The 72089-nt window shown below is 39.4% G+C and overlaps 2 protein-coding genes and 3 pseudogenes across 2 annotated transcripts; 2 read left to right on the top strand and 3 right to left on the bottom strand.

Moving 5' to 3' along the window:
* Nucleotides 1–13405: 13405 nt before the first annotated feature.
* On the top strand, nt 13406–14389 carry LOC118921274 (olfactory receptor 7G2-like). Its single transcript, XM_036902956.2, has one exon. It carries the CDS (start codon nt 13406–13408, stop codon nt 14387–14389), a length of 984 nt encoding a protein of 327 aa, XP_036758851.2.
* Nucleotides 14390–27084: 12695 nt separating this feature from the next.
* Nucleotides 27085–27774, top strand: LOC118921267 (olfactory receptor 7G2-like). Its single transcript, XM_036902944.2, has one exon. It carries the CDS (start codon nt 27085–27087, stop codon nt 27772–27774), a length of 690 nt encoding a protein of 229 aa, XP_036758839.2.
* Nucleotides 27775–30112: 2338 nt separating this feature from the next.
* Nucleotides 30113–30769, bottom strand: LOC118921261 (eukaryotic translation initiation factor 3 subunit J-like; annotated as a pseudogene).
* A 12532-nt stretch (nt 30770–43301) lies between these two features.
* Nucleotides 43302–44262, bottom strand: LOC118920874 (inhibitor of growth protein 3-like; annotated as a pseudogene).
* Nucleotides 44263–49223: 4961 nt separating this feature from the next.
* LOC118920868 (olfactory receptor 7G2-like) lies at nt 49224–50141 on the bottom strand (annotated as a pseudogene).
* Between the last annotated feature and the right edge of the window lie 21948 nt (nt 50142–72089).

Below are 72089 nucleotides of genomic sequence, written 5' to 3'. Positions count from 1 at the left end.
CTGAAATTCCACCTGGGAATCCTTATAATGTAGGAGGAGTCTAAAGGAGCATCAGGTATGTCATTATTCTTCAAAATGAACATGTCATATCTGTGCAGGTCTATTTTTGTTATGGATTATTCAATAAAAACAAAGCAGATAACAATGAAAGACTAAGAACATGGCAGTGAACAAGATAAAATTTACATGTTACACTATCCTTATTTTCCATGTTTTTATTGCAATAAATAACTCAGGTTCATGTGAAGCCCCCAGGTCCTGTATTTGACAAAGTTGATAACTTTAATATCCCAGGAGAATCACTACATGAGCTTCATCTACGTTAATCCCAAGATGAACTATTTACTATACTTGGTATTATTGCTCCATAAAAATTACATTTTTTTAAACAGAACCAAGCAGTACATTGGGCATCTGTATGCTATCAATCTCGTCTTCACTGTTGACATATTTAAACCCACTTTTCAAAATTGTACTACCAGAGAGGATCCGACGGTATTGTTACACCATGTTTTATTTCTCCATTCCCTAATGGATATGTATTATGGTTAGTGCCTTTTATCCTGTCGATATTTATGAAGATATGTAGAGTATAAAGCCATGCATGGGGGAAACTGCACATTATAGATGAGGTGGTCTCTTTGAAGGGGGGCAAAGGATACAGGGATACAGGACATGAACCTCCCTTAAGCACATAATTTTGTTACTTTGTGAAAAGACCTGAAGGTGATACAGTAAAATGTCAACATTTGTAATTGGGGAATGAATGGATGATCGCTCAGATTTTAAATACTGTCTCTGTACTCTTATATAAAATTACTGGTGATGTTATAAAGAGAAGCAGGTGTACTTGGAAGGCACCCAGCTGAGTCTCTGTTGCTACTTTACCTGCAGTAGCCTTGAGACCAGCTGCTATGGGAGTAAAACAAGCACACTTGCAGGCAGTTGTGTATCAAGAGACAGGAAAGGAGATTAAAGGGAAAGCTGAGCAAACCCCTTCCCATGACCACCCCAGAATTCAAATCAATGTCAGAAAGCTTTATTACCGTCAGCATGTTTCTGAAGGGCCAGAATTCTGATCATGGGGTTAATAAGTTATTCCTGTTTTTAGAGAAAGTCAGAAACCAACAGACTGAGGACTGGTTGGCTATTGGTACAAATGCACATAGGAACTTGTCAAGAGGAAAACAGACAGGCTGGGACCATGGGATACTTGACTCTTATCATGTCATGCCTGTCCCCTCCTCACTGCTTCCCAGAGATGCAATTGCAGAAAATCACCCATCCCCCTCAACAAAGCATATGGGTTACCTGGCTGGCATCAGTGCAGAACAATGGGTGACATGTCACCTGGATATGGAAGACAGAAATCTGTCCTCAGGAAGGCCATAGACACCAAGCGAGGCAGGAGGCCCCCGGTCAGGAAAGGTCAGCCCAGCATGGAGCACAGGTGTGCACCTCCTGACTAGGTCAGTGCTGCTCTGGGAGGTTGTAACGGGGTGACTCCTCACAGACTCTATGTCCCTGGGGGACCAATATCCCAGTGCTGCTCATTAGACAACTATTTTTCATGTCAATCTGATCCCTGGGCTGACAAATCCTTACAGACCAAGACAACCCGAGAGAGGAATTCCTGATGGCTGATCCTAGACCCCATGAGGCCAGGTGTTCCCCCCGACCCCTACCGACCCTCTCCACCTGACCAGGCCCCACCTCCATATCACATAAATTGCACACAGGTAAACACGCTCCTTTGCTAGTGAATCCAAGGCTGCTGTTTTTAAGTGCCAGCAGAGGCATCTCTATCTCACTGATATAAGGAAGCCTGATGGAAATTTTGAGTGTGAAAACATAGTTTATGAGTTGGGAATAAACACAATATTTATCCATTCAGCTAAGAGACAGTAAAATTCAAACACCCAGAAGCATTTCATTTGAAAGTCCTCAAATGTTTCTTGTACCTTAATTTCTGTTCTCTGTTTTACACACACAGCAGTCTGCTCTCTGCTCTCTGATCAGCAGTAATTGTGACCTATACAGAGAGAATCCATTCTCTTACTTAGATTTGCATACCCCCTTTTCCAATTTCCACAGAATAGATTCAGTATATATTTTTGCTGCACATCTGGGGAGTTTTCATTGAATTGTGGTTCTTTATTTTAAATTGTTTTGATGAAACATAATGCTACTGAAAGGCAGTAATGTACAATTATGTCTATAAGTCAATAAAAAGACAAATACTGTACGATCTCACTTCTATGTGCAATCTAAAATGCTGAAGTCATAGAAACAGAATAGAACATTGTTTGCCAGGGACAAGGGCTGGGGAAATGGGAAGATGTTGGTCCAAAGGCACAAACTTTCAGTTACAAGAACTATTCCAGGATCTGATATACATCCTGGTATGTGTAGTTACCAATTCTGTATTTTGTATTTGAAACCTTCATGCTCTTTGTTTTCTTGAGGACAGACAAGGCATTAGATCGAGTTTAATGGCCAATGTGGTATTGCAGGGAATATTTTGTACCATTTAGTAAATAGTGCTGAAATTACTATTATAGATATTGGTAAAAAATGAAATAACATTCTCATTACAGCATGCATCACAACCAAACTTTGTTTGCATGATCATATCATATTTGTTCATTCAGTGTTCAAATCTCTGTCAGCCTTTTTTTTTAATTTTTAATTTTGATATCATTAATCTACAACTACAGGAGGAACATTATGTTTACTACACTGGCGTCTTCACCAAGTTCCCCCCACATACCCAATTAGTCACTGTCCATCAGCGTAGAAAGATGCTGTAGAATCACTACTTGTCTTCTCTGTGTTGCTCAGCCCTCCCCGTGCCACCCCCACATTATACATCCTAATCGTAAGGCCTCCTTTCTTCTTCCCCCACTTCTCCCTCCCTTCCCACCCATCCTCCCCAGCCCCTTTCCCTTTGGTAACTGTTAGTCCATTCTTGGGTTCTGTGAGTCTGCTGCTGTTTTGTTCCTTCAGTTTTGTTTTGTTCTTCTGCTCCACAGATGACTGAAATCATTTGGTAACTATATTTCTCCACCTGGCTTATTTCACTGAGCATAATGCCCTCTAGCTCCATCCATGTTGTTGCAAATGGTAGGATCTGTTTTCTTCTTATGGCTGAAAAATATTCCATTTTGTATAAGTACTACATCTTCTTTATCCATTCATCTACTGATGGACACTTAGGTTGCTTCCATTTCTTTGCTATTGTAAATAGTGCTGCGATAAACATAGGGGTGCATCTGTCTTTTTCAAACTTACTGCTGCATTCGTAGGGTATTTTCCTAGGAGTGGAATTCCTGGGTCATATGGTATGTCTGTTTTTGAGTTTTTTGAGGAATCTCCATACTTTTTTCCACAATGGTTGAACTAATTTACATTCCCACTAGCAGTGTAGGAGGGTTCTCCTTTCTCCACATCCTTACCAACATTTGTTGTTGTCTGCCTTTTGTGTGGCGGCCATCCTGACTGGTGTGAGTTGATATCTCATTGTGTTTTTTTAATTTAAACTTTTATTTTAGTATCATTAATCTACAATTACATGAAAGACATCATGTTTACTAGGCTCCCCCCTTCACCAAGTCCCCCCCACATCCCCGTTCACAGTCACTGTCCATCAACATAGTAAGATGCTGTAAAATCACTACTTGTCTTCTCTGTGTTGCACAGCCCTCCCCGTGCCCCCCACGCACTATACATGCTAATCGTAATGCCCCCTTTCTTTTTTTTCCTGCCCTTATCTCTCCCTTCCCACCCGTTCTCCCCAGTCCCTTTCCCTTTGGTAACTATTAGTCCATTCTTGGGTTTTGTGCTTCTGCTGCTGTTTTGTTCCCTCAGTTTTCTTTTGTTCTTATACTCCAAATATGAGTGAAATCATTTGGTACTTGTCTTTCTCCACCTGGCTTATTTCACTGAGCATAATACCCTCTAGCTTCATCCATGTTGTTGCAAATGGGAGGATCTGTTTTTTTCTTATGGCTGAGTAATATTCCATTGTGTATATGTACCACATCTTCTTTATCCATTCATCTACTGATGGACATTTAGATTGCTTCCATATTTGGGTTATTGTAAATAGTGCAGTGATAAACATAGGGGTGCATCTGTCTTTTTCAAACTGGAGTACTGCATTCTTGGGGTAAATTCCTAGAAGTGGAATTCCTGGGTCAAATGGTTTTTCTATTTTGAGCATTTTGACTGACTTCCATACTGCTTTCCACAATGGTTGAACTAATTTGAATTCCCACCAGCAGTGTAGGAGGGTTCCCCTTTCTCCACAACCTCACCAACATTTGTTGTTGTTTGTCTTTTGGATGGTAGCCATCCTTACTGGTGTGAGGTGATATTTCATTGAGGTTTTAATTTGCATTTATCTGATGACAAGCGATTTGGGGCATCTTTTCATGTGTCTGTTTGCCATCTGAGTTTCTTATTTAGAAAACTGTCTGTTCAGCTCCTCTGCCCATTTTTTAATTGGATTATTTTCTTTTTGTTTGTTGAGGTGTGTGAGCTCTTAATATATTTTGGATGTCAACCCTTTATCAGATCTGTCATTTACGAATATATTCTCCCATACTGTAGGATACCTTTTTGTTCTATTGATTGTGTTCTTTGCTGTACAGAAGCTTTTCAGCTTGATATAGTCCTATTTGTTCATTTTTGTGTTTGTTTCCCTTGCCCGAGGAGATATGTTCAAGAAGAGGTCTCTCATGTTTATGTCTAAGAGATTTTTGCCTATGTTTTGTTCTAAGAGTTTTATGGTTTCGTGACTTACATTCAAGTCTTTGATCCATTTCGAATTTACTTTTGTGTATGTGGTTAGACAGTGATCCAGTTTCATTCTCTAACATGTAGCTGTGCAGTTTTGCCAGCACCATCTGTTGAAGAGACTGTCATTTCTCCATTGTATGTCCATGGCCCCTTTATCGAATATTAGTTGACCATATATGTTTGGGTTAATGTTTGGAGTCTCTATTCTGTTCCATTGGTGTGTGGCTCTGTTCTTGTGTCAGTACCAAATTGTCTTGATTACTGTGGCTTTGTAGTAGAGTTTGAAGTTGGGGAGTGAGATCCCCCCAACTTTATTCTTCCTTCTCAGGATTGCTTTTGCTATTCAGGGTCTTTGGTGTTTCCATATGAAGTTTTGAACTATTTGTTCCAGTTCATTGAAGAATGCTGTTGGTAGTTTTATAGGGATTACATCGAATCTGTATATTGCTTTGGGCAGAATGGCCATTTTGATGATATTAATTCTTCCTAGCCAGGAGCATGGGATGAGTTTCCATTTGTTAGTGACCTTTTTAATTTCTCTTAAGAGTGTCTAAAAGTTTTCAGGGTATAGGTCTTTCATTTCCTTGATTAGGTTTATTTCGAGGTATTTTATTCTTTTTGATGCTATTGTGAATGGAATTGTCTTCCTGCTTACTCTTTCTATTAGTTTATTGTTAATATATAGGAAAGCCACAGATGTATGTGTGTTAATTTTGTATCATGCAACTTTGCTGAATTCTGATATAAGCTCTAGTAGTTTCAGAGTGGAGTTATAGGGCTTTTTAGTACAATATCATGTCATCTGCAAATAGTGACAGTTTGACCTCTTCTTTACCAATCTGAATTCCTTGTATTTCTTTGTTTTGTCTAATTGCCATGGCTAGGACCTCCAGTACAATGCTGATTAACAGTGGGGAGAGTGGGCATCCCTGTCTTGTTCCCAATCTCAGAGGAAAGGCTTTCAGGTTCCCCGCTGTTCAGTATGATGTTGGCTGTGGATTTATCATAGATGGCCTTTATAATTTTGAAGTATTTGCCCTCCATACCCATTTTGTTGAGAGTTTTTAGCATGAATGGATGTTGAATTTTATCAAATGCTTTTTCAGCATCTATGGAGATGATCATGTGGTTTTTGTCTTTGTTTTTGTTGATGTGGTGGATGATGTTGATGGATTTTTGAATGTTGTACCCTCCTTGCATCCCTGGGATGAATCCCACTTGGTCATGGTGTATGATCCTTTTGATGTATTTTTGAATTCGGTTTGCTAATATTTTGTTGAGTATTTCTGCATCTACGTTCATCAGGGATATTGGTCTGTAGTTTTTTTTGGTGGATCTTTGCCTGATTTTGGTGTTAGGGTGATGTTGGCTTCATAGAATGAGTTGGGAGAATTCCCTCCTCTTCTATTTTTTTGAAAACTTTAAGGAGAATAGGTATTATGTCTTCTCTGTATGTCTGATAAAATTCCCAGGTAAATCCATCTGGGTAGGGGGTTTTGTTCTTGTGTAGTTTTTTGATTACCGCTTCAATTTCATTGCTGGTAATTGGTCTGTTTAGATTTTCTGTTTCTTTCTGGGTCAGTCTTGGAAGGTTGTATTTTTCTAGGAAGGTGTCCATTTCTCCTAGGTTTCCCAGCTTCTTAGCATATAGGTTTTCATAGTACTCTCTAATAATTCTTTGTATTTCTCTGGAGTCCGTCGTGATCTTTCCTTTCTCGTTTCTGATACTGTTGATTTGTGTTGACTCTCTTTTCCTCTTAATAAGTCTGGCTAGAGGCTTATCTATTTTGTTTATTTTCTCAAAGAACCAGCTCTTGGTTTCATTGATTTTTGCTATTGTTTTATTCTTCTCAATTTTATTTATTTCTTCTCTGATCTTTATTATGTCCCTCCTTCTGCTGACCTTAGGCCTCATCTGTTCTTCTTTTTCCAATTTTGATAATTGTGACATTAGACCATTCATTTGGGATTGTTCTTCCTTCTTTAAACATGCCTGGATTGCTGTATACTTTCGCTTAAGACTGCTTTTGCTGTATCCAACAGTAGTTGGGGCTTTGTGTTGTTGTTGTCATTTGTTTCCATATATTGCTGGATCTTCATTTTGATTTGGTCATTGATCCATTGATTATTTAGGAGTGTGTTGAGCCTCCATGTGTTTGTGAGCCTTTTTTGCTTTCTTTGAACAGTTTATTTCTGGTTTTATTCCTCTGTGATCAGAAAAGTTGGTTGGTAGAATTTCAATCTTTTAAAATTTACTGAGGCTCTTTTTGTGGCCTAGTATGTGGTCTATTCTGGAGAATGTTCCATGTGCACTTGAGAAGAATGTGTATCCTGTTGCTTTTGGATGTAGAGTTCTGTAGATGTCTATTATGTCCATCTGTTCTAGTGTGTTGTTCAGTGCCTCTGTGTCCTTACTTATTTTCTGTCTGGTGGATCTGTCCTTTGGAGTGAGAGGTGTGTTGAAATCTCCCAGAATGAATGCATTGTATTCTATTTCCTCCTTTACATCTGTTAGTTTTTGTTTCACATATGTTGGTGCTCCTGTATTGGGTGCATATATATTTATAATGGTTATATCCTCTTGTTGGATTGAGCCCTTTATCATTATGTAATATCCTTCTTTATCTTTTGTTACTTTCTTTATTTTGAAGTCTATTTTGTCTGATACTAGTATTGCAACACCTGCTTTTTTCTCTCTGTTGTTTGCATGTAGTATTTTTTTCCATCCCTTGACGTTAAGTCTGTGCATGTCTTTGGGTCTGAGGTGAGTCTCTTATAAGCAGCATATGTATGGGTCTTGCTTTTTTATCATTCTATTATACTGTGTCTTTAATTGGTGCATTCAGTCCATTTACATTTAGGGTGATTATTGAAAGGTATGTACTTATTGCCATTGCAGGCTTTAAGTTTGTGGTTACCAAAGGTTCAAGGTTAGCTTCTTTACTCTCTTACTATCTAACTTAACTCACTTATTGGGCTATTACAAACACAGTCTGATGATTCTTTATTTGTCTCCCTTCTTATTCCTCCTCATCCCTTCTTCACATGTTGGGTGTTTTGTTCTGTGCTCTTTTTAGGAGTGCTCCCATCTAGAGCAGTCCCTGTAAGATGCCCTGTAGAGGTGGTTTGTGGGAGGCAAATTCCCTCAACTTTTGCTTGTCTGGGAAATGTTTGATCCCTCTTTCATATTTAAATTATAATCATGCTGGATACAGAAATCTTGGCTCGAGGCCCTTCTGTTTCATTGCATTAAGTATATCATGCCATTCTCTTCTGGCCTGTACGGTTTCTGTTGAGAAGTCTGATGATCGCCTGATGGGTTTTCCTTTGTAGGTGACCTTTTTTTTCTCTCTGGCTGCCTTTAGTACTTTGTCCTTGTCTTTGATCTTTGCCATTTTAATTATTATGTGTCTTGGTGTTGCCCTCCTTGGATCCCTTGTCATGGGAGTTCTGTGTGCCTCTGTGGTCTGAGAGGCCATTTACTCTCCTATTTTGTGGAAGTTTTCAGCAATTATTTCTTCAAAGATACTTTGTATCCCTTTTTCTCTCTCTTCTTCTTCTGCTATCCCTATAATGCATATATTGTTATATTTCGAATGGTCACTCAGTTGTCTTAAAATTCTTTTATTCCTGGAGATCTTTATATCTCTCTCTGCATCTGCTTCTCTGCATTCCTGTTCTCTGTTTTCTAGCTCATTAATGGTCTCTTGCATCTCGTCCATTCTGTTTTAAAGTCCTTCCAGAGCTTGTTTTATTTCTGTATTCTCCCTCCTTAGTTCTTGCATATTTCTCTGCAAGTCCATCAGCATGGTTATGACTTCTGTTTTGAGTTCTTTTTCAGGAAGACTCATTAAATCTATCTCCCCAGGTTCATTCTCAGGGGAAGATGCAGAATATATCAAAGCTGTCTTTGTTAGTCTTGTCTGGATCAAATTTTTTTGCCTTTCCATGTTGATAGGTGCAATGGTGAGCTATTGACTTTCTGACAGCTGGAAGAGCCAAGGCTTTCCACTTGCTTGTGGCCTTTCTTTACTGGGACAACTGCCACCCTTAGTGCCTCATGTTGGGCAATTGCATGTGGACTGGGTCTATGTATCTTGCCCGGCCGGTATTGAGGAAGCTCTCTTGCTTTGGGCATGGCCAGCCTCAGGATGCTTCTCTGCTATGGCGGGGCCCTGGAGGGGTAATGGACAGGTGGGCTGTTTGGCTGTTTACCTCCGTGAGAGGTCTTAGAGCTGTTGCCCAGGGTGTTAGTGTGCCCAGAGTTCACTAGAATTTCCAGCTGCTGGACTCTGATCCGGTATGCTTCCGTCCAGCTGTGGCATCCCTGTCCCTTTAAGACTTTCAAAAAGCACTCACTTTTCTTTGTCACACGGGCACCGACTTCAGGACCCACTCAAGGTCTTGCTGCTCTGTTTCCCTAGATTCCATCACTCCCTGCATGCACTGTGTCTGTGCTCTGGTGCAGATGGCTAGAGCTGGGTGTTTAGCAGTCCTGGGCTCCCTCTCCCTCCCCTCTCCAACTCCTCTCCTCCCACTGGGTGCTGGCGTGAGGGGCGCTCGGGTCCCGCCGGGCCGGGGCTTGTGTCTTACCCCTTTCACCAGGCGCTGGGTTCTTGCAGGTGTGGATGTAGTCTGGCTGTTGTCCTGTGTCTTCTGGTCTCTTTTTAGGATTAGTTGTATTTATTGTATTTTCAAAAATATATATGTTTTTGGGAGGAGATTTCCACTGTCCTACTCACGCCGCCATCTTGGCTTCACCTCTCTTATTGTGGTTTTAATTCGTATTTCTCTGTTGATTAGTAAGATGTTGATTAGAAAAGATGTGGAGCATCTTTTCATGTGTCTGTTGGCCTTCTGAATTTCTTCTTTGGAGAAGTGTCTGTTCAAATCCTGTGCCCATTTTTTAATAGGATTATTTGCTTTTTGTTTGTAGACGTGTGTGAGTTCTTTATGTATTTTGGATGTCAACCCTTTATCAGATCTGTCATTCATGAATATATTCACCCTTACTGTAGGGTGCCTTTTTGTTCTGTTGGTGGTGTCCTTTGTTGTACAGAAGTTTTTCAGCTTGATATAGTACCACTTGTTCATTTTTGCTTTTGTTTCCCTTGCCAGTGAAGATAAGTTCCTGAAGAAGTTGCTCATGTTTATATCACAGAGATTTTTGCCTATGTTTTTTTCTAAGAGCTTTATGGTTTCATGACTTACATTCTGGTCTTTCATCCATTTCAAATTTACTTTTGTGTATGGGGTTAGACAATGATCCAGTTTCATTCTCTTAAGTGTAGCTGTCCAGTTTGGCCAACACCAGCTGTTGGAGAGGCTGTCATTTCCCCATTGTATGTCCATGGCTCCTTTATCATATATTAATTGACCATATATGTTTGGGTTCATATCTGGATTCTCTATTCTGTTCCACTGGTCTGTGGGTCTGTTCTTGTGCCAGTACCAAATTGTCTTGATTACTATGGCTTTGTAGTAGAGCTTGAAGTTGGGAAGTGAGATCTGCCTTGCTTTATTCTTCCTTCTCAGGATTGCTTTTGGCTATTTGGGGTCTTTGTCAGTTCCATATGAGTTTTTGAACTATTTGTTCCAGTTTGTTGAGGAATTCTGTTGGTGTTTTGATAATGATTGCATTGAATCTGTAGATTGCTTTAGGCAGGATGGCCATTTTGACAATATTAATTCTTCCTAGCCAAGAGCATGGGATGAGTTTCCATTTCTTAATGTCCTCTTTAATTTGTCTTAAGATGTCTTGTAGTTTTCCGGGCATTGGTCTTTCACTTCCTTGTTTAGGTTTGTTCCTAGGTATTTTATTCTTTTTGATGCAATTGTAAATGGAGTTGTTTACCTGATTTCTCTTTCTGCTAGTTCATCATTAGTGTATAGGAATGCAACAGATTTCTGTATATTAATTTTGTATCCTGCAATGTGGCTGAATTCAGATATTTTTTCTAGTAGTTTGGGAGTGGATTCTTAAGGTTTTTTATGTACAATATAATGTCATCTGCAAATAGTGACAGTTTGACTTCATATTTACCTATCTGGATGCCTTGTATTTATTTTGTCTGATTGCAGTGGCTAGGACCTCCAGTACTATGTTGAATAACATTGGGGAGAGTGGGCATCCCTGTCTTGTTCCCGATCTTAGAGGAAAAACTTTCAGCTTTGCCTCCAAATTTTTGTATAAAATAACAGAATAATATGCTTACAGAAGATGCCCATATTGAATTACCCTTTCTCCTCTCCCACTTCTAGAGGCATACTATCATGAACACAAAGGCTTTCCTCATGCATGACTTTGGACTGTGTCTGCATTCATAATTATATAGAGAAACAAAGGCAGTAACCATAATTCCTATTAGGACATGGAGAAATAAATTGTGATGGAACTGTATAGTAAGATGATTCCTGGGTGTTTTTTTTTTCAAATTTTTTCCTTTTTCTTTTTTAAAATTTAAATACAGTTGATTTTCATCAGGTTGTTTTATTAATGCAGCTGGAGTAAATACCAAATTAATATAAAAATAAACTACATGAGAGAACCAACTGCAAATGATATTTCCAGTGTGGTCATATTCAAGAAAGTATTTAAAATTCAAAAAAGTGCAATTTTTTTGGTATCATAATATTAAGTAGAGTAAAAAGTGCAGAGGGATTTTGTGTATCAGGTGAGTGTCATGGTTTGTTTTGGAAGTAAAATAATCAAGATTGCATAAATACATGATATAGGGACTTTAAATATATTTGTATTAAAGATTGTAATAAAAACACCTAGTAATGCTGATATAAGTGAATTTGATAATGTTGACTGGTTGGTACCAAGATCTCCACAGGTGTATTTGTAATTTTCTTTCACTTGAATGATTCATAATAAAAATAAATATATGTGTTTAGGATCAAGAAATATTTTTAAATTTCTCTTGCTGAAGGATTTCTGTCATATGTGTTTTTTCTACTGTAGGTTTTCGTTAGTTGTGTTCATTCCAATATCTAGCTGTTTTTGTTATTTGGTTCATTTAAATTGCTATGTATTTCATCCCATGTTCTTGCCGTAATAAAATGACATCACCGATGTTTCCTTCATTCCTTTTCTACATGATAAAGGTTCCCAACTGGAGTCTCACCTCTTAATCTCTTCCCTGAAACTTGCTGTTGTCACAGTTGGGATGTTCTTTTTGATTGTTTTCTTCCACTTGCCGAGCCCACTGCTTTCTTCTGATGAGTGAAACATGCCAGGAGCTGCTGTTCATGGCAGAAAAGGAGAACCATGATGGGAAAAGTCAGGGTAGGGGTGCCCTGTGCTGACTGCCATGCTGGATGTGTTTCTATTCACTGGTCATCATTGCAACATCCAACTAAGGTCTGATGAGGGTTCTCGTTACACAATTGAGAACCCGAGGCCTCTGCAGAGACAATGTTCCCAGTTCACAAAGCAAGTGCTGGTCTGGACTGAGCTCACTGTTTGAGTTCAAGTAATCCTCCAAATGATAAAGGCTGTCATGGCCTCTTCTCTCTTCCCAAGAGAGGGAAGACCACTGCTTAACAGAGACAATCCTTTAGGTCACATGTTTGGCTTGTAAATACCATATGTTCTTGCATTATCTTGTCTCAGTCTTCCAAGGACCAGCAGATTGTTGCTATTTTCACAGAAGCCAATGTAATTCATTCTCTCTCATATTTAACTGTTTTTCTTAAAGACATGATATTGTCATTTTAGGGGAAGAAATCCTCTTGGGAAGAGACAGAGTATCTCACTGACACATTGCTCTACTTCTTGTAGAATGAACCACTAAGGAAGATCAGGACCACTTTAATGGGGGCATCTTATGAGCTTCAGGTTGATGGGCAACATTTTTTATCTTTGCCAGGAGCAGAGCATATACTTCAGTGGATGCCAGGGCCTTGTTCATGCTACTTCACAGGTAGAGGTAGACATACCTTGCAGACAAGTAGAAAGACTTTGAGCATTGTTCAGGATGAAATATTGAAAAATTTAAAGGAATTATGAAATCTGCATGACTGTTTATATAAATGCTAGCTGTGTATCATTCAGAGGCATTAACAGAGGTTATTTACAAAAATCCACTCAGCAGATAGACTAGACTGAGACCCAGTTTTTGCTGTGCACTAACTGTGTACTTCATGCCCATGATCAAGCCTCTGCTTACCCAAGGGTCCCCAAGGGTAAATGGGGTCAGAGCATGAACTAACCCATCTGTTACATGACAGGAACTTCAGTTGACTCTGCAGAATTCCAACTACTGGGGACCATTGTTCTGGAATACAGATTTCATGTTATTCTTGTCTTTCTATTTGCTTGAAGGCATGGGATATTTCTAAAGGAAATGCCATGTCTTATTCTTGGTGTCTCAGCGCTTGGCACAATGTGTAAAATGGAGTTAACGATATCTAAAAATTTGGGCCAAAAAAGAGAATACAGGCAAGTGGTGGTGATAGAAATTGTGTGAGAGATGGTGATGGAGGGAGAAATTAGCAAAGGGATAGATTTGAACCACAAGTTCCCTGGTGGTATTGCTGCTGTTAGAACAGGAATTATTTTGTCTTTTCACTGCCTCTTTTACATCAGATTATCAACAACATGAAGCCTACAAATCACACAGATGTTTCAAAATTCCTCCTCCTGGGACTGACAGAGGATTCAGAGCTGCAGCCCATCCTCTTCGGGCTGTTCCTGTCCATGTACATGATCACCATCCTGGGGAACCTGCTCATCATCCTGGCCGTCGGCTCTGACCCCCACCTGCACACCCCCATGTACTTCTTCCTGTCCCACCTGTCCTTTCCCGACATCTGTATAAGCACAAAAAACATCCCTAAGATGCTGGTGAACATCAAAATACACAATCAGCACGTCAGTTACAAAGGATGCCTTTTGCAGATGGGCTTAGTCATTGGTTTTGGTGGATTTGAAAGTTGTCTCCTTGCAGCAATGGCCTATGACCGCTACGTGGCCATCTGTCACCCCCTGATGTACATGGTCATCATGAACCCCCAGCTCTGTGTTCTGCTCATTCTGCTCTCTCTGCTCGTTTTCATGGGGCATGCGCTGCTCCACAGTCTGATGGTGCTGAGGCTGTCCTTCTGCAGGGAACTGGAAGTCCCCCACTTCTTCTGTGAACTTGCTCAGGTCATCAAGCTGGCCTCCTCTGATACTCTCATCAATAATATTCTGATAAATTGTGTGGCTTCCCTCTTTGGGGGTGTTCCTGTATCCAGGGTCATTTTCTCTTATACTCAAATTCTCTCTTCTATTTTGAGAATGCCCTCAGTGGAGGGAAAGAGTAAAGCATTTTCCACCTGTGGATCTCACTTGTCAGTTGTTTCCTTGTTCTATGGGACAGCTTTGGGGGTGTACATTAGTTTTTCAGTTACTGACTCTTTCAGAAAGACTGCAGTAACTTCAGTGATGTACATCGTGGTTCCTCAAATGATAAATCTATTCATCTACAGCCTGAGGAATAGGGACATGAAAAGGGCCTTTAAGAAAATAATTAATAGGGTACCTCCACCTTTAATGATGTCACCTGCTTTGTACTTGTTTTTATTGAATGAGTCAAAGTGACATGATTCTTGGCTGAGCCAAACACCTGTTTCTTCCACCACTGTGTGCCTCTAAAATGACTGGATAACATAATGTTGAAATGCATTTCAATACGGGGTTGAAACATGATGATGCTTTATTGTCTATCTCCATGATGTTTGAGAATTATTTCATTCTAAATTCGGTTTCTTTGCCTTAGGGTCCATAGAAGCAATGCTACGTCTTAGGTTCCATGATTAGTATTTCTCTTTTCTTTTTTCTTTTTGTAGGTTACTCTCAAAATGAGTAACGTTATAAAAAGTGTGTAGCATATGGAAAGGATGAAAGCAAAGCTGTGGTCATTTCTAGAGACTAGCTTTTTTTCTGATCTGTGGTTACGACCATGCCAGTTGCATCCCAGAATTAGGCATGCAGTGGGGTAAGGCAGCTAGCCTTTCTAACCCCAGTTTAGTACTCAGTGAGACTAGTCATTGGTAAAACATACCCTTTCAAGGCAACCCTCGCATCCACTATGCTCATTTACATTAGCATAAAGTTGATGTAGTTAGATTACCTCAGTGGTTTGATGATTGTGAGACATTTGAGATTCATCAGTGGGAAGCAGATACAGGTGGCATTCTTACACATAATGCCAAGAAACAGAAAACTGACTATCCTTCCTTTGGTCACTTGATATTAGACCTTTCCATAGGGTCAACAGAAGACATATGTGTCATGAGCTGAATGGTGGTCTTCAAAATGTATGACCACATCCTAATTCTCAATACCATTATATCACATAAATGTCATGATAATAGAGTCAGTGATATTTATTTAGGAGAAGCCTTTTTAGTAAATGATCTTCAACTAGGTTATGTGAAGGAATAGATAATAAATGCAATCACATGTGTCTTCATTAATACAGACAGATATGGAGAAGACACAGAGAAAAGGCAGGAGCAATGTAACCATGCAGAGAAGGTGGATTGATGCAGCCAATACTTAATTGCCAGTATCATACATTTATTCATGGAAAAATATCATTTTTGTAACTTTATACATGTTTTTATTGCTTTTGTATATACAAGTATAAAATTCATTACAAAGATTTGCTTCTTTTTGGCCTTGTTAAAGTTTCAACTTAATGAATGAATATCACTTCTTGGTTTTTATTCTCCTCACTGCACTTCTGAGATGCAATCATGTTGTTTAGTTTAGCAGCTATTTGCTTATGTTCAATGCTTCTTTATTTATGTAACATATGTTTACAATAAAAAAGATAGGTTTAGAGATGTTGATGAAATTTTTGGCAAATAGTTTCTTCTATTATGAATAAAACTGTTTGAATATTCTTTTCCATATCTCCTAGCATAAATCAGAGATCGTTTTATAGCTGCAGTGGAATTATTGGCTATTGGGAAGTATCTTTCCTCTAGTCGCAAATAGGTTTCCTAAGCAGTTTGACCAATTTACCCTTGCATTATATGACGTTGCTGTCTACATCATCACCAATACATTTTCATTCATTCTGATAAAGGGCTGTAAAATATCATGTAATATATTTACATTACTCTTATTATGAGAGTAAGCATTTTCACCTATCATGGACCATTTATTTCCTGCCTTATGTGAAGTTTGTGCCTATGATATTTCTATTGAAATCCATTGTTTATGATATTTTCATGGATATTTTTATCTTTCCTTTATTCAATTATAATAGCCATCCTTTATGAATTTATGCGTAGCGAATGTATTCTTTATATGTGTGACTCATTTTCATGTGCTTTATCTACAACGTTTCTGATACATTGCTGTGTTGAATTTTGAAATAGTTTAATTTGTCAATATTTTCCAGTTATAATCATAGTAGTACATCACACCACAGGTTAACCACTTTTGTGATAATTTTCAATTCACTGCAGCATTATTGGCTACAAAACCCATAATTTTGGTTTATAGCCTGTAAGGTTTAAAACATAGATATGTACATTGAAACTACTATTATGAAATTGGGAAACACTGGTAGTAGAATCTTAAAGTGGGAGTGAAACATCTCCTCATGCTTAGCCCATTGGAATTTGCTCAGAGACTGATATCAACAAGTGGGGAGAACAGGAGTGCCTTTCTCTTATCTCCAAAACAATAATTTGGCCCATTCATGGATTCTTAAAGACTTCAAGGTTCTCAACCTTGTCGAGTGCCTACAGTTGAATTAACAATCTTTCCCTTAATTGACTTATCAGAAGTATTGATTCAGTTTATGCATTTAGTTTTTTCCTGAAGTATAGTTGATATATGATCTTATATTGTTTTCAAGTAGAAAGCACTGTGGTTCAACAGTTACATCATTAAATCCTCACTCCCTCCAGTGTGGTTGCATTCTATCAACATAAGAAGATGTTACAGAATCACTGATTATATTATCCATCCTGTACAATGTTCCAGTGACCAATGTATATTGTGTCTGTGAATTTTTGTATCCCTTTATTCTCCAGCCTTCCCCATTCAACCCCACCCCTCCCTGTGGTAACCACTAGTCACTTCTCAGTGCCTATGAGTCTACTGATGTTTTGTTCATCTGTTTTATTTTGTTTTGTTTTTTTGTATTCCACAGAAAGCGAAATGATATGGCATTTGTCTTTCTCTGTCTGGCTTGTTTCACTGAGAATCAAAACCTCCTGGTCCACGCATGTTGATCCAAATGGCAGGATTTATTTCTTTCATTATTTTTATTGTTGAATAAATTCCATTGTGAATCCCAGTAATAAATATGAATAATTTTCCATTGTGTATGTGTACCACATCTTTTTCCATTTATCTAATGATGGACGCTTTGGTTACTTCCATATCTTGGTCATTGTAAAAAAAACACAGCAATAAACATAAGGGTGCATATACCTTTTTGAATCAGGGATTTTGTTTCCTTTGGGAAATTCCTAGAATTACTCAGTCATATGGTATTTATATTTTTAGCTTTTTGAGGAACCTCCATTCTGCTTTCCACAGTGACTACCAATTTACATAGCCACCAACAGTGTAGGAGGGTTCCCATTTCTCTGCATCCTTGCTGGAATTGGTTGTTCCCTTGTCTTTTAGACAGTGGACATTTTGACTGGTATGAGGTAATATCTCATTGTGCTTTTGATTTGCATTTTCCTGGTGATTAGTGATGTGGTACATATTTTCAAAATACCTCTGGACCATCTGTATTTCTTCTTCAGAAAAATGTCTGATTCAGTTTATTTCTTACTAAAATACTTTCATTTATCATCTTTAAGCATCCTATATTATTTTGGATTTATTCCCTTGTCATAGCTACTATTTGTCTGTCACTTATGATCGTCTTTCTTGTCTCCCTGACCACCAACAAATGACGGACTCTTGGATCGGCATTAAGCCCTCATCCGCAGCTGACGTCACCCCTGTGCAGTAGCATCAAGACTCATGGTTTATGGGCCAACACACACTAAGGAATCACAAATTTATGTCTCCATAAAGATAGTCTATCTTGAGTTTCAGAAGTGTATATTCAACTGTCCACATCCCCACATCAGTGCTAACAGGCAATTTTGAAAAACCAAATCCAGATATTTATCTACAAATATTACATGCACACAGTTTTTCCCTACATCATTGCTGGAAACTCCCATTTTTATGGTGCTGAACAGTTTTCTCTCACTGGTACCAGTCCTGATTCCCTTCTTTCCCTTATAACCTAAGCCCAATCTTCTAGAAAGCCTTGTTGTTTATATCATCAAAATATATCCAGGATCCATCCGAATGTTATATCTCCACCATTAACACCTTTATTGAAGCCATTAGAAATTTAGAACTGTTCAAAAGCCACCTCACCTAGACTACCCTGTGTCTGCTTGCCATCAATAGTATGTTCATACAATCTGTCTGACATTAGCTCTTTGATATTCGCTTTAATATTTTTCCCCATCTCTTATATGTTTCCACCCTTGCTGGCCTTCTTATGTTCTGATTTTTTTTTTTTTGGTTTTCTTTTTCAGGTTTATTTATATTACTATTGCAATTATTTCTATTGCCCTTTCATTAGCATATTTTCTTTGAATGCAAAAGATTTCTCCTCTCTCTCTTTTTCTATCCATGTGCTCATGTTTCCTTGTCTACCAATTTCACAATTACACTCACCAATCCCCAGGTCTCTGCTGCCGAATTCAGTTTACTGACTCTTCTTGCTCAGTGACATTGAGAAAACTGCAAATCCAGCTGTGAGATTAGCTCAGTTCTTCTCTGAGGTTTGTATCTTAATGTCAGATATTCTATGTCCACAGTCATGGGTCTAGTTGTTCCCGTATTTCTATGTTCAGACTTTTTCCACAAATAAGGAAGTTCCACTTGTCCCCTTGACATCAAGCACTCAGTCTTTTCCTAGGACATTTCATTCTCATTACCTGAAAGGAGCATCTATCACTTTATGTTTCAGTTCTTTTTGTAGCACATGGAAAAATTTTTTTGTAGGTCAGTAGTTATTTCTTTGCAGTTTTTATCTATTAGTCTTGTGTTTGAAGTGAATGGGATGGAGATGATGACCAATGACATAATCATGTCATCTAGTCAAAAATTGATTTTCAAATAATAAATCTGGAAAACTATAGATTAAGAAAGTTCATAGAGTAAGCGTTAAAATGTCAAATGTATTGGTGAACACATGACAGTTTTAAAGCCCTTAAAGGAAAATGTTTTAAAATAAATATTAACATGGAGTATCGTCCACATCTTTTAAATTATGAATGAAATTTCATGAGATAAGGACAAAACTACACAGTACTGCCTTCAGGTGACATTGTGTTTTATCTAAGCACAATAAAAATGGAGGGCTGTAAGGTATCCCCTAAGGTGAAGAAAAATGTACAATGTAATTATTGTGTGGAAATAGGGAAAATAGGTTATGAAAGTCTAAAAAGAGAAACTGAGTTCTGCTTTTATGCATCACAATCACAAATGATCAGAGAGAATGAATGAGATTCTGATGTGTAACACAAAGAAAACAGACGTGAAGGAACAGGACACATTCACGCCTCTAAAAAATGAAATAACCCCAAGTGTTTGAATTCTACAATATCTTACCTCTATTTACAAGTATTTTGAACAATATAAACAGTATGTTTTCACGTGTTAAAATTTCAATGAGGCTTCCTAGTATATTAATTAGATAGAGACACTTTTGTTTGTAACTTTTAAAAGAAGTCTGGAATTTATTAGCAAAGGAGTGTTTAATTGTGTAGAATGGAGGTGATCTGGAACAGGTGGAAAGGATGGATACTGTACACTGCTTTTCCAGGGCAGGAATCAGGCATCATGAATTCTGGTTTTTAAATTTATTTTTTATTTATTTTTATTTTGCTATCATTAATCTACAATTACGTGAGTGCAGGAGTCCAGCTCCAGCGGGGGATGTGAAGCCCAAAAGGATGAGACAGAGTCGGCGAGTGGAGAGACAGGACATGGAGTCAGATGGAGGTGGTCTTCTGACAAAGTGTCGATGACAGCTTTATTTATACCATTTTTCACAAGGATATGATTATTTTTTATTGTTCTGATGATTAATTAGTATAGGCAGTTGGTTAATAAGTATAGGCAAGCTTTTTTCTTTCTTTTACTTTCTAATCTATTCATGGTTGGTCAAGCGTTAGACAGGTGATTGTTTTTCTGTTCCTTGACCATACTTTTCCTATCAACATGTACTCTATTGTGTTTTACGTTTCTATGCAACACAGTTTCTAAGTAGTGCATGTGACTGTAGGAGCGTGCAGTATGTAGCAGCGACTATGGAGTCTATCAGCTCAGGGTGTAATACAGGTCACCTAGTGCCACAGTTAGCTAGGATTCTTTCCCACAAAAATATTCTTAGAGGCTTTAATAAATTTATAATCAATCTAAAATCATAAACTCATATCTTCACCTTATACCCCTTTATAGGGCACAGTAGGCAGCAAACTAAATTTCCCCTTCTTATCTACATTTCTCTTCCTTCTGTGTGGATACTAAAATCTCCCTGACATATGCTACACAGGTCTCTCATGACTCTACTACTGCAGGGACTTAACAAGTTCTTACATGGTGAACAATGCAAGAGCATTCATATCATAGAAACTGTTTCTGTTTTAACTACAAACCTTAAACTATAAACAATTATGTCAAATATAATGTATGATTATTCATTTGATTTTTATACTTTATATGTGAATCTAATAAAATGCTAATGTAGTAGGTAAATGCAAGATATAGATAGAAAGCATGATTTAGAACTGTAAGAAGGCAGGTGTAGATGATCAAGTTTGTGCCTACAGACCAGGTCTTAATCCAAGCTGAACAAGGGCAACAATACATCCACAGGTGTAGAAGATTTCTCTCAAAACTGGGGGGGTTGAGGTTCTAAGCCTCACCTCTGTTGACCCCCTTTTTCTCACCTGATGAGCCCCCCTGTGACTGTGCCTGTCTTAGGTTGTTCCTCCCTTGAGGAATCTTTCCCGTCTCTGGCTAACCAGCCATCTTACAGGGCCATACAGGGAGATGTAAAGCTGGTAAGTGAGAGAGAATATTCTTTGAAAAGGTTAGTTTTTCACTTCTTTGCAGATTTATGCTCTGTGGCTTCTATGTCCAGCACTTGTTTTGAGGTATCTTTACTTCCTGGAAATTTATGGTACTTGGTAATTTCACATATGAGGCACAAATTCTAGTAAAGGGCTGTGATTAGGAAAGAAGAAAAACAAACTATAGAAGTAGTAGAGGGAAGAAAACATGAGATGATTAATTAAGTGTCAACAGGGTTATTCTATTCAATATTTTCTCATGACTCTATTTCTATAAAACTTTCCATTACTAGTTTCACTAGCATTGTAAACAAGGGGGGCATTCTCAGTGGAAATGGGGTGGTCACTGTTTGACTAACTAACAGCAGGTTTTGGTACTTTATGCTAAGATCACCATTTGGCCCCTGCGTGTTCTATTCTTCAGGAGCACTGTCCTGAAAAGCTTCTGGGAAGTTTATGTTCTCATCTTTTCCGTGCTGCTTAGCAAAGGTTAGCTTTGTCTTTGGCAACAATGCAAGCAAAAACAAAGCCAATAGTATAATGGAAAATAACAAAATCAAGGTGGGTAATAGAGGGAGCCAGCTGCGAAGGCCCCTGATTTGTTGGGGTCTTCCTCCAGCCTGAGCTTTGCTACACAGCTTGAGTAGCATGGCTCCCGGCATCTCCCCCTTTTTTATATTTTAAAGCAAGTTTTAAGGTATTCAGTTCTAGGTCAGTATATTTTATCCCTTTGCTCAACAGTTGGAGGAAGACTCGAAGAAATAAAACAAGAAAAAGAATTATTAAGGCTATTATTCCTAGATTAGTAAAAGATGGAAACCAGGCTTTGGAGGTGGTGTAATGTTGCAGATTGGCAAGAAAAGATCTTGCTACTTCGGAGGCAGAGGAAGAGGATACGTGAGCAGTATTAATATCGCTAATAGTTTGCTGCGACTGGCCCATAGCTTGGGATAAATTGGTATCATCCCACACTCCTAATAAATGATTTTTTGTTTTATCCCAGGAAATTTATGTATTATTATATAAATGAGGTGTAACACAAATCTATTTATAGCTACTGTGGCATCTGGTGGTTAAACGTGTCTTTAAATTTTGCACTTGGGTCTTTGCATAAAGCAAGGTCTCTTCTAGGGCATTAACTTTAGATTTTAATTTTTGATCAATAATCTCTTAAGTGACTAAAGCTAATGATACATTCTTAGACAACTGATCAATAATCAGCAGTATGGGTCTCTTGTACTAGGGGCTACAAAACACTTTTTCTGAAATAAGAGAATGCTGGCATCATGAAAGTTTTGTAGCTCATAATCATTAAACCATGTAAAATTTAAAGTAACAGAAATGATCAAATATGGGAGATGGTACACAATAGAAATAATCTTTGCATTATTTTTTACAGAAATACAGGTAGAAAGAGTACAATTATTACAATTTATAATGAATTTATCTATAGTTTTGCTAATATTCATAGATATATAATTCTAAAATAGCAAAAAGACATATGAAGTTTGCAAACAGGCTTGAAGTTGATAAACAGCTTTTTCTGTGGGTTTATGCAGTGTTACTAGTCCGACAGAAGCTACAACTCTCCATAATTCAGAGTGTAGGAAAGATTTTTCATTTAGAGATGTAGTTAATATGGGTGGGACCTAAGCATGGCAATAAACAAAGTTTTGCTAGTAATAGGCAAACCCTGAAGGCGATCTACAGCTTCGGCTTCTTCTGTCAACTTCTCTATCTGGTCTCAGGTCGGAGGGTCACTTTCTCGAGTTGATCTTGCTAGTCACCACCGTGGGGGAAGACTTAGTAGCGACTGGCGAGCTTCTCAGGAATCTTGCAGAGCAAGGCTCTGTAAACGCTGGACTAGAAGTTCTTGAAGGTTTTTTCTTGGGCAGGGACTTTCACTTTGTCTCGGGAAGTTGTGTGGGGGAGGAGGTGGTGGTGGAGACTTGTCTGATGAATCTGTCTGGTACTCACACAGGTGTATCTTAGTCCTGTTTAAAAATACAAGCATATCCTCTCCCACAGGTTATTAAAACATCGGCCCTTTCTATTGTCCTGTAAGCAGGTGTTTCCATTTTACTAAAGTTTTGAAATTAGTTGAAGACAAAAAGCCACAAAATCATTTTCTTTAGTTTACTTAATCTTATATAACCAATACCTGTTCTGCTGAAATCTAGTTCTTTACTAATTTAGGAGTAATCAGTGACTACAAATGATAACAGGCTTGTGAATGACAATGTTTAAAGATATGATGAGAGTTTACTATAAGACAGTTGATATAAGGAAATTTGGATATTTCTGTAACATAAAACATTCAGTAACAAAGTTTAGCATCATCCTCTTTGACAGTGCTTTCCAGGTAAATATATATATAAGATAAATAAGCCTAATTAGCCAAATATTTTCTCCAATGAGGAGAAAAAATTCCTCTGACATGTTCCAGGGGCCCTCTGGAAAATATCAGAGTTAACTAGAGGTAAAAGCAACTTTTTAAATTTGATTTTGGGAAGCTGTCAAAAAGTTTTTAAGGCACTTGCCTAAATAATCTAAATAGAATCATAAGTCACTATAAAACAATACTTATTTATTTAACCAGAATGACAATAAAAGATTTTAAAGGCAAAGACAAAAGGCTTCATAATTGATAACAAAATTTAGCTTTTAGTCTTTTTAATATTAAGATCTTATTTTTTCTAAATACTTTGACAACTTATTGAGACTTTAAGCATAAGAACATTAACTTATATGACTTTTAGCAATAGATGTTTTAATTTTTTATTAAGGTATCTTGATATACAATCTCATGAAGGTTTTACATCAGCAACTACATGTGGTTACTACATTCACCCATATTATCAAGTCGCCCCCAACACAGCCCATTACAGACTAGACTTCTACTTTTCTGTTGTCTTATTCTTTAAGGATTTGTGTAGCTTAAAGTTTCAGAATCACATGAAAAATAGATGTCTAATGAGCAGCTTTGGATATTGATCCCCCAGGGACATAAATACTGTGAGGAGTCAGCCCGTGACAACCTCCCGGAGCAGCGTTGACCTAGTCAGGAGGCGCACACCTGTGCTCCATGATGAGCTGACCTTTCCTGACTGGTGGCCTCCTGCCTCACTTGGTGTCTCTGCCCTTCCTGAGGACAGATATTCTGTCTTCAGTATCTGGTCACTTGTCAAGCATCATTCCTCACTGCTGCCAGCCAGGGAACACAAATGCTTTTGTGAGGAGGACAGGTGTTTTCCTGCATCTGCATCTAAGGGAAGCAGTGGGGTGGGGACAGGCAGGAAATGATCAGAGCTAAGCATCCCATGGTCTCCATGCTAACTGTCCCTCTTCTCGGTGACAAGGTGCCATGTGAATTTGTATCAATACTCAGCCAGTTCTTGATCTGCTCATCTCTTAAGTTCTCTAAAAAATGGCAGAACCTGTTTTTCTCCTAAGCAGAAATATAGCTCTTCTCAGACAAGCTGTTGTATTCCTTCCTGACATTTACTTGAATTCTTGTGTCTTAGGGAGTGGGTTTGATTCCTTTTCCATTTATTTCCATCCTTGTTCTTGACACACCCCTGCACAGAAGGGTGTCTGCATTACCCCCATAGCAGGGCTAAAGGACGCTGGGGAGAAACTGGAGATGCGGAGACTCAGCGGGCTGCCTTCCTCGTACACCTGCTTCTCTTTATAAAATTACCATGTATTTTGTATAAGTATAGCAGAGATAGTAAAATAAGGACCACCTTTCAGCGCATTCCAGGATTAACCAATGTTGACTTTCAGTTTTGTCATCTTCAGTAGTAATGTGACAAAAAAATGCATACAGCAGACACACCTCCTGTCCTCCTGTCAGTTCTTGTTCTGCTTCCCACAGATCACATCACCTTACATGTGAAGGAATCCTCCATACATGGCCTTATGATATATATGTTCTTCATACACATATACAGCATAGAAGGCCCCAAACCTAATACCAATCAATTAGGGAGTGAAGAAATAAATTATGATGTAGCAGTATAATGTATTTCTCTTTGCTACTTACAATTAATAAAGCAGGACTAAATATATCATTAGTTGAAAAATAAATTGTGTAAGAATGCCAAATGTAAATGATGTGTACTACATATGGTTCAGTGTATAGAAAGCATTCGAAATGCAAAACTTCAACTGTTTGTGGATCAATAATAGTTAAAGTTATAGGTTACCAATAATATTAAAAGTTGTGGTATCATTGTTTCTCTTGGGAAGAACAGAATCAACATTGTATAGCTATGTGACATGGGTGTTTCACATATACCTGTATTATTATTGCAATAAAAACACCTACAACGAGAATAGTGCAATATACAAAGTTTATAATGCTGAGTTATGGTTATCTAGCCATTCATCGTTACCTCTGTACTTATACTTTTGTTTTTCTTGAATAATTTATAATGCAAATAAGTGTGTCCATATAGGATCAAAAATGTTTAAATTGTTCTCCTTCTGTACAGTCTTTGAAAACTCTTTTTTTCTTGGAGGTTTTCATTGTTTGTGTACATTTATACATCTAATTGTGGTTATTTTTAAATTAACCATAACTCAAATATATTTCATCCTATGTCTAAGCCAAATTAATAATATCATTGATGTTTCCTTCATTCCTTTTCTGCATGATAAATGTTCCAACTGGACTTTCACCTCCTGATCTCTTCCCTGAAATTTGCAGTTATCATGTTAGGGACATTTCCTCTTTCCACTGTCTTTCCTTGACTTACTCCACCCCATCACTTCTTTCTGAGGAGTGAAATATGTGAGGTATCATAGTTCATGGCGGAAAAAAAACCCTAAACAATACGTTAGATAATATGCCCTATGCTCACTGCAAGTGCTACTCTGTATTAAATGCAGTGTTTGTGTGATAGTAATACAACACATAAAGGTTGTCATGGCTACCTGTGCCCCCCTCAGTTGAGGGGAGACCACTGCTTTACAGGGACCTCTGCTTAAAATGTCTGCTTGTCTTTTCAGTATCATTGTCTGCCTCACCTTGTAAGTCTTTTTCTTCCAAGGACCAAATATTGGAGCTATTATTGTCTAATATTTAAAATTTTCTTAAGAGCCTATGCATTTCAGTCTTTCCCTGATTTACCTGATTTTTAAAAAAATATATGCCATCCACTACCTTAAAGGAAGACATTCCATTAGCATGAGAGAGACAATCTCATTGATAGTTTCCCAGTTTACTTACCAATCCACTGCTAATGCAATTGAGTAGTATTTTTGTAGGAAAGTCCCATGAGATTCAAGTTGATAGGAAACACTTTCTAATCGTTGTCAAGTGCAGAGCATATACTTGACTGGATGCTATGGCCTGCTGTACACACTAATCCCTTGTGAGGGAGTGAAAATATTTAGGTAGTGTTCAGAATTAAATATAAATTTTTAATGGAAATAATGAAATCTGAGTGTTGGTTTAGGAATGCTACTGCTGTACTATGCAGAGGCACTAAGAGAGGTTGGTCAACAGAGGCAACTCAGCAGTCAGATGATCTAAGGTCAGACCCAGTCTTTGCTGGGCATGGTGTACTTCATGTCCATGATGTAACCTCTCCTTACCCAAATTTCCTCATGGATGGTCTGATGTTTGCAATTTAGCAAGACTATCAGGTGATTCTGAGGCATGTCAAAGTTTGGTAACCATACCCTGCAAGATATATAAGATAGCATCATTCTCCTCTTCCTGTTTGTTGGAGGCAGGAGATATTTCTGAAGGAAACCCAAGTCCTAGTCTTTCATTCTTCGCACTAGTACAAGGTATGCTCATGAGTTTGTGATCAGTAAAAATAAGGAATAGAAAAAGGGAGTGGATGGAGAATGAGGTGTGAGAGCTGGTGATGGAGGGAGAAAGTAGCAGAGAGTAAGGTATGATTATTCACTTGGACTCACAATATAAATAATGTTAGTACTTTATTTTAAGCACTGGTCCTCAAACATTAGAAAATATCAAGTCCTCTGGAGGGCTTGTTGAAATGTAAATTCTTGGTCCTCAGCTCAGAATTTATCTACAGGAAGCCTGGAGTGCTACCACCACTGCTCATTTTACCAAGTTCCCAAATGATGCTGCTGCTTAGCTGGGGAATATTCATTTCTTTTTTTTACCCCTTCTTTTCCATCAAATTCACAAATACCATGGAACTCAAAAATCACACAGAAGTTCCAGATTTCCTTCTTCTGGGATTGAAAGAGGATCCAGAACTGCAGCCCTTCATCTACAGCCTGTTACTGTCCATGTGCCTGGTCAGCGTCCTGGGGAACCTGCTCATCATCCTGGCCATCGGCTCTGACACCCACCTCCACACCCCCATGTACTTCTTCTTCTCCCACCTTTCCTTTAATGACATCTGTTTAAACACAACCATGATCCCAAAGATGCTGGGGAACATCCAAGCACTGAATCAGCATCACATATACAGGCTGTCTCACCCAGGCTGGCTTTTCAAGGTCTTTGTAGTTTTTGAAAATTGTCTCCTTGAAGCAATGGCCTATGACCGCTATGTGGCCATCTGTCACCCACTGATTTACACGGTAATAATGACCCCCCGGCCCTGTGTCCTGCTGATTCTGCTCTCTCTGCTCCTTAGCGTTGGCGATGCCCTGCTCCACTGTCTGGTAGTGTTGTGTCTGACCTTCTGCACAAACAGGAAAGTCCCGTGCTCCTTCTGTGAACTTGCTCAGGTCATCAACTTGGCGTGTTCTGATACCTTCATCAATAATATCCTGATATATTTTGTGACTTCCCTCTTTGGGGGTGTTTCTGTCTCTGGGATGATTTTCTCTTATACTCAAATGGTCTCCTGTTTTGAGAATGCCATCACCTGAGGGAAAGCGTAAAGCTTTTTCTTTTTTTTTTCCAGTTTCAAAGGAATTTAATATTATTTACACAGTTCAGGAACAGATGGTCCATTTACATTTCTTAGAGACTGATCTCTGTAATAAAATGGATTTTAAATTCAGTGTATGTCAGTATTACTGCTAAGAAATCTTAGCCCTTGTCTTAAAACAGTCTGTATTTGCTGTCATTATTGCTCTGTGGTCACTGCTTTGCTAATTCCTCAAGTCATTTACATGCTCCTTTCTTCCACTGAGGAGCCTCAATCAAAGGTCCGTAGCCCACGATTTCCTATGTAAGAGAAATTAAAAACATCTTTTGTTTTGTCCCTACTTTTGATTTTGTGATGGTTTCAAAAAAAGACTCCAACCACAAATTTGGTTAAATTACTTAAAAGACAGTATATAATAAAGATCACCAAATCTATGCCTAGAGCCATACCTGAGTTAGAAGTGCAATTACTCCAAATAAATAGTTCCTCTAGGTACCTAGTTAGGCTTTAGTATCTAAACAATTTCCCCAAATAAATAAGAGGAAGGCAGCCCTATACCTTCGTTACCCTAGGAAAACACTTAAGGGCCTGGCAACTCATTTTTGTTTTAAAGCTGTAACTACTTACCAAGCACCTATTAACCTTTATAAGCATATTGAGAACTCTAGTCCCAAGAATGGTGTTCTCTGCTGTGGGATTATTGGGATTAATACATAAATCAAGTAATATGGAAATCAAATGTATAAAAGCATATGACCTGATTGTTTCCCCTACAACCCCTGATGCATGATCAGTAACAATGAGTAAAGACAAAACAGTTCCTACAACTCGTGCCGCCCTCACATGGTGTCGGTGTCCTTGAGGAGCATCATACCCTAGGGCTGGACTCAGGGTCAGATAATGGTTGTGTGTTGATCATGTGTTGAACCCCCTGCTCAGAATTCTTTGGATGTTTGAGTTCATTTGCTCAATAAATATGAAAAGTGCCTTCTCGGCATGACTCTTGCGCTGTGACACCTTGAGCCCCCTGGCTGGCCTTTCAGGTCTTTGATAACTCATCCGGTCTCCTTCCTTATCTGTGGGTCAGAAGCCAGGAGGGACTGACATCTATTCTCCAAAAATTTCTCTTGGGAGATAACACAAATTTAAGTCCTCACAATAGTGATTTTATTAAATTAGTTGCTTTATAAAACATTGAAAATGTCATAACTGTTAACATAACAATTTACCAAACATTTAAAAAAATTTTATTTTGGTATCATTAATCTACAATTACAGAAAGAACATTATGTTTACTAGGTTCCCCCCTTCACCAAGTCCCCCCCATATACCCTTTCACAGTCACTGTCCATCTGCGTAGTAAGATGCGGTAAAATCACTACTTGTCTTCTCTGTGTTGCGCAGCCCTCCCTGTTCCCCCCACGCACTATACATGATAATCAAAATGCCCTCTTTCTTTTTCCCCTCCCTTATCCCTCCCTTCCAAACTGTAACTGGTGCACTTCGCTGAGCATGTTTTATAAAGGGAAGTAAATGCCAAAACCCTGTTAAAGTTATTCCATTGCAGCCTAGGAGAACAAGGGAGATTTGTTTCTCAGACACTTAAATGAGGCAAATAAAACAGGTAGAGTTTCCTCTCCCCAAATTGAAGTACTCCAGCAGTACAACAGTCTGATCAATATAACTAGACAGTCTATGCTGCATTTAAGAGATTCCACAATTTATAATGCAATAATGGACAGGTTTACCTTCTTCAGCTTCAAAGTTGGAGGGTTTGGTCATTTGATTTTAAGTATCAAACAAGTGCTCTTCAGCCACGGTATCTTCACTCTGAGCAGTCTTCTTCACAAGGTATTTTTAATATCCTCATGCTCAATTTTAAGACAAAGCAATTTTAATAATAGGTGCACAACACAACATGCCCTTGCTGAAAACTGCTTTTCTTGACACGTTACAAAGTAGTTCAAGGAGGTATGGTTAAGCCTGTATTACTGAATGGTGCTGGTAAATACTACACAAATTTTTTTGTGTGTTGCAACCTTTGTTTCTAATTTAGTGACTGCTCTTTTGGAATCAGCAACAATGACAACATTATTACGTTTGCTTTTTTTAACTATGATTTAGTAGCAACTGAGGTTCCCAATTTTAACCCCTTGGCAGCGAGATCCCAGTTCCCTTGTTCACACATTAGCACCTAAGTGTCAAGGAGTTAAATAGCACAGAAGATACTGCACTTCTAATTGCAGCATTTGGCAGAACTGAAAGGAAAGGAAGTTGTGCCACATGTTGAAGGGACTGTGGGCAACAGAAAGAAGACATAAGGAGAAGATAAAATATCACATGAAGTCTTCGTATTCTTGAACATATACCCCATCATAACCACCATAATCTGCCAGATCGTCCTGCATGGTGGCCTTAACCTCACTCCGGGAACCACACCTGACTTCTTCTTTTTGGCTTTGCTTTGCTTTTCTTGCTTCTGTTTTTCACTGCAAAGTGCAGTCAACGATTTGGTCATCTTTTTTAAGTCATCCATTTCAAATGAAATACACACATCTCGAACTAAGGTTCCCAAAACACTGCCATAATATATAATGACTTTTCATATTGTGTAATTTTGCCTTTTAGTAACTTTCCAAATTCTGTGAACTCATCTCTTGAAGTTGGGTTCATAGCATCTATTCCACAAACTGTACTATAACACCCAAAGTTTCTTTTGCTAATCCAAGGTCTGACTCTTCCTGTAATTTCTTTGGCCACAGTTTATCTGCTAATTGTTCTTCGGGTGTTAGCACTTTATATTCTTCAGGTTCTTCCTCTTTTGAATGTCTTCCTGCCTTTTATTCTGTTGCCATTCTTTCTCTTTTATCTTCCCTGATATTTTTTTCTTTTCTGAAACTTGCTTCTGGTTTTACTTCTACTTCCTCTTTTTTTTCATCATCATCGTCATCCCAGGTATCTTTGACGTTCTCGCCTGGGAAGGTGGTGCGCATGCGCATGGGAAGAGGTGTGTAAAGCCTTTTCCACCTGGGATCACATTTGTCAGTTGTTCCCTTGTTCTATGGGACAGCTTTTGGGGTGTGCATTAGTTCAGCAGGTACTGACTCTTCCAGGAAGCTGCAGCAGCTTCAGTGATGTATGTTCTGGTTCCCCAGAAGATGAACCCCTTCATCTACAGCTTGAGGAACAGGGACATGAAGGGGGCCTTGAGGAACCTCATCAGTGTGGGGTACCTTCTTCTCTGTGATTGTGCCACTTACTCCAGACTAGGGTTTCTAGAATGAGGCAATGTCATAAAACTGTGAGTGATCCACAGTGCTTGCTTCTTCCATCTCTAAATTTTTGTTAAAATCCTAGGTAATATAATACCAAGTTAATTTTCACCTGGAGATGAAAGCAGACTTTGCTTTTTGTACTGATCTATGAATTGACACATGATTTCAGTTTTCTAAAGTCAGTTTCTTTGCTCAGGTTCATTGAAGCAGAGCCTGAGGCAAGGGTTCCAGTTTTAGTAATTTTATTTTGTGGATCGTTCTGAAAACTAAAAAAGTTGAAGTAGGTGGCTGGGTCAAGAGAAAGATACAAGCCAGGCTGTGGTCATATCTAGAATGAAGCATCCACCTGAACTCGTGGTAGGGCCATGTCAGCTGCACCCCAGAGTCTGGTCTGTAGTACAATAAGGGAGCAGACCTATGTAGTGATTGATTATACTGGCTATTGGTATCCTTCTGAGGAGCATTAGCATTTACCCTACAGAGTTTCATTTTATGGAATTTCCATAATAGGTTGTCCCAGTGGTTTGAGAAGGTTGTGAGATACATGAGCTTCATTATGGGGAATTCCTTCATTTCTAAGAACAAGGATATCTGACTCCAGTATCCCCAAACAATAGAGTTATCTGTCATTACAAGGACTCAGTAGAACGGAATGTACAGGACAAGGGGAGCAGCGATACATTCAGATCTCTTACATCTTTTTTGGTTCTAGGACTGGTTCTACTCAGGGTTATCAGGTTGTGATTCCACATGGAGATGTCATATCAAGATATGATGCCCACAGACAGAAAACTGTCCTCCCTTGAGTCTGATTATGTTGGAATGTTCCATGAAGTTAAGAAGATATCTTTGTAATGGGATTAATAGTGGCCTTTAAAATGCAATGTCCATGTCCTATTACTTCTAAGTTGTTAATAATAGATGTTAAAAAGATGAAAGTTACTTATTTGGAATTATAGTCTTTTCAGAGGATGTTTGTCCTGGATAATCTATAGAGGACCAAATTTTCCTTTCTCTCTCTGAAATCTTCCTGGGTTAGTACCAGGGCAGCTACAAGAGTAACCTGGGTACTTGTGTTGGAGATTACCTTGGCCATGCTGGCATTCAGCTAAGGACACACCAACAAATTGGAGCTTTCTTTTTCTTTTATCAAATCCATATGTGTATTTCACCTCTCATTCCACTCTTCCAATTTGGATAAAGAAGATATGTTACATATCAACTGGGAAGAATAATGGTTTGAGTTTTGTATTCTTAGAAATAGGGAGAAATGAATATTTCATTAAAATCATAGCCATGACACTACGACATTTAAACATACTGTTTGGTCTTCAACATGGATCCTATTTTGAGGTTGCACTTGCTACCATCTACCTGTGTGGTTTGAGAACTGAAAATCTGGATGCCTAATTCCACACTACTTAGAGGTCACATATTGGTGGTGGTATATGCTCAGCTTGAAATTCTGGCTATATGACTCAAATCCCTTAACTGCCAAAGCACATTACCAGTGCCATGTATCAATATACCCATGTACCCATGACTGCATTCATTTTATCTTTATGTGAAGTCATAGGTAAAAGGGGAGTTGATGTGCACACCTATTCCATAGATCTGTTGACAAAATTAAAGTAAGCAAATGTCTGAAAACTATGCATGCTAATAGAGCTACATAAATACTAGAAGAGGTGGTGGTGGTAGCAGTTTGCCATAATTATTCCATTTATTATTATGCATTCTGTAATGTTACTACTAATTAGAAAATTTACATTGGAAGATAAGGTGTGAAATCATGGATTGCTGACATTACATGGGGAATTAAAAGAACAGAATCTGGAAATTCAGTGATAATGAAGAGGTTTACTTGACTCGTGATCCTAAACTCCCTCGCAGTTGATCCTATAGGGCACTGATGATCCTCACCGTCTGTTGAGGAGGTGTCCTGGGTCTATTCCATCCTGCACTGATGTTATCATCCATTTCCCAAAGAGTCAATGCTCAGTAGTGGTGCTACAAGGGGAATCTGCAGAACAGCATCAGTATTTGGGAATTTGTTAGGGCATGTTTTCAGCTCATGTGAAACTTCTAAATCTGCTCCTCTGAGCATGGATGCCAGCAATCTGTGATTTATCAGGTCCTCTAGCTGATGCTGATACAAGGCACAACAGAGATCAACTGCCCTAAAATCCAGAATCACTATTTTTCGGTTTTGGTATTCCAGGTAGTTTGAAGACTTGAGATATTTCTCAAGTCAAAAGCCATGTATTATTTCCTACTTCATTGTGATGAGTTCGCAAGGTGTGGGAAAAGAGTAAATATTCTCTAAATAAAATTGGGATGATGGTAGACTGTAGAAGATAGGAGGAAACAAGAGAAGAGGTTTCTTTTGCCCTAAAATACTGTCAGTTTTGTAGGACCTAATGTACCCTGTTACCTGCCATATATCTGTTACTATACAACTCACTAAACAAATTTGTTTCTTCTTGAGATTGTTAAAGTTTAAAGTAAGTTAATACCCTCTGTGTTCACTGAACATGGTTTTACTTTCTGCCTCCATGAGTTTGACCAGCATAGATTTCACATATAAGTGAAACCATGCAATGGTTAACTTTTATTTCACTAAGTATGAGTCCTCCATATTCATCCATATTGTCACAAATATGGATTTCCATCTTTCTAAGGGCAGAAAAATATTTCATTGTATATGTGCCCTGAATCGTCTTTATCTGTTGATCCACTGACAGGCATTTAGGAGCTTCCATATTGTGGCTATTGTGTGAAATCACTCCTTTACGAATTGTGGTATTTCATGACAAGATCATCATTGATGAATTTAATTTATATAATGTTTCCAGGTTGACTTGCTCTCTAATTTTTCTCGAGGTTAATGTATTTGCTTGTCTTTGTTCTTCATGAGGACCAACACTTCCTGTTTTGCTCAGAGCTCATCAATCTTGCCTACTTTAGAAGAGAGCTACAAGAAATCTACCCTCTCTCCTGCATCATCTATTCCCCCTTTGACTAGTTCATTTCCAATAGTATCTATTATATATACATAAATTTCTCTTAAAAATTTGTGTCCGAGCTCTTCATCTTCTCTCTCTGCTAACTTCTCTTCCCAGTTTTTATTGAATAAATCTGACACATATCATTTTTTAAACATAAGGTATACAGTGTTGCTTTGATACATTTATACAGTGTAAAATGATTGCCATTTTGCGATCTCTGTGATGCCTTTGGTGTCCAGTTCTCTCACTTCCTGGCTGTAAGACACTGAGAAAGTGACATATTCTCTCTGTGCCTTAGTTTTCTACTTGTTAAATGATGATAATAACATCTTTCTAGTAAGTTTGTATAGAGATTCAATGAATTACTGTAATATCCAGACACATAGCAATCCATTAGCTACAAAGACTGCCTCATCCAGACAAGCTGGGTCCTATTTTTAACAGACTTGGAAAACGTTCTCCTTGTGTTACTGGCCTATGACTGCTATGTGGCTATCTCCTCCCACTGAGTAATAACAGTCGTAACAAACCCCAAGTCTTTATTCTTCTGATGCTACTCGTCCTACTGATCAGATTGTCAGTGCCATGCTCCAGTCTGATGGCGGTTTGGCTGCTCTTCTGCACAAAACTTGAACCTTCCCACTTCTTCTATGCTGAGGTCATCAAGCTGGGCTGTTCTGATACTCTTATTACTGGCACCCTGATATAATTTATGATTAGCCTTATCTGGGGTATTTTTCTCTCTGGAAACATTTTCTATTACACTTCTGTTGTCTTCTCTGTTTTGGAAATTCAGTCTTCAGGGGGAAGTACAAAGCTTTTTCTACATGTGGGTCCTACCTCTCAGTGTTTTCCTTGTCCTATGTGACAGCAGTTGGGGTACACTTAGCTCTTCAGTCTGTATTCCCCCAGGAAAATGACAGTGATCTCAATGATGTACTGAGTGGTTCCTCAAATGATGAGCCCCTTCTTCTACAGCCTGAGGAAAAGGGATGTGATGGGAGACTTGAGGAAACTCACTGGTAAAATACATCATCTCCTGTGATGGTGTCATCTGCCTAAGACTTGGGTGTCTAGAATTACTCAATGTGACATAAATCTGGGGAGAGGCAGAATGTCTGAATCTTACACCTGTAAGTTCCTCTTAAATGCGAGGAAAAGATAATGGCTAAGGACATTTGTACTTCACTTTGAATCATGAATATGCTTTAAGTCTCATTCTGTGAGGTTTACCAAACAATTTCATTCTCCAAACCCAATTTCTTTGTTTGGTTTCCTTGATGTAGGGGCCGGCCTACGGCCGAGGCTGAGTCCCACTATGGCTGAACACCGCCCTTCCACTCTAGTTGACCAATGCCCTAAGGTGGCGCACGCTTCCTGGGCGCCACCCTGCCTGGTTTGGTGGCATTAGCATAAGGAAGTTGCTCCTATAGGCTTGCATGATCTTGATCACCATAGGCCAGCTTCCTTTATATAAGGCATAAGCAGGAAAGAGAAGCACTCACTCACTCTCTCACTCTCTCTCTCTCTCTCTCTCTCACTCACTCACTCTCTTTCCCACTCTCTCAATCTCTGTCTCCCTCTCTCCCCTCATTCTTCTTCTCATTCGCTCCCCCCGGCTGTTGCTTCTTCTCACTCACCTTCTCCCGGCCTTCCGAGCAACAATAAAGAACTGAAGTGAACCAGGTCTGTGTACGTATCGCTGTCGTCACCGCAACAAGGGGCGAACGCGGTATCTGGTGCCGAAACCCGGGAGTTTTTCTCCAACCACCCAGAGGAGAAACTAGTGGACGCAGACGCCATAGAGCTTCTTACCCTGAAGCAGTACCTGTGGACCCCGTTCGGAAGGATTGCTCGGGAAGGCGCCTCAGATGAGAAGGGTGAGTGGACCAACGAGCAAAGCAAATGTAGGAGTAGGAAAGGAGATAGCAAGCGGCTGTGGTGGGGATTTCTGTTTTGTCTGTCCGTCATAGTGTTCTTTGTTGTACTGTTTTGATTGTCAAAAATGTTATGAAAAGTTAGGGCGCCAGTGAAAGTTCGCGGGATAGCGACGAAGCCAGGAAAGTTCGCGGGAAAGCGACGAAGCCAGGAAAGTTCGCGGGAAAGCGACGAAGCAAGGAAAGTTCGCGGTATAGCGACGAATGCAGGTTAGCGATAAGAGTTCCCTTTACCCATAAACTTAGAAGTAGCCTTTTATCCTTTAATCGCTAACATGGGATCTGAAGAGTCTCGAATTAGAGTAGAAGAGCCTTTGAGAGCACTCCTGAGGGCCAACGGAACCTCATTAAAAACAAAAACCGCAAGGGCTTTCCTCCACACGGTGGAGAAGCGTGCTCCGTGGTTCCTAGATGCAGGAAGAATCACTACCCCTGTGTGGGAAAAGTTAGGCGAGGATCTGCGCAGCGCAGATCGCAGGGAGCCGCTCCCGGCTGGGACGCTCCCCATATGGGGGCTGGTTAAGAGCTGCCTAAAGGAGAATAAACCTAGTTGTAGAGAAGCCATAAGGGAGGGAGAGGAGATTCTTGAGGAAGTGAAAGAGGAAAGAGCCTCTGCGAGAGCATCTGAAAGTGGATCTACACAGGGGGGGTCATCTGATGAGGAAGAGGACCAAGAATTATCAGGAGAAGAGTTAGAGGCTAGGGCTGCTCAGAGAGGACATCAGCCCACATTGTACCCCTCACTGAGCCGACTGAGAAAAAGCAGAGAGGAAGGAGAGACTAGCTCAGCCCCTCTCCCCAATAAGAGCAGTAAGGTAGAAGAGATTGTGCCAACCTACCCAAATTATCCATTTTGCTCTCCAACCTATAGAGCAGAGCCACCCCTTTACCAGAGTTACTCATATTGTGGTGGCCAGGGGTGCCAAGAACAATTGGGCAAGGATAGATGGAGGGAATGGCTAACCATGGAGGGGAATGCAGTCTTCCCAGTAATAGAAGATCCAAACACCCAGCAAAGATACCATCAAGCCCTAGATTTTAAGCTTGTTAAAAGCCTAAAGGAAGCTGCCATCACCTATGGAGTGCAAGCAGCGTTCACTGTGGCCATAGTGGAGTCATTAGCCACTCAGAATCTAACACCAGATGATTGGGCTAATGTAGCCAGAGCATGCCTTACTGGAGGTCAGTACCTGCTATTCAAAACTGCGTGGGCAGAGCTTTCTCAAGACACTGCCCGGCGCAACGCTGCTGCAGGGAACAATCAGTGGAACCTAGAGATGCTAATGGGCACAGGACCTTACCTAGGACAGCATAATCAGACAAATTACCCTCCTGCTGTGTATATGCAAATAGCTACAGCAGCTGTCAAGGCCTGGAAAACACTCCAGGGCATTGGTGATTTACAGGGTCAATTATCTAAAGTACTCCAAGGACCAAATGAGCCTTATGCAGACTTCTTGGCAAGGTTGATGCAAACTGCAGGCCGTATATTTGGAGATGTTGACACAGCAATGCCCCTAGTAAAACAGTTGGCCTATGAGCAAGCAAATAGATGGTGCAAGGAGGCTATCAGGCCTTGGAAAAATAAAGATTTAAATGTGTACCTCAAAGTTTGCAGGGACATCAATGACACTGTAGTGCAAGGACAGGTAATGGCTGCAGCCATAACTCAGGGACTGCAAAATGCGCGCAGCAGGGCTACCCCTTCCGGGGCATGCTTCCATTGCAAGCAGATGGGTCATTTAAAGCGAGATTGCCTGAAATTATGGTGATCAGAGGAGCCCGTGTGGGTTCCTCAGTGGCCCCTTACCAGAGAGAAAAAAGAAGCAGCCCACACATTAGTGCAAGAGCAAATTGCCGCAGGGCATCTTCAAAGTTCTACTTCCCCATAGAATACACCCATATTTGTCATAAGAAAGAAGTCAGGAAAATAGAGATTGCTGCATGATTTAAGAGCTGTAAATAATCAGATGATTCTCATGAGATCAGTGCAATTAGGTTTACCATTGCCTATGGCCCTGCCAAAAGGTTGGAAATCAATTGTAATAGATATCAAAGATTGTTTCTTTTCCATCCCTCTTCATTCTGAGGACTGTAAAAAGTTTGCCTTCACTGTACCAGCCATCAACCATGATTGCCCAGATGAGCGGTATGAGTGGAAAGTGTTGCCACAAGGCATGGCAAATAGCCCTACTATGTGCCAGTTGTATGTGCATGAGGCCCTGGCAGAAGTTAGAAAAAAGTTCCCTGATGTAATTATCTATCATTATATGGATGATAGTCTCTTATGTCATGAAAAGAATAGTAAAGTAGAAGAAGCCCTCTGCTTCTTGCAAGCACACTTTAAGATATGGGGTCTGGAACTAGCACCAGAGAAAATACAGGCAACTTGCACCAAACAGTATTTAGGAATTAAATTGGAAGATACTATTGCTAGGCCATTAAAAATAACCATAAGAACAGATCAATTAAAAACCCTTAATGATTTTCAAAAACTACTTGGAGATATAAATTGGGTAAGGCCATTCCTAAAGCTTACAGATGAAGAGCTCAGTCCATTATATGAGACACTGAAGGGCGATTCTGATTTATCATCTCCGTGCTCTCTCAGTAAGCAAGCCAAGGAAGCCTTGAGCCTAGTCCAATCCCGCTTGCAGTTTGCCCAGGTAGATAGAATAGACTATGGCAAATTGCTATTCCTTATAGTGATACCCAGTAATAATAGCCCAACAGGGGTACTTTGGCAGGAAGGGCCAATTCTCTGGGTATATCTGGCCCACTCTCCAGGAAAAACATTAAGATGGTATCCTCAGAGTATAGCTGATTTGATCATCAAGGGAATCAAGACAGCTATAAAAACATTTGTGATTCCCCCAAACATGATAATAACGCCTTATACTGCTGAGCAGATTGAATGTCTTACTGCATGCTGTGATGCATGGGCTGTTGCTTACACCATCACCAATGCTTCCTTTGACAACCACTACCCAAAACATCCTTGGCTACAGTTCTGCCTCTCTAATCCCGTCATCTTTCCTAAAAACACAAGATGTAATCCCATACCCAAAGCCAAGGTGGTGTTCACTGATGGGTCAAAGAATGGCATTGGGACTGTGGTCACTGGTGACCAATCTTGGACATTCAGTTTTCCAACCACTTCAGCCCAACAAACAGAGCTGTTGGCTGTAGCACAAGCCTTTACGCTTTTCTCACAGGAACCTTTTAACCTTTTAGCAGATAGTCAGTATGTAGTGACTGCTGTGTCCATCTTAGAGAATGTAAGTTATATTAGCCAGTCTTCCCCCGTTGCCAACATTTTTAGAAAGCTACAACAACTAATATGGACTCGATCAGAACCTTTCTTTATTGGACATGTAAGAGCCCACACTTCCCTCCCAGGACCCATTGCTGAGGGAAACAGACGTGCCGATGCCCTGACCCGTGAGTTTAACATCTTAGCTCTATTTGACCCTGTAGAACAAGCTGCTCAATTTCACAAACAATTCCATGTCAATGCACATACCCTTCGCCTAAAATATAATATTACTAGAGACCAAGCAAGAGCCATAGTAGTCAGTTGCAAATGGTGTGTCACACTCCTACCCTCCATCTCAGAAGGAGTTAATCCAAAGGGGCTACTCCCCAATCACATTTGGCAAATGGATGTTACCCATATTCCAGAATTCGGTAAGATGAAATATGTCCATGTGTCTGTAGACACCTGCTCAGGCATCATTTTTGCCTCTTGCCATACAGGAGAAAAATCTAGAGATGTCATATCTCACTGCCTCCAGGCATTTTCGGCCTGGGGAAAGCCCAAACATTTAAAAACTGACAATGGGCCAGCATATACATCCCAATCGCTCCTCAGCTTTTTAAAAACAATGGATATCACCCACACCACGGGCATTCCCTATAACCCTCAAGGGCAAGGCGTGGTAGAGCGCGCCAACCTGACCCTTAAAAATGTTCTCTATAAACAAAAAGGGGGAATAGGGGCAGACTTCAGATCCCCCAGAGACAAACTTAACATCATATTGTTCATTTTAAATTTTTTGACATTGGACAAAGATGGCCACAGTGCAGCAGAGCGGCATAATCGCCGTTCCAGGCCTAAAGACATGCCCGCAGTTATGTGGAAGGATGTATTGGAAGGATCATGGAAAGGCCCGGATCCAGTGTTAATCTGGAGCCGAGGCTCTGTTTGTGTTTTCCCACAGGACCGAAACAATCCCATCTGGGTGCCTGAACGCCTGACACGGAGAGTGGCAAGACCAGAACCGGAAGTGCGAGATGCCGATGCCACTGATGCTCATCCTGCTACTGATTCTTCAGCAGGCGATAGCGGAACACAGAGAACTATGGGTTCTGGTGAAGGCTTGGCCTATTCCACTCCCAGTGACTGAAACTGCACATACCTTTCCTGCCTTTTTCTCTACCTATAGTACACTTAATCTCCCATATCTGCCTTTTGACAGCTCTATGTGTTACTGGCATTCCTTTCATAACCTCTCTAAAGCTGCCAATCTGTCGAGGAAATTAGGCAAGATGTTATCCACCAATTGGTCCAGTGAGTTTGATGTGCTCACCACTCAGCTATGGCTAGAAATATTGAATGTTAGTCCCCAAAAGTTAGAGGCGCTGTCTGTAGCTCAGTTTGCTGAAGCCGTGCTAAATGCCACCAAAGCCTGGTCAGGCATGGGTGTTCTGTTCCATGCAATGGCAACATCGGCAAGTGCGGGCGATGGCTCTGGTGCAGGCCATGGCAGCTATAGAAGAAGGCATCTCCCCTAGGGTGTAGCACAATATGTTGGACCAGTAGTCAAAGACGGGTAAGATCAGGAGGTACGCATACCAACCTAAGACAGGGCGCAGACCTTAGCTGTCTGTTGCCTTATGACGGGTAAGGATGCTGCACCTCCCTGACAACCTAAGACAGGCATGGTCCCCGAGCCTCATTGTGCTAAAAAACAAAAAAGGGGGAGATGTAGGGGCCGGCCTACGGCCGAGGCTGAGTCCCACTATGGCTGAACACCGCCCTTCCACTCTAGTTGACCAATGCCCTAAGGTGGCGCACGCTTCCTGGGCGCCACCCTGCCTGGTTTGGTGGCATTAGCATAAGGAAGTTGCTCCTATAGGCTTGCATGATCTTGATCACCATAGGCCAGCTTCCTTTATATAAGGCATAAGCAGGAAAGAGAAGCACTCACTCACTCTCTCACTCTCTCTCTCTCTCTCTCTCTCACTCACTCACTCTCTTTCCCACTCTCTCAATCTCTGTCTCCCTCTCTCCCCTCATTCTTCTTCTCATTCGCTCCCCCCGGCTGTTGCTTCTTCTCACTCACCTTCTCCCGGCCTTCCGAGCAACAATAAAGAACTGAAGTGAACCAGGTCTGTGTACGTATCGCTGTCGTCACCGCAACAAGGGGCGAACGCGGTACTTATAAGCAGAGACTGAAACAGGAGGTTCTAGTTTTAGTGATTTTCTGTGTGCATGATTTCAGTAGAAGGAAAGTTGTAGGAAGTGAATAGAACAGCAGAAGTATTGAAACAAGCCAACGATCATACCTACGGGTTAGATTCCCCCAAGCCCATGATGCATTCTTGTCAATTACAACTTAGATTAGAAGTACAGTAGGGCAAGGCAGCTTTTAGTTTACTTCCCAATGCCGTAATTAGTGAGACCACTCATTTGTCAACCATTTCCTTCTGAGGCCACATTTGCATCTATCATAGTTTCATGATCTAAAAATTGTTATGAGCAGATTATCTCAGTCATATGAGATGATTGTTACACAGTTGATTCCTTCAGTGGAAAGCTTTCAGTTCTAATAAGAACAAGAAATTCCCGGTATAGCTGGATCAAACAATGAAGAGAGTGATTTTTCAGTATGTACTTCAGAGGTGGGGAAGGTCCAGGAAGAGTGGGGAATTCATTCTGTTCTTCACAAAGTCTTCGAGGACTAGCTTTCATCAGGGTCAGCAGTTGGTGGCAGCCAATACTCAATACTCAGACATGATTCTCAGAGATGGAAACCTGTTCCTCTCTGTGTCAGTTGTAAATAGATCTTTGCACGGAGTCAACCAGATGACAGTTTTGTAATGGGTTTAATGTTGGCCCTCAAAACTATATGTCTACTCTCTATTTCTCTTAGAAAGTTTGTCACCATGAACTTATGATAAAAAGGTAAATTTAATGATTTGGAAAAAAGACGTTTTCATAGGAGGAGTTTATTCTGTACCATCTGAGTGTCCCTAAATGTTAACCACATGTATGCTTTTAAGTTTGACAGATGTGGAGAAGATACAGGGATCTGAAGGCAACATTGAAGAAATTCATGGGTCGGATATATTCCTACCAAAGAAGCACTGTATCCATGGAGACAGAGATTTGATTGGTTCAGCCAATATTTGATCATTCCTGTCATACAAGACTGTCATTACCTTCAGACTCTGATGAATCTCTTCTTGACCCGAGATAATAGCTTTTTATGAATTATTGAATACATTTACTTCTTGTTCACCTTGTTTAAGTTTAAAGTGAAGGAATAAATTCTTGTCTTGGTTTTCATTCTGATCATTGTGTATTGGAGATCCAATCATGTTGGGTAGAGCAGTTATCCAATTTCAAGGCCCCCACTCTTTTTAATGTCCTTTATTCTATTTTATTTTTAAAAATTTTTTTAAAAACTTTAACACCTACTACAATTCCAATTGTAAGGATTACATGCACGAAAAAAGAAACACATTTGGTATAAAAATGTATCACTTTAACACCCTTTTCCCTTCAGACCCTCCTCCGCCCACCCTCATGGGCTGCACTCTATCTGGACACTGAAACATATAAAGGCTTGTGCACAGATTCGTTTTTACTGACAGGAGTTTCTGTTTACATACCTGGGTACTCTAGAATCATGAACACTTTTCTGCATGAACTATTTCCTTCAGCCTGCTCAATTTTGTTTCACAAAGAAACGAAGCTTTTTAGAAAGGCCTTTAAAAAACCATTATCTTAAATTCATTTTAGAAGCACTGACTATTTTGTTTTTTGTTTTTGCAGCCATTTATGTACAGTGTGATGTTAACAGCTCTGGAGTACAGCACATGTAGCAGAACATGCCTGTGGATCATAAAATACTTCTCCTAAAATCATCCTTGGAATTCTCTGAAGTCTAATTCACAGAATGCCCATGACTTGAGAAAATGGTTGAGAAGTACAAACGTCTGAATGTGTTGGCCACTGAAATGATCGAAGGCTTACTTGAATAATATTCATAGCACACTAGGAGTGCATAAATACCTTACTTACATTATTAAAATACAACCCACAAAATTCAAGTTCAAGATCTTATTGGATTGTCTTTGTAAATCCTTTAAGTGGTTGCCTGGGAATGCACTGTTCTTCTTTTTGAAAGTCCTATATAATATGTTGAGGTTGAAGTTTTCTCTTTCCCAAATGAAATGACCACCTTTATTTGTGAAAAACTGCCTCTTGTTGTCATTGCAGCACTGCACTGTGGACTTAAATGCGTCACCACTGGCTTTTAAACTTGATGTTCTCCATCCCTTTTTCCTCAGAGCTGTAGCTTGAACGGCTTGAGCAGCAGTCACGGCAATTGCCCCTGCACCAATATTACAGGACGTCACAAGCTGGGAGGAATTCATGTTATAAGCATTGTTAGAAGAGGCTGTAGAATTATTATTTTGACACCCTACCATACTTTTCTTAGAGGTATCTGATGGAAGGGGGACATAAGACTTCAGATTTAAAAATTTTTACAGGAATACAAGCTGTTGTCATATCGTGAGAGGTCGGATTATATTTCCTTTTTCCCACTGGCCTATGTGAATGAGTGTGGTGACTGCTCACAGGCTGTGAAGGATTATCCAATTCTAAAGATCACCTCTCTAACATTTCTGTAATCCCAGCATTATCAGCTTCCAGCTCCATTTTAAACTTAGCCAGTTCCTGATCCAACTTTCTCAAGTGTCACTCTACCAAGTCATATATCTGGTTTGCTAAGTGTACCTTCTCATCTGCATCTTCCAAAGCTTTATAGTAATCTTTTTTGACAGATGCCCTTTGCTCTTCTCTCCACTCCAGTTTATTTTTCTTTGCATTCATAAAGAACTCACTGACTCTTTGTTTTAGTTGATCCATTGCATTCTGCACCTGCAGGTTCGTCTCGCACATCTTGGTGAGATGGTCATGCAGGTCCATTGGAAGCTGCTCAGTCATTTCCAGATAGTCCTCTGGGTAAAACATCCTGGCCCTTAGGGCTGGGTAAATGAAGGGGTCCAGGGGTTTATTTGTGTCACTCGCTGTTACTGGAATTTCGTCCATTCCAATATGGCACCTCTGCTAGCAGCACCCACTAGGCCTCGGTGGAAAAAAAAACAAAAAACAAAAGGCAAACAAACAAAAACCACCACTTTGGCACCTGACAGTGCTTGTCACTGTATGTCCTTAATTTTTATTTAATGTATTGTGGCATTACAAAAGAGCTTTTGAAAAAATTTAAAATACACTGTTATTTTTCCTGCTTTATTGAATTATAATTGACAAATAATACTACATACTTAAGGTATAAATTTTGATGCTTTAATGTATGCATCCACTGTGAACTGATTATGATAATCAAATTATTGAACACATCAGGCACTTCTCAAAGCTACCATTTCTTTTGTTTTAAACCCTTAGGATATACTCTCTTCACCAATTTCAAGTACACAGTAGAGGGTTATCATGTGTCGTCACCATGCTGTAGGTCAGATCCTGGAACTTCTTCATGTTACAATCAAAAGATGTACCCTTTGACATCCATCTCCCATTACCCAAAAGCCCCTGCAACCTGGAAACTATCATGCTACTCTGTGTCTGGGTCACATGCCAGAAATATGGGAAGCTGTAATTAATCTCGGTTCTGTGGGCAAATGACTCTGTTTTGCCTTGTTTCTTTTATAATGGTCAATTTCTTTAGACCAGTGTCAAGTAGCTTTTCCCCTCTGTTGTCTTGTGGGCATTGTATGCTTGCAGGTCTTATGTTTAAGTCATTATTCCAAAATCAGTTCATTTTTGTGAGTGGTGTGAGACTTGGCTCTGATTTCATTCTCCTGCATGTGGTTCTGTGGTTTTCCCAGCACCATTTAATGGAAAGACTAAGAATCCTTGGCTCCCTTGTCAAATATATGTCAACTATGCATGTGAGGGTTTATTTCCTGGATCTCACTTCTGTTCCATTGGCCTGGGTATGTGATTTTTATGATAGTACCACAGAGCTTTGATTATACCTTCTTGTTTAGTGTCAATTCAGGACATCTGGTGCCTCCATCAGAAATGCTAAGAAATGATTGAAGGCTTCATAGGAGCACGATTAGTTCCAGGAGACAGGCTGATTTGCACCTAAACCTGTGCAGCAGTTGTGAATATAAGGGGAAAGAGTGGGAGGGAGTCTTGTGTGTTTATATCCCCGCTCTGTACTAAGCCTGGGGAATAGCCGTGGAAACTAATCACCCATAAAAACTTCTCTTTCACGATGGCCCCAGAAGACATGGTGGCGGGTCGGAGAGGGAGCCGCCAAGTGCCATTCCTGGGCGCCTCCCAGCCTCTCCCCCAGCCGGTGGCATAAAGCACGGGGGGTGTGGAGAAGCTCCCCTGCAAGGGGAGAGGAGGCCAGGCACACGCGGACTGACCGAATGAACAGAGAAGGCTCTTGGGAGTAACAGAAGATAAAAAGCTCGTACAACTAGAAGTCACAGAAAACCTCAAAAAAGAAACAGAAGTTTGTGACAAAAGGTCTTTGGAGCAGTTATTTTTCTGAGGGAAGGAGAGAGAAGAAGCATAATCCTGTTCAGGAGAGTCCATTCATCTTGACCCATGCAGTCGTCGTGACTGAAAAAAGCTAACAAAACTTTTTACCAAATGAACAGGCTGCTTGCTGGGGGCCATTCCAGGAATGAAATTTCTAGAAAGTCAGGAAGAAATGCAGCCATCTAGCGGCATCTGTGCTACAGCTGAGAGATAACTGAAAATGGAACCTAGAGAAGACACAGACTTTAGAGTTGTCAAGGATGTAGTTGAGTTTCATCAGGAAGAACTGAGGAAATGAAGAGTTCCCTGAATCAGAACACTAAGGGAAAGGAATGTTGAAAGTATAAGCAGAGGAAAAGCCTAGATAAAGACTGAAAAGCAATGGCTGGAAAGGTAGGAGAAACTGGAGATACTCACAGGAGAACACTTTAAAGAACCGCAGTCAGCAACACCAAATGCCACCGACAGTGCCAGGCAGCAGGAGTGCAGAGCGGGCCTCAGAGCCGATGCCCAGGGCACCGCTGTTCCCCGGAAGAAGGACGGTGAGGCCGTGAGTGCTGATGCACATGCCCGGCTACCACGGCCTGAAAGAAAGGGAGAGGAGGAGGCGGAGCCAGACAATGGTGAAAGAAGATAAATGTGACTGCAGCTTTAAAAAAATCAATATTGAGCATAGAGAATGTGCAATAAACCAACTAAGAGATTCTCGCGTTACCAAAGAGGAATGATGAGATTCCAGAAGATGGTGGAAATGAAATGCATTCTGTCAAGAATACCTGATTTCCTTCCCCAACCCATCCTCAGTATTGCTCTCAGAATTTCCTTTCCGAAACAAACATCAGATTGTGTGATTTCCCCACCTGAAGACCTCTAGTTACCATTCAATAAATAAAGTTCGAATTCCTGAAGACAGCTTAAAGGGGCGTTTACCATCTGATCCCAACTATGCTCCAGTCTCCTGAAACATCCTCCCTACAAGGCACATGACAGGTAACCTAGAAGTAGTTGATCCCTTAAAGTCTATGAAAAAATGCAATAGGGTCTTTGTGTTGTGAATATCTTGGAATGCTCTGTTTACCCTGACAAATCTGCACCAGCTAAATTAAAGCATTATGTGCCCAGTTTCTGGAGAGAATTACATGAACTTAGCAGCTTTTACATTAATCAAGAGCTCTGATTGGTTGTTGATAACATCACGTGTCAGGTGGTCACAGCATCAGAATTAACCACATCTGGTATATAATCAACCTAGGCTACAAACAGGGAGTAACAGGTGAAATCAAGGGCTCGATAAAAATGAAACAACACTTAATGGATTCACTGCGGTGGCAGCACAGCTGCAGCTAAGGCCCACACCTGGGCCCTGGAACCACTAGCAAACCCAGGCGAGGCCTCTAAGCCCTTTCACGTGATCTCTGGAGCCGTGCCTCTCAGAGCTGGCATGTGAAATTAAAACTGCCATATTTATACTTAGTTTGTCTGCTTATCAGCATCATCACAGTAACAGAAATTTATATCATTTCTATTATTTTTATGAATACCCAATTATTATGAATGGCTTATTAAAATCTGGATTGATGCTGGAAAAAAAACAGAGAAATACTAAGATGTGCATTTAGCTTTTTTGCCCCCAGAACTAATGTCCTGGGAGATATATAATAAAATTGCTTCATGGAGAAAATACTCAACTGCTGTCATACCTCACTATTGTACATCTCATTCCTGGAACAAGCCTTTCATGCTCATGACTGTATTTTCTTGTTCAAGTTTTCCCTCTACCAGAAATGTGCCTTCACTGTCAATCTTGGTGAATGTTCTAGATCCAGATGGAAGAGCACATTCTTCTCAATCCCCCAAGAAGAAATAATTGTGTCCTTTCAGTGCTGCAATATAATCTTCACATATTTTATTATATACCATAAATAAAAGAACTTCCTCTTTATTAAATCCTCACCCCCTCTAGTGCAGTTACTATACATCAATGTAGTAGGATGTTACAGGATCACTGACTACATTCTCCATGCTGTACGGTCCCTGTGACGAACTTATATTGTGACTGCAAATAATTCTGCCCCTTTCTCCCCTTCACTCTTCCCCCACTCATCCCAACCCCTACCTCTTGGTAACCACTCATCACTTCTCAGTGTCTGAGTCTACTGCTATTTTGTTCCTTCTGTATGGCTTTGCTTATATACTACACAACTAAGTGAAATCATACAGTATTCGTCTTTCTCCACCTGGCTTATTTCACTGAGAATAATACCATCTAGCTCCATCCATGTTGTTGCAAATGGTAGGCTTTGTTTTCTTCTTATAGCTGAATAATATTCCACTTTGTATACGTACCAAATCTGCCTTATCCATTCATCTTAGGATGGGCACTTAGGATAATTCCATATCTTGGCTATTGTAAATAGTGTGGCAATAAACATAGAGGCCTCTACCCCTCTTCTTTTAAAATAAATATTTATTTAAGTCATACAATTGTATGATTTGATATACACAGTAAATGAAATTATTGCTGTAGCCACGTGTGGATAAAATTAGAGTTCAAGCAGCCAGGATTCTCATCTGGCCATGGTTGACTAGCTCAGTGTACACCTGTGGGCAATTTGACTCTATATAAAGAGCTGTGCTCAGTGCTCTGGGTACAACACAGTGACATGGCTGCAAGGCGGCAGGAGAGCAGAGAAGATTCTGGAGTGGTGGCAGCGAGGAGGACAGAGGGTGTGAGGGACTGCTGTGCAGACAGAGTGGTCCAGAGGCAGAGACCAGCTTGCTGTGTGCAGACTCGCTCTGAGTGAATGGGATTCTAGTGACTGAGCTGCTACCTGGGAATAAAGTTGGGAATAACCCTTTCACCCCAAGAACGTTTTACTGTCATTTTCTTTGGTCAAATTGAATCCATAGCAAACTTTCCAAGGGCTCAAATCCATTGGCAAGACACCAAGCTAATGAACACATCCCTCTCCCTCTCACAGTTACAATTTCTTTAGTGCTAAGAGATCTGAGATCTAAGATGAAGCCTGTCCTCTAGCTTCAAGGACACACTTGTTTGATTCTGACCCTTACCTTATACTTTTTTTAGTCACTAAAATTCTCCTGAGAATATCCCCACTAAAATAACTTGAAACAATCCATTACTGCAGGTCTGCATTGATGGAACCTGCCCAATAAATCAAGCTCAGAGAATTCACATGAATTTCCCCAAACCCCAAAGTTAGAGAAAACCACTCTCAGTTTTCAAACCTATGTTGAATTATCCTGAGTCATGACTCTTAATCATTGTAGCTTAACTCCTTAAAGAAAGAGTCAGCCATTTAGACTCACCCATTATCACAGAATTCCTATACTTTAACTCATTTGAGAAGCACAAGCCCAAAAGAGATTAAATGAAAACCAAAAGGAGACGTTCCTCACAGGAGTTTCCTCAAGGCCCCCTTCATGTCCCTGTTCCTCAGGCTATAGATGAAGGGGTTCAGCATCAGTGGGACCACAGTGTACATCACGGAGGCTATTGCCAAGTCTGTGGAAGAGTGAGTCAATGCAGAGCTAATGTACACTCCGAATGCTGTCCCGTAGAACAAGGCAACAACTGAGAGGTGACACCCACAGGTGGAAAAGGCTTTATATTTTCCCCCAGCTGATGGTATTCTCAGAACAGAGGGCACAATCTAAATGTAAGAGAAGATAATCCCAAGGAGGGGAACACCCCCTATTAGGCTGGTGACTATATACATCAAGATGGTATTGATGAGAGTATCAGAGCAGGCCAGCTTAATGACCCGCGCAAGATCACAGAAAAACTGGGGGATTTCCAGGTCCCTGCAGAATGACAGCCTCAGCACCATCAGACTATGCAGGAGGGCATCCCCTACACTGATGGTCAGGGAGAGTAAGACCAGCCGGCTACAGAAGCAGGGCCTCATGATGACAGCATATCTCAGAGGATGGCAGATGGCCACACAGTGGTCATAGGCCATTGCTGCAAGGAGAAAGTTTTCCACGCCTGCAAAAAACAAGCCGAAACCAACCTGGGTGAGGCAGCCGCTGTAGCTGATGGATTTGCTCTGTGTCTGGATGTTCAGCAGCATGTTGGGGACGGTGGTGGAGCTGAAACCAATGTCAGCCAAGGACAGGCTGGAAAGGAAGAAGTACATGGGGGTGTGCAGGTGGGGGTCAGAGCTGATGGCCAGGATGATGAGCAGGTTCCCCAGGATGGTGACCAGGTACACGGACAGGAAAAGTCCAAAGAGGACAGGCTGCCGTTCTGGGTCTTCTGAGAGGCCCAGGAGGAGGAATTCTGCTCCACCAGTCTTGTTTTCTGAGTCCATGTGGATGAGTCTAATGGGAAAAGTACAGGTGATAGGGCATGTAGCAGATGTACAAGGATCCCTTATTTTAGAACATTCTGGCATCTGTATTGTGAGATGAAGAAAATATTACTAATCGTTTCATTTGCTTTATGCCTTTTTCTCAGTCTCTGTCCCTTCTCAACCTCTTTTGTCCCTATCGCCCTCTAACCTATATTACTCAATTAACCAAACATACTTCACTCTTTTCCCACATTGAGAGAATTAATAGGATAAGATAGGAAACAACAAATAGGATAAGATAGGAACCTTGAGAAATCACCAAAGGTTCTAGTTAGTAAGCCAGAAACTGAAAACCAAGCAATATTAAACTGTGTGTTAGAGCAGCGTTTTTCAAGCTGTGCTTTGCTTATGAATCCAATGGAGGCCTTGTTAAAACCCATATTTCTGAATCCACATTCAGAATATGAGATTGAGGAGATAGGGCAAGGAGCTGGAAATTTGCCTTTCTAGCAAAATCCCAGATGTTTCTGCCAGTCATCTGGGTTTTACTGTGAGGACCACAAACCTAGAACATAGATGGTCATTGACAGGTTGGAGCAGAAGCAGTATAGTTAAGAAGGAAAATGGTGACTTGATTCACCTATGCTCTCTAGAGTGATTTGGGTGGGCATTCAAGTCCATGACTCAGTAAAGTCTCTTCATTTTAAATGGGTCATTAAAATATGTCCACTTAATTCCTCCTGTCCATTTCACTATCGTGTCACAGGATTCTTATCATAAAACCCTTGTTAATGTGATGACTGCCCTTGTACTGTTCACCATGAAAGATCTTATTCACTATGTAAGAATTTGTTCACCACGTAAGAACTTGTTCCTTGTGCTTCAGAAGATCGGAGACTGATGAGAGTTAGGCTTGGGGTGGATTAATGATTGTGCATTGAGTCCCCTGTACAGAATTTTATTGTTGTTAACTGTTACCAACCATTTGATCAATAAATATGAGAAATGCCCTCTCAAAAAAAACAAAAACAAAACCAAAAACCTTGCTAAATTGTTTTAATTAATAACTTGTGTTATCAGATGTCATAAAAATAAATATAATAAGTATTACAAACTGCTCTTACTATTGCTAATGCAGTATGTCTTGCCAGGCATGGTCAGCTCTTTTCTCCTACTAATTTATTGTCTCTACTGACCCACGAGCAGGTGTATGTACATCTTCCTGATGACCCATGGCCTCATATAAAGACAAAGGTGAAGCAGATACAAAAAGTTGATGTTCCATCAAGAAGTGGTTGGTGGATTTGAACTTAGGCTTCCAAATTCTGGAGCTGAACTCATGATACCATGTCCTGTAAACTCTGCATTGTGCAGATTTGGGTATCCTGAAGGCTGATCAGATTTCATCACTTGCCTTTTGAAATTTTCTACCTGAATGAAGGTGCGAGTTCTTTCCCTGAATTTGAGGTTCTTCTAATCTCTGACCATGCAGGTAGTATGTGGCAGGTGACAGCATGCAAACACCATCCACACTTTGGACCTGAGATCAATTTTAGGTATGTATGGTACTGGAAACTTGAAGCTGTTATGTTGCTATGTCAGTGAGATTCACTTTTCTCCAAGTATTAGAATATTAGAACATTCTCATAAGGTGACAAATAGCACACCTTTATTTCCCCCAAACTGAAGAACTGAAGTAAAGAGGAAATGCATTGTCTCTGGAAAAGAATGACAAAAAAAAATTTTAAGCAAACAATTTGTTCAAAGGAGAATCCTAAGATAAGACAAATGAAACCTACTGACACAAGTGCGCTGGCTGTTTGAAAGGAGTGTTGCTGTAATAGTAAGAAAAGGAATTAGCTTTAGGAGGGAAAAAGGAAATTGAAAAACTGTATCTGGATATTTCAAGTGCCCTGATTGTGGGACTTAAAAATTTAATCAATACAAATGCGTGCTTGAGCCTGGTGAGTGTGAAGTACTTGTTATTTAAGATGATCATGGTAACTGAACAAGAAAATGAGACTCCTTACTTTTAGTAGTTAGTTACTTCATCAGAAACACACACACACACACACACACACACACACACACACACACACACACACATCCAGGGTATACAATTAATGTCCTGGCACATTTTTCTCTGTTTCATTAGTTTTAACTACCCTCAAGTGTCCTATTACATCACATATACTCTCTCTTCTAAAACTGAGAGGCATTTTCATTATTGCCTTTTACACACACTTGTGAGCACACACATAATGTAAAAAACAATTGTAAATAACACACAGAGAACAATTAAATTAAAGACTGCGGTAGCCTCTGAAAACAGAGAGGACCATAAAATGTATGCTATATATATTAATGTTGTTTTATTACATTAAGAAATAACTCTAATGGCAAAATGTCAAGTCTTATTAATTCAGGAAGCAGGATCCAGGCTTTGTTCTCTTTTTTTTATACTGTTTTGCCTTTTCAAATATTTCACAGAGTCTTAAAGAGAAAGAATTGTACTAGGGTATAGTTTGGGGTCTGCCCCATTCTCTACCTCCTCCCTCCCAGAGTAAGCATAACTGGGACGCCATGTCAAAACCAAAGATCTCTTCTAGCAGGGGGTATCCTCTGCCCCTTGCCAATGAAATTAAAGAAAATGTTAGAGAATTCTAGCACATTCTTCAAAATTGAGCAAGAATAGATTGCTCTTAAGGATGGAAACAATCCCAGGGCTTTAGGATCACAATTGGTGATTTTTGAATGAGAGTTGCTTGGGGATTGTTGCAAAGGGACAAGCCAGTAAGTTGAGATGGTGGTGGACCATTGGGTACGCACCTTGCAGGTGACCTATTCTGCTCATCACCTGTATGTATTCGTCTCACAGTTCCCGCCAAAGGCACTGGTGAACAAAGACATGTCCCTGTTGCAAAGCATGAAGTAGGGGGATTTAAGATTACCTTGGTGCCAACAAGGAAAAGCATTTAGTTCTTTCCTGGATGTGAAGGAGAAAAATGGAAAGCTCTGTAATGAGGGAGTGCACTGCAAGATAGTGAAGCACTTGGGTTTTTCTGCAGAAGCGTTGGTCGCTGGGACCAGGCTCAGGTGTGCTGCATATGACCTGACCACAGATGTTGAGTGGGTGGGTGGTCACGGGAAGAATGTTTGCAGTTTCTGTGTCCCTTGGGACTTCAATATCCAAAGCGCTTAATTAGTCAAACCTTCTCTCCTGTGATCAAAGGGCAGCACAAATCCGTTAGGAGCAAAGCTCAGAGATGAAGAACTTCGCTTTGTGTGATTCTCTTATTCTGAGATGGCAAATGAATGCTGTCTCATTCATCCACATTGCTTGGATCACGTGCTTTTGTAGTCACCTGCTCAACCAGACACATCTTTCTTTGGTTATTGGATTCTAGCCTTTTTTTCTATAGTACATTTAAGCGCAAAAATCCTGCTCAAATAATAACATCATGAAAACTGGTACTATATTTAAGCTCAAAAATAGTTTCCTTAAATGGGTAGATATGTATTACCAGGATAAATATATGTGATAATATAGGAAATGTACCTTAAAAATTCAAATTCTTAGGGCTAATTTTATGCATGGCTCATTGACTATTGATTCTGCCTGTCCACATTACATTTAGCAGTTGTTGCTATATTCTATGCACTCGGTTGTAATGCATTGGTTCTCTTTACAGAATTTCACTACCTCTTTTCCCATGTCAATGTTAATGGCTTCCAAATTTTTTCACATGATGGACCATGGGTTGGAGTTATTGTTATTGGTTGTCAATATTGTTGCAGTAAATTACAAATTATTAGAGGATACATCAGCCTGTGAGACAGTGTGACTTTGAGAACATAACTGTAAGATTTGGGGTGTGTTGTTATAACAGTTCCCTGTAGCTGACTTTTGTAATACAATGATTAAGACAGGGAGAGGTATGACAGACTTATTGATTGGAAGGGAGAGCCCAGAGAAAATCCAAGACATGAATGAATAGGTTATCTTTTGCTAAAGAGGGATTAGAGTAAATGGATGAACTAATAAAAAGGTACAGGAACATCAAATAAGTTTAGAATCTTATCTGACATCAAAGTCAAAATGAAAGTCCAAGTGGATTCATGCCTCAAATATATAAGTCCAAATGAGAAATCTTTTATTTTGAGCTAAGTATATGTATAGGAACAAGACCTACCAAGAATAAACCATCAAAGAAAATATTAAGAAAGTGAACTCTATTACAACTAAATATTTAGATTCACCCAAAACACATTACAAATTATTTACAATACAAAACACAATATATTGAAGACATTTTCAATGCATATAACTAACAAAAATATACTATCTCAATTAAATAAAGAGCTGTTACAAATTAATAAGAAAAAATAGGTAGGATAATAGAAATACTATAAACAGATATTTCAAAGAAGAAAATAAAAGGCCCATGGTATTTGATAACGTTTTATCTCATAATAAGAGAAATCTAAGTTCTTTAGAAAATAATTATAACCACTAGGTAGTTAGTGAAAATGAAAACATGTTAGAGATGGAGTAGATCTCAAGATAAGTCTTGGAATGAAACCTAGTTCAAACTCCTAGGGAAACTAGAACTATGCAAAGGAGAAGTACTCCTATGTACTAAGTACCTACACTCTTAATATAAATTTTTCTCTAATTTCTACCAAGATACCTGTATGAGTTTACCCAAACATAAAACTTCACAATAGCAGAACACAACCAAGCATTCTATCCACTTCAGAAAGGATAACTATTTTGTGACAGAAGCCAAAACTGTGTAAAATTTTTTGGCATAGATAGTGTACAAATTAGTGCTACCTTGAACAATAGGTTTAAAATACAGTGGCAAAATGGTGCAAAATCAAACAAGACACTGATTTCAAACCTTTCAATTAAACTTCTAATAAACTCAAAAATAAGAAAGTTTATTTTTTAAAATATAGCTAATAAATGGCATAGGAATATATTCAGGGATTTAGAGATATATATATATAAGACATGTGATTGAATCCTGTGAATGTGCCAGTGCTTAGAGAAAACATCATCTAATACTGCTAATTTCATAGAATTCAACCTAGAACAACATAAAATAATGGCCAGTGTAGAATTCAGGAGAGTGGTAACCACTGGGTCAGAAAAGGTGTTGTGATATGGAAACTCTTCAGGTATGGTCATACTTTAATTCTTATCTTGGAAATGGGTGTATTTCTTTTCATCATATTGCTAGTCTTTAAGAGCTAGAGATCCATTTTAAATATCACTTCATATATGATATTTTAACAAGTAATATTGAGGTAAGACCTTTCATCTTCCAAAATACAAACACATCCTCCCATGTTCTTTTAATATTTAAGTCATGTTTCTCAGACTTCAGAGTACATCAGAAACTCATAATGTGCTTATTTAAAAACTCATCCTTTGGATGTCTCCCCAGTAGTCAGTTGTTCTCAGGTGAGATATGGAAATCTGTGACATGAACAAGGGCCCCAGGTGATCCATTCCTGCAGGTGTTCCATGAATTCCAGTTGAGGAAGGGCTATAAAGGACACCAAGGCCAACAGGGAGGGAACTGTTCATCAATAGTGGTGCAGAAACAGTACCTCTGGTCCTCATTCACGAAGGTTATTCCTTGATTCTTCCAAGGAGATCCCCATCTTTCTCTTCTTAACACATATCCAGAAAGCTGCTTCTTTCTGATGGTCCTGTGTATTTGTTCTTGTGGAAAATGACGGTCTCTAACCCTATCAGTTTCTTTTCTCAAGTTATAATTTACATTCAACTTCCTCTCCACAAAAACACCATGTTCCTCATAAAGTTTTGCTAAAGAGACCTAGTTATACAGCCAGCTCTTGAAGATTTCAGTCATTCCATTAATTTCACTCAATCATTTCTCTGTGTGGATCTCACATAGAGGAGTAAGATAAAAAACAAGAAGAGTTAACTAAAAAGACCAGTAAAAAGTAAAAAAAATTCTTCTCAATAAGTTAATTGGAATGAACCAAAGCAAGTAAATTGCCAGAAGGAAAGATTAACAACCATTACACACTTACTCAATAATTAGAGATTTGCATATATTACTCAGATGAGAAAAACCACAATAAAGGTAAACAAATGTAAATACAGAAGCAGGTAGTAAAAATATATGATAGCAAAAAGATAGTAAGACTTGCATATAGACAAGATATGGAAACCTATGATGTATGTTAAATGCTACTGAGTGCTTTTGAGTCAAGTATTGTATTGAGTGCTTATAATGGGTATTAGAGTTGCCCCACAGTGATGTACCCTATTAGTCATTTGAAGGCTTTCATATTATTTTCCACACACCAGTAATTAGATTAAATAGGGGTGTATGACCTTATTCTGAATTCCAGACTGAGGCGTTATGGACAATCTGTCATGTGACATGATGGAAAAGCCAATTATCAAATGACCCAGAGGAAGACAGACACTTTTATGTTCTCTGGGCATCATGACCAAATATGAAACCTGCACCTGCTGTCACCAGGTAGTCACAGAATGAAGCCGTCTCATGGAGAAATGAATGAGTCTGTATTCTCTTACATTCATATATTCCATAGCTCTGAAGTCCATAAAATATAGTTATCTTCCTTGCATGAGAATATTAGAGACAGATTTTCTTCTGCTTACTAGAACCAAAAACATCTTCAACTTGAAGTTCACAAATCTCATATTTGTCTCAATACACTGAGATAATATAACTATATCAATATTACAATGATGAATTTGTATATGCTGGATTCTGATACTTCTCCAGAAAGGCAGAGTTTAATAGAGACAACTCTCAGTAATTACCAGGTCTGGGTAGGAAATAGGCTTCCTTGCCTCTCAGGCCTAAGTCTGGAGAAACATTCACATGGTTTCAGTCTTGGAATAAAGTGTAGGCAAGTCTTTACCTGTGACTACAGTCTTCCTCACAGCCTCTCTTAGCCCCTCCACCATCTCCACTTTATTCTAAAAATGTTGTACTCCAAAATCCCTATAACAGCATCCCAGGAATCGAGTTCTACTTCTATGGATGAAACCTAAAAACTGGAGCTCAGAAACTTGAAGTCATTTGTCAAATGAAATACACATAGCCCGTACACTGTCTACTCATTTTAGAAGACCTTGGTAATTGAAGAATTAGGAATTCTGTACAACAACTTTACCTTTCACTCATTCTAGAAACCTGATCCAAAACGGTGACATCACTAAAATGAAGTTATCCTCCTGATCAGTTTCCTAAAGGCCCCTTCATGTCCTTGTTCTTCAGGCTGTAGATGAAGGGGTTCAGCATTTGAGGCACAAGTCACAATGTACATCATTGAAGAAACAGCAGGCTTTCTGTAAAAGTCAGTAAGAGTAGAACCCCCAGTCCTGTCCAATGGATCAAGGAAACAACTGAGAGGGGAGACCCACGGGTAGAAAAGGCTTTGTATTCCTCCCCCTGCCCCTGCTGTTTGTATTCACAGAACACAGGAGACAGCTTGAGTATAAGGGACAATCACCCCACAAAGGGGAACAACTCCACATAGGCCAACCACTAAAAGAGATCAGGATAGTGTAGATGAGGGTATCAGAACATGCCAGCTTGATGACCTGATCTAGTTCACAGAAGAAGTAGGGGAATTCCCAGGCCTTGCAGAAGGAGAGCTCTAACAACACCAGTCCGTGGGGGCAGGGCATCCCCAGTGCTAAGGAGCAGAAGGACCATAATGAGCTGAACACGAGTTGGGGGTTCATGATGAGCATTTGCCTCAGTGAATGGCAGATGTCCACACAATGGTGGACATAGTGATTAGGCCATTATTGCAAGAAGACAGCTTTCAAAACAAACGAATACAGGACAAAGCAGACTTGGGCAATGCAACCTATGTAACTGATGTGCTAATTTTGAGCTTGGATGTTCACCAGCATTTGGGGGATCATGGTTGTGCTTAAACAGATGTTAGCCAGGGACAGGTTGGAGAAGAAGAGTAAATGGGGGTGTGGAACTGGGAGTCAGGGAAGACATCCAGGAATGAACAAGTTTCCCATTGTGTTGACCTGGTACATCGACAGGAAACACTGAAAAGGAGGGATTTCATTTCTGGGTCTTGTCACTTCCATGGGAAGGAAACCTGAAACATGTGTTTGTCAGGGAGGTGGCTCAGCTGTTGCTTCCTGACTGGGAAGGGCTGTTGTTTGAGGTGGTCACAGACACACTATTTGCAGTCTCTGCATCCCAGGGGGCTCGATGTCTAAAGCTCCTCATTAAACAGACTTTCATTATTATTCAGGTCCCAGGAGAGTGCAAACCCTTGAAGACCGAGACTCTAGAAGGGAGGCATTCACGATGGCTTATTCCCTACCCTACACATTCAGGTGTTCACCATCCATTTCTGTCTCCCCATTTCACACAAGTTGTGAACACACCAGATTTCTCTAATTGGACCCAGTCTGCATATTTTTGGTAGAAACTATGGCATTTAATCCAATTAGCAATATCAGGAAAGTGATTCTAACTTTCAATGTGAAAATATAGCTAATATTTTCTGTAAAAAATACATTTGTAAGTACTGCTAAATAAAAGTAAAATGCAAACACTCTGGTGTTTCATTCAAGATCCCCTGAATATTCCTGATTCTTAATCTTCATTTTATTTCATTGCACAGATTATGATCTATAATTTTTAAACATTTCCTAATGTCATCAATATAGACATATTTGAGATTTTCAAACACTTTTCCAATTTCATCTGAATAGATTCAGGGTACATTTTTTTCACTTTATGAGATCATGAGTTAAAATTTTCACACTTCAATTTAATATAGTAATGAGAAATTATGATTTCACAGGCAAAGCACTTGTATGCTGGTTAATCCATACTGTCAGTGGAATGAAGGAGATCTCAACCTTAATTCTTAATTGAACATGTTAATCCATTTTATTCATCATTACAAACTGTTCTCTTTTTTAAAAAAAATTATTAGAATATCACTGACATACAACCTTATGATAGTTTCATACAAACAACACAGGAGTTTTAACATTCACCCATATTATCAAGTCCTCATCCCCTCTATTACCATCACTATCAGCATAGTAAGATGTTATAGAGTCATTAATTGTATTTTCCATGCTATACTGCCTTCCCTGTGACCTACTTATATTGTGACTGTGAATTATAGTTCCCCTTAATCCACCTTTCCATCCCCACCCAACCTGCCCAACACCTCCCCACTGGTCACTTCTCAGTGTCTGTGAGCCTACTGCTATTCTGTTCCTTCAGTTTTTATTTGGTTTTACACTCCACAAATGAGTGCAATCATTTGCTATTTGTCTTTCTTTGCCTGGCTAATTTCACTAAATATAATACCCTGTAGCTCCAACCATGTTGTTGCAAATGGCAGGATTTATTTTCTTTTTATGGCTCGATGTTATTACATTGTGTCTTTGTACCACATCTTCATTATCCAGTCATCTATTGATGGACACTTAGGTTGATTCCATATCTTGGCTATTATAAATAGTGCATCAATAAACACAGTGCTGCATATGTCTTTTCGAATAAGGTACCTTGTTTTCTTCAGGTAAATTCCTAGGACTGAAATTCCTGGGTCAAATGGTTTTTTGAGGAACCTCCATATTGCTTCTCACAATGGTTGTAGCAATTTACATTCCACCTACAGTGTTGGAGGGTTCCCCTTTCTCTGCAACCTCACCAGTATTTGTTGTTGCTTGTCTTTTGGATGTTGGCCATCCTAACTGATGTGATGTGGTATTAATTTTCATTTCCCTGATGATTAATGATATGGAGCATCTTTTAGTAGGCCTGTTGACTATCCAAATTTCTTCTCTGTACAAGTGGCAGTTCAGAACCTCTGCCCATTCTTTAATCAGGTTATTTGTGTTTTGGTTGTTGAGACATGTGTATTCTTTATGTATTTTGGAAGCTAACCCCTTATTGAATAAATTATTTGTGAATAAATTCTCTCATACCATAGGGTGTCTTTTTGTTCTTCTGATGGTATCATTTGTTGTACAGAAGGTTTTTAGTTTGATGTAATCCCATTTGTTAAATTTTGATTTGTATCACTTGCCTGAGGAGACATGTTCAGGAAAATCTTGCACATGTTAATATTCAAGAGATTTTTCCTAGATTTCATGCTAAGAGTTTTAGAATATCATGACATACATTCAGGTCTTTGACCCATTTCTAGTTTATTTTTCTGTATGGAGTTAGACAGTAATCCAGTTCATTCTCATACATGTAGTTGTCCCATTTTCCCAGCACCAGTTGTTTAAAGAGGCTGTTTTTTACCCATTTTGTATTGAATATTATTTGAACATATATGTGTGCATTTATATCATGGACCTCTATTCTGTTCCATTGATCTCTGGGTCTGTTCTTGTGCCAGTATCAAATTGTCTTGATTACTGTGGTTTGTAGTAGAGCTTGAAGTCGGGGAGCATAATCTCCCGTGCTCTCTTCTTCCTTCTCAGGATTGTTTTGGCTATTTGGATCCCTTTGTGCTTCCATATGAAATTTAAAACAATATGTTCCTGTTCGTTTAAAAAATGCTGTTTTTATTTTGATAGGGATTGCATTGAATCTTTAGATTGCTTTAGGCAGGATGGCCATTTTGACAATATTAATTCTTCCTATCCATGAGCATGGGATGTGTTTCCATTTATTGGTATCTAATTTCTCTCACTACTATCTTGTAGTTTTCAGAGAATTGGTCTTTCACTTCCTTTGTTAAGTTTATTCCTAGATACTTAATTCTTTTTGATGCAATTGCAAATGGAGTTGTTTACCTGATTTCTCTCTGTTAGTTCATCATTAGTATATAGGAAAGCAACAGATTTCTGTGTATTAATTTTGTATCCTGCAACTTTGCTGAATTAAGTTATTACTTCTGATAGTTCTTTGGTGGAGTCTTTAAGGCTTCTATGTATAATACATGTCCTTTACAAACAGTGTCAGTTTAAATTCTTCCTTGCCAATTTGGATGCCTTTTATTTCCTGGTGTTGTCTGATTGCCTGGCTAGAGTCTTCATTACTGTATTGAATAAAGCTATTGAGAGTGGGCATCATTGTCTTGTTCCCCAATCTTACAGGAAAAGCTTTCATCCTCTCACTGTTAAGTATGATGTTGGCTATGGGTTTGTCATATATGGCCTTTATTGTGTTGAGGTACTTGCCCTCTATAACCATTTTGTTGACAGTTTTTATCATGAATGGATGTTGAATTGTTTCCAATGCTTTTACAGCATTCACTGAGTTGATCATGTGATTTTTGTCCTTCTGACTCTTAATGTGTTGTATGATTTTGATTGATTTACAAATATTGTACCATCATTGTATCCCTGGAATAAATCTCACTTGGTTATGATAGATGATCTTTGTGATGTGTTTTTTTAATTTGGTTTTCTGATATTTTGCTGAGTATTTTTGCATCTGTGTTCATCATAGATACTGTTTTGTAGTTTTCTTTTATTGTGGTGTCTTTGGTTTTCATACTAGAGTGATGCTGGCCTCATAGAAATAGTTTGAAAGTATTCCCTCTTCTACTTTTTGGAGCATTTTAAGTAGGATGGCTCTTCTTTAGATGTTTGATAAAATTTATCAGTGAACACATTTGGTATGGCAGTTTTGTTCCTAGGTAGTGTTTTGATCACCAATTCAAATTCATTGCTGGTAATTTGTCTGTTCAGATTTACTGTTTCTTCCTGGATCAGTCTTGGAAGGTTGTATTTTTCTAGAAAACTGTCCTTTTCTTCTAGGTTGTCCAGTTTGTTGGAATATAATTTTTTTTTACTTTTTATGTATCATTAATCTACAATTACATGAGCAACACTGTGGTTACTAGATTACCCCCATTATCAAGTACCCACCACATACCCCATTACAGTCACTGTCCATCAGCACAGTAAGATGCTATAATATCACTACTTGTCTTCTCTGTGTTGTACAATCTACCCCCCACACACCCCTATATTATGTGGACTAATCATAATGCCTCTTTTCCTTCCTTATTCCTCCCTTCCTCCTCAATTCCTTTCCCTCTGGTAACTGTTAGTACATTCTTGGGTTTTGTGAGTCTGCTGCTGTTTTCTTCCTTCAGTTTTTTCTTTGTTCTTATACTCCACAGATGAGTGAAATCATTTGATACTTCCTTTTTTCCACCTTGTTTATTTCACTGAGCATAATACCCTCTCACTCCATCCATGTTGTTGCAAATGGTAGGATTTGTTTGCTTCTTATTATAGCAAATAGCTGAATATCAAATAGCTGAATAATATTCCACTGTCTATATGTACCACATCTTCTTTATCCATTCATCTACTGATGGACACTTAGGTTGCTTCCATTTCTTGGCTATTGTAAACAGTGCTGCAATAAATATAGGGTGCATATGTCTTTTTCAAACTGGGCTGCTTCATCCTTATGGTAAATTCCTAGGAGTGGAATCCTTTGGTCAAATGGTATTTCTATTTTGAGTTTTTTGAGAAACTTCAGTACTGTTTTCCACAATGGTTGAACTAATTTATATACACACCAGCAGTGTAGGAGGGTTCCCCTTTCTCCACATCCTTGCCAACATTTGATGTTGTTTGTCTCTTGGACGTTGGCCATCCTAAGTGGTGAGAGGTGATACCTCATTGTGGTTTTAATTTGCGTTTCTCTGATGATTAGCGATGTGGAGCATCTTTTCATGTGCCTGTTGGCCATCTGAATTTCTTCTTTGGAGAAGTATCTATTTGATCCTCTGTCAGATTTTTTTGGATTATTTGCTTTTTGTTTGTTGAGGTGTGTGAGATCTTTATATATTTTGGATGTCAACCCTTTATCGGATCTGTCATTTATGAACATATTCTCCCATACTGTAGGATGCCTTTCTCTTCTATTGATGGTGTCCTTTGCTGTACAGAAGCTTTTGAGCTTGATATAGTCCCACTTGTTCATTTTTGCTTTTGTTTCCCTTGCCTGGGAAGATATGTTCATGAAGAAGTTACTCATGTTTATGTCCAAGAGATTTTTGCCTATGTTTTTTTTCTAAGGGTTTTATGGTTTTAGGACTTACATTCAGGTCTTTGATACATTTTGAATTTACTTTTGTGTATGGGGTTAGACAATGATCGAGTTTCTCATCTCTAATATGTAGCTGTCCAGGTTTGCCAACACCAGCTTTTGAAGAGGCTGTCATTTCCCCATTGTATGTCCATGGCTTCTTTATCATATATTAATTGACCATATATATTTGGGTTAATATCTGGGCTTTCTATTCTGTTCCACTGGTCTGTGGGTCTGTTCTTGTGCCAGTACCAAATTGTCTTGATTAATGTGGGTTTGTAGTAGAGCTTGAAGTTGGGAAGTGAGATCCTCCCTGCTTTATTCTTCCTTCTCAGGATTGCTTGGCTATTCGAGCTCTTTTATGGTTCCATATGAATTTTAGAACCATTTGTTCCAGCTCCCTGAAGAATGCTGTTAGTATTTTGATAGGGATTGCTTTGAATCTGTAGCTTGCATTAGGCAGGATGGCCAATTTGACAATATTAATTCTTCCTTCCCAAGAGCATGGGATGAATTTCTATTTATTAGTTTTCTCTTTAATTTCTCTTAAGAGTCTCTTGTAGTTTTCAGGGTATCAGTCTTTCACTTCCTTGGTTAGGTTTATTCCTAGGTATTTTATTCTTTTTGATGCAATTGTGAATGGATTTGTTTTCCTGATTATCCTTTCTGCTAATTCGTCATTAGTATACAGGAAAGCAGCAGATTTCTGTGTATTGATTTTGTATCCTGCAACTTTGCTGAATTCTGATAGTGGTTTTGGAGTGGATTCCTTAGGGTTTCTTATGTACAGTATCATGTTGTCTGCAAATAGTGACAGTTTGACTTCTTTACCAGTCTGGATGCCTTGTATTTCTTTGTGTTGTCTGATTTCAGTGGCTAGGACTTTCAAAACTTTGTTGAATAGAAGTGGGGAGAGTGGTCATCCCTGTCTTGTTCCCAATCTTAGGTGAAAAGCTTTCAGCTTCTTGCTGTTAAGTATGCTGTTGGCTGTGGGTTTGTCATAAATGACCTTTATCATGTTGAAGTACTTGCCCTCTATACCCATTTTCTTGAGAACTTTAATCATGAATGGATGTTCAATTTTGTCAAATGCCTTTTCTGAATCTATGGAGATGGCATACAATTTTTCATAGTATTCTCTAATAATTCTTTGTATGTCTGTGGTGTCCATTGTAATTTTTCCTTTTCATTTCTGATTCTGTTTATTTGTGTATACTCTCTTTTTTTCTTGTTAAGTATGGCAAAGAGTTTATCTGTTTTGTTTATTTTCACAAAGAACCAGCTCCTGGTTTCATTGATTTTTCCTATTGTTGTATTCCTCTTAATTTTATTTATTTCTGCTCTACTCTTACTATGTCCGTCCTTCTCCTGACTTTGGGCCTGATTTGTTCTTCTTTTTCTTGTTTCACTAATTGTGAGCTTAGACTGTTAATTTAGGATTGTTCTTGTTTCTTGAGATATGCCTGTAGTGCTATCTACTTGCCTCTTATAACTGCCTTTTCTTAATCCTACAGGTTTTGGGCTGTTGAGTTGTTTTCATTTGCCTCCACATATTGCTTGGTCTCTGTTTTTACTTGGTCATTGATCCATTGCCTATTCAGAAGCATCTTTATTCTACAGGAAAAACAGTCATTACAAACTTTTCATTATTAGTGAACTTAATGTGTCCATGCCTTTACCAGTTTATTTTTCTGTATTACCTTTGTATATGATCTTATGTAGAAAAAATATGATATTTGCTGAAAAATTAAACATAGAATCATCATATGAGCATGCTATTCCACTTCTCGATGTACTCCCAGTAGAAACAAAAGCAGGGACTTGGACAGGTGTTTGTCAATCCATGTTCATAGCAGCATTATGAGATTCCAGTGACTTGTGGAGAATGAGCATGCACTATCAGACCTCTGAGACAAAAGCAAAGCAGGCAGTTTGAAGGACTTCCCAGCCATGAGAGGGGTGCTAGAGGGGTAAAGATCACACAGAGCTCTCTTCTCAGGCTGGAGGGCAGGTGGACAGTACCTCCCTGGCCTGACCTCATCCCAGCAGGTTGGGAACTCTCAGGAGCTGCAGATGCTCCATCGTCCTCACTAGCAATGCAGCCTTGAGGCTACCTCATGCAGTGCACCTCCTACACCTCCTACACTGCTGGTGGAAATATAAACTAGACCAACAATTATGGAAAGCAGTATGGAGATTCCTCAAAAAACTCAGAATGGAAATAACATTTGACCCAGGAATTACACTCTTAGGAATTTACCCTAAGAATGCAGCAGCCCAGTCTGAAAAAGACATATGCACCCATATATTTATTGCAGCACTATTTACATTAGCCAAGAAATGGAAGCAATCTAAGTGTCCATCAGTACACGAATGGATAAAGAAGATGTGATATGTATACACAATGGAATATTATTCAGCCATAAGAAGAAAAAAAACCCTACCATTTGCAACAACAAAGATGGAGCTAGAGGGCATTATGCTCAGTGAAATGAGCCAGGTGGAAAAAGACAAGTATCAAATGATTTCACTGATCTATGGAGTATAAGAACAAAGCAAAAACTGAAGGAACAAAACAGCACCAGACTCATAGAACCCAAGAATGGACTAACAGTTACCAAAGGGAAAGGGACTGGAGAAGATGGGTGGGAAGAGAGGGATAAGGAAGAAAAAGGTATTATGCTTAGAACACATAATGTAATGGTGAGGGTGGGGGAATATGGGGCAGGCAGTATAACACAGAGAAGACCAGTAATGATTCTATAGCATCTTACTATGCTGATGGACAGTGACCATAATGGGGTATGTGGTGGGGACTTGATAATAGGGGGAGTCTAGTAACCATAATATTGCTCATGTAATTGCACATTAATAATAGCAAAATAAAAAACACATTTTTCTTTATGGATTTCAGCACTTTCTTTTGTTCAACAGTTTGCTTTACATTTTATCTATTTCTATATGAGCTTTCTTAATCGATATTTATCCAGATATTTTACTGGAAGTAAATTTTTGGCAAAATTATGTGGTTATGTCATTCTTCTGCATCTTAATCCCATTCACTTCAAATGCATGACTAATAGATAAAAAAGGCAAATATATAACCAAACTATATTAAAAAAGTTTCCATGTACAAGCAAAAGAACTGAAACATAAGTGGTAGGTGGCCTGGAGCCACAGAGCTCTACAGATTTACTTCTTTCTCTATGAAGACACCCTTTCAGGTAATGAGAATGAAATACCCTAGAAAAAGACTAAATGCCTGATGTCGAACACGGAAGTGGAACTTCCTTATTTATGACAAAAAGGATGAACACACAATTATGGGCATGACTAGACCCATGACTATGGACTGATATCCAATATTAAAAGAAAAACTTCAGGGAAAACTGAACTAATCTAGCAGCTGGATCTGTGGTATTCTCAGTGTCACTGAGCAAACAAGTGTCAGTAAACTGAATTCAGGAGTAGAGAACTGGGGATTGGTGAGTGTAATTGTGAACTTGTAAGACAAGGATGCATAAGCACATCAATAGAAAAAAGGAAGAGAGGAGAAAACTTGTGCATTCAAGTAAAATCTGTTAATCAAATTGTTAACACCTAGCGAGAGAAAGAATCCTGAAACAGAAAACCAAGAGAATAATCAGAACATAAGAGGCCAACATGGGCTAAAACAGATAAGAGGAAAAAAACTTTAAAGAGAATATCAAAGAGCTAATGTCAGACAGATTTTATTAACATCCTACTGATGACAAGGCAGACAAAGGGTAGCCTAGGTGAGGTGGCTTTTGAACAATTCGAAATTTCTAGTGGCTTCAATCAAGTTGTGAATGGTGGAGATATAAGATACAGCTAGATTTAGATATATTTTGACATATAAAGAACAGGGTTTTCTGGAAGATTTAGCTCAGGTTATAAGAGAAATAAGGGATCAAGGGTGGTGCCAGTAAGAGGAAAGTACTCAGCAGCAGAAGAATGGGATTTGCCATCAATGATGATGGAAAAACTGTGTGCATATTCTATTTGTATATTAATATCAGGATTTGGGTACAAAATGCCTGTGTGGCATCTATGTCGGGATGTCAGTGGATAGATGAATGTACACTTGTGGAAATCAAGGTAGAGGAGCTTTATGGAGACATAAGTTTGGGAGCCTTTAGTGGGTTGATGGCATACAGACAATGAGGCTGGATGCTATTGTAAAGAAGTGATGTTAGCTACAGAGAGAGACTGAATGCTGATCCAAATGTCCCTCCTGTGGTGCAGGCTGGGGAGATGAGGATGATGATTGTAGGAGACAGAGAAATAGTAGCCAGTGACAGAGGAATAAATCCAAAATAATGTGATACTTAAAGAAGATAAAGAAAAGTATCTTAGTAAGAAATGAACTGAATCAGACGTTCTTCCAAAGCAGATGTATAAATGGCCCACAAGCATATGAATATGTGCTCCAAATCACTAATCACAAGAAAATGCAAATAAATATCCCAGTAAAATATCCCTCACACCAGTCAGAATTGCCACTCTACAAAAGATGAGAAATAACGAGTTTTGGTGAGGATGTAGTACAATATGAAACCTCCTGCACTATTGGTAGAAATGTAAATTGGTAGAACTCCTGTGAAAAGCAGTGTGATGCTTCCTAAAAGAGCTAAAAACAGAAGTTCCATATGACCATGTATTTCCACCTCTATAAAATTACCTGAATAAAACAAAATCTTTGATTCAAAGATATATGCACCCCTATGTTTACTGCCATATTATTTACAATAGTAAGGTATGGAAGCAATAAAAGTGTCCATCAATAGAGGAATGGATAAAGAGGATTGGGTACATGTACAAAGTGGAATTTAAGCAGCCATAAAAAAAGAAATAAATCCTGCAATTAGCAAAAATATCAGTGGATCCAGTGGGTAATAAGATAAGTGAAATAAGCCAGGTGGAGAAAGACAAATACCATATGAAATCACTTATTTTTGGAATCTAAAAACAATATAAAACAAAAAGAACAGCAGCAGATGCTGGTGAAAGTGACTGGTGGTTACCATAGGGGAGAGGGGATGAGTGGAGAGAGTGAAGGGGATAAAGGGATACAAAAATTCTTAATAAAAATATAAGTTGGTAAAAGGGATGGTATCATAGCATGGATAGTATAGCTAAAGATGCTGAAATATCTTTCTATGTTGACAAATGGTAAGTCTTCTAGTTGGCATGAGGATTTAATAATGTGAGCAACTGTTAAACCACTGTGTTTTTTATTTGAAACCAATATAAGATTGTACATCAACTATTCTTCAATAAAAACAATAAATGGAATCCATGTTGCTCATAACTCTGTTAGGGGAAGGATTGAGAATTAAACAATGAGAACTTTGCAAGGTAGAGAAGCTTTATGACTTCTTAAGAATAAATGGATAGGAGGAGTCAAGATGGCAGAGTGAGTAGAGCAGCAGAAATCTCCCAAAACCACATGTATCTATGAAAATATAGCAAAGACAACTCTTCCTAGAATAAAGAAGAGAGGACACAGGACAACATCCAGACCACATCCACACCAGCGAGAACCCAGTGCCTCATCAAGGGGGTAAGATACAAGCCCCAGCCCCACGGGACTCGAGCGCCCCTCCCCCCAGCTCCCGGCGGGAGAAGAGTAGGCAGAGCAGGAGGGAGAAGGAGCCCAGGACTGCTGAACACCCAGCCCCAGCCATCCTGGCCAGAGCGCAGACACAGTGCATGTGCAGGGGGCACTGGCTACTAGGGAAACAGAGCAGCAAGAACAGTGAGCGGGGACAGGAGGCCTGGCACTGGAGGACATAAGAAAAGCGAGCGGCCATTTTTTTTTTTCTGTTTTGTTTTGGCGAGTGCTTTTTGGAAGTCTTAAAGGGATAGGGACCCAAAACAAAGGAAACAGGGCAGCAAGACTGGTAAGCAGATGACTGAGGCTGGCATCAGAGAATAAAGAAAAATGAGTGGCCATTTTTTTTTTAATTAAAAATATATATATATTTTTTGTGGTCCTTTTGTTTTGGTGGGTGCTTTTTGGAAGTCTTAAAGGGGCAGGGCGGGACACTTAATCCAGAGGTAGAGAATCCTGGGATCTCTGGGCACCCTAATCCCCTGGGCTGCAGGGAGCTCAGAGGCCCCTTACGGAGATAAATAGCCTCAGGGATGCTCTCCCTCCAACGCAACTCCACCATTTTGGAGCAGAGGCCCGAGCCAGGCCACGCCAACAGCAACAGTAAAGATAAACTCCATAGCAGCTGGGCAGGAAGCAGAAGCCCTGTCCGAGTGCAGCTACCCATAACAAGCAACTAGAGGTCGCTGTTCTCCCAGGCGAGGAGGGCCACAAAACAACAAGAAGGGAAGTTTTTCCAGCCATCACTCGTCCCAGCTCTGCAAACTATTCCTATCACCATGAAAAGGCAAAACTAAAAGCAGACAAAGATCACAGAGACAACACCAGAGAAGGAGACAGACCTAACCAGTCTTCCTGACAAAGAATTCAAAATAAGAATCAAACATGCTGACAGAGATGCAGAAAAATACACAAGAGATATGGGATGAAATCCGGAGGGAGATCACAGAAGCCAGAAAGGAGATTACAGAAATGAAACAAACTCTGAAAGGGTTTATAAGCAGAATGGATAGGATGCAAGAGGCCATTGATGGAATTGAAACCAGAGAAAAGGAACACATAGAAGCTGACATAGCGATAAAGGATTTACAGGAATGAAACAATGTTAAGAGAACTGTGTGACCAATCTAAAAGGAACAATATCCGTCTTATAGGGGTAAAAGAAGAAGAAGAGAGAGGAAAAGGGATGGAAAGTATCATAGAAGAAATAATTCCTGAAAACTTCCCCAAACTGGGGGAGTAAATAATCGAACAAACCAGGGAAATACACAGAACCCCCAACAGAAAGGATCCAAGGAGGACAACACCAAGACACATAATAATTAAAATGGAAAGACCAAGGACAAGGAAAGGGTTTTAAAGGCAGCTAGAGAGAAAAAGGTCACCTATAAAGGAAATAAAGGAAAACCCATCAGGCTAACATCAGACTTCTCGACAGAAACCCTACAGGCCAGAAGAGAATGGCATGATATATTAAATGCAATGAAACAGAAGGGCCTTGAGCCAAGGATACTGTATACAGCACGACTATCATTCACATATGATGGTGGGATTAAACAATTCCCAGACAAAAAAAAGCTGAGGGAATTTGCTTCCCACAAACCACCTCTACAGGACATTTTAGAGGGACTGCTCTAGATGGGAGCATTCCTAGAAAGAGCACAGCACAAAACACCCAACATATGAAGAATCCAGGAGGAGGAATAAGAAGGGAGAGAAGAAAAGAATCTCCAGTGTATATAACAGCTCAATAAGCAAGCTAAGTTAGGCAGTAAGATACTAAAGAGGCTAACCTTGAACCTTTGGTAACCACGAATTTAAAGCCTGCAATGGCAAAAGTACTTATCTTTCAATAGTGACCCTAAATGATAATGGACTGAATGCACCAATCAAAGACACAGAGTAATAGATTGGATAAAAAAGCAAGGCCCATCTATATGCTGCTTACAAGAAACTCAAATCAAACCCAAAGACATGTACAGACTAAAAGTCAAGGGTTGGAAAAACATATTTCAGGCAAACAACAGCGAGAAAAAGCCGGGGTTGCAGTACTAATATCAGAAAAAATAAACTTCAAAACAAAGAAAGTAACAAGAGATAAAGAACGACACAACCTAAGGATAAATGGCTCAGTCCAACAAGAGGATATAACCATTCTAAATATATATGCACCAACACAGGAGCACCAGCATATGTGAAACAAATACTAACAGAACTAAAGGAGGAAATAGACAGCAATGCATTCATTCTAGGAGACTTCAACACACTACTCACCCCAAAGAATACATCCACTGGGCAGAAAATAAGTAAGGACATGGAAGCACTGAACAACACAGTAGAGCAGATGGACCTAATAGACATCTATAGGACTCTACATCCAAAAGCAACATAAAATACAATCTTTTCAAGTGCACATGGAATATTCTCCAGAATAGACCACATACTAGGCCACAAAAAGAGCCTCAGTAAATTCTAAAATATTGAAATCCTACCAACCAACTTTTCAGACCACAAAGGCATAAAACTAGAAATAAACTGTACAAAGAAAGCAAAGAGGCTCACAAACACATGGAGGCTTAACAACACGCTCCTAAATAATCAGTGGAACAATGACCAAATCAAAATGGAGATCCAGCAATATATGGAAACAAATGAAAACAACAACACTGAGCCACAACTTCTGTGGGACACAGCAAAAGCAGTCTTAAGAGGAAAGTATATAGCAATCCAAGCATATTTAAAAAAGGAAGAACAATCCCAAATGAATGGTCTAATGTCACAATTATCGAAATTGGAAAAAGAAGAACAAATGAGGCCTACGGTCAGCAGAAGCAGAGAGAAAATAAAGATCAGAGAAGAAATAAATAAAATTGAGAAGAATAAAACCTCGGAATTTTATCAGTCACACAGGGAAGTCATAAAACCCATTCTCCTTAAAGTTTACCAAAAAATAGAGGAGGAGGGGATACTCCCAAAGTCATTCTATGAAGTTAACATCACCCTAATACCAAAACCAGGCAAAGACTCCACCAAAAAAGAAAACTACAGACCAATAACCCTGATGAACGTAGATGCAAAAATACTAAAAAAAAATTACAAACTGAGTTCAAAAATACATCAAAAGGATCATACACCATGACCAAGTGGGATTCATCCCAGGGATGCAAGGATGGCACAACATTCGAAAGTCCATCAACATCATCCACCACATCAACAAAAAGAAAGACAAAAACCACATGATCATCTCCA

The sequence above is a fragment of the Manis pentadactyla genome, chromosome 12, assembly GCF_030020395.1.
Source record: "Manis pentadactyla isolate mManPen7 chromosome 12, mManPen7.hap1, whole genome shotgun sequence".
Lineage (NCBI taxonomy): Eukaryota > Metazoa > Chordata > Mammalia > Pholidota > Manidae > Manis > Manis pentadactyla.
Note: the sequence above shows the minus strand (reverse complement) of the source record. Positions and strands in the feature narration are given on the sequence as shown.

Coding starts and splice junctions, on each gene's coding strand:
- LOC118921274 (XM_036902956.2), top strand. CDS start 13,406: ATGAAGCCTACAAATCACACAGATGTTTCAAAATTCCTCCTCCTGGGA.
- LOC118921267 (XM_036902944.2), top strand. CDS start 27,085: ATGGAACTCAAAAATCACACAGAAGTTCCAGATTTCCTTCTTCTGGGA.